Raw genomic sequence first — 72,089 nt, 5'->3', positions numbered from 1 at the left:
TATGTATATATATATATATACATACATATATATATATATATGTATGTATATATATATATATACATACATATATATATATATATATAATACATTTATATGTTACATTTTTTAATCAAGCCCGATGTTGTCTTACACATAAACAAGCTCAGAAATCTGTATTTTGACTGAAAAAGTCAGTTAGTTGCATCCCAAATTGCATCCATTGTTAGAATAAAAAGATTGCCCACTCAAATGCATATTTTTGTTTTGCTCAACATCTAGCAGGGGGTATAATGCGTCAATCAACTGCAAAATAAATGATAAAATCTATGATTTAGACAACCATTATTTTACAGAATAACTCAACCGACCGATGTTGTTGGTTTCATGTGTGGAGGGAAGTGATAGAGTCACATTGTTTGCATGCCTTAGCATACGTAGCTCAATCAACTCCCCTTTGTCGGCGTGTGTAATGACTGTTCATAAGTTTATGCGTGGCCGATGTATGGACGGGGAGACAGATGGGAGGGCCGCCAATAGAGCTGATTGACAGAAGCACAAATAAACTAACGCACACACTCCCCCGGAGAGTGTTTGATTGACGGATGGATGTCTAGAGGGGGTCTTTGTATTCAGTGCGCTCTGCTGCAGCTGCCACTTCTAAGCTACTTAGTACACTAAGACACACACACACACACACACACACACACACACACACACACACACACACACACACACACGTCAATGTATATACATGCAAAGTAAATACAAACACATTCTGATGCAAGCTCGTATGCATAGAGTCACATGCAATCTAGCTCACACGTATTTGTTCACTGACACACCTGCACACACATGCATAAATGCACACACAACTATCCACTTGGCCATGCATAATGCAGGAGCCCCTCTGTGTTTACACTTCGTCCAATCAATACATATATGAAACGCTTCCACCTTACCCCTCACACACACACACACACACACACACACACACACACACACACACACACACACACACACACACACACACACACACACACACACACACACACACACACATGTCACAGCGGATTAACCTCATGGGATAGACCTCATCTGCCTTCTTAAAATAACCGATATACCTACACAGATGATTGATCGGATGCATGAACATCAGGTGAGGTCACAGTGTGTGTATATGTGTGTGTGTGTGTGTGTGTGTGTGTGTGTGTGTGTGTGTGTGTGTGTGTGTGTGTGTGTGTGCGGCCCTCCCCCCATTGTACACACCACAAACAAAAACACACAAACTGACCTTTGACCGAGGCGTAATAAGGTCCTCTGTGCAGAGTGGTAATGGGCTGAAAAGGCCACTGAACGCTGACGTTCTCATCCTGCGAGTTTATCAGAGAGAGAGAGAGAGAGAGAGAGAGAGAGAGAGAGAGAGAAAGTGAAGGACTGATGAATGGATGGAGGGATGGTTTGGTTGACCTTTAGCTTGGCAGAAGATTGACTGAATGCAGCCGTCCCCGGCTATAAACTCACAATATCCACTCAGCTTCTGACCTTGTTAAATCAGGATACCATCAAGCCAATAATAGTTACTCTTGCAAAATACAGTCATGGGACAATTGTTTTATATTAATGTCCATGCTGAGGACAATCTTGCAGTCCACTGTTAAGGTATATTAATAAAACAGCCAGACATTGACTAAATTAAATTATGTTATCTTGGTCATGTGACGTCAAATAGATCTTAATCCTCCTCCACACACACAAAAAACAAGCAGACACATTTTATGAGGCAATTTTTAAGGCTTTTTCAGGTCAACATTTGTTTGTATTTTAAGTAATCTGTGTGTTTGTGGAACATCAGCAGGCCCAGTATCCATGGAACCCTTTTAACATCAAGATGACCCCTGATGGTCTTGGCAGTTGATGTAATTTCATGGTTACTGACAGCATGTGTGTGTGTGTGTGTGTGTGTGTGTGTGTGTGTGTGTGTGTGTGTGTGTGTGTGTGTGTGTGTGTGTGTGTGTGTGTGTGTCCGGTGGTCACGTGTGGGCAATAAAGTTGTCAAGCAGCGTTAAATCCTCGACATGTTCGATGACATCAAAGGAGGAGCTTGAAAGAAAAAGTATAAAGAAAGAAGTTGAATTTACAATTGATTTGTAGCATGACATATAAAGTGATGTACCAGCGGTTTGACAGGCTTTGTAATGACACATCTGCTTTTCACCCAGAGGCCAGAGTTTGTGCTGTGGTCTCGATTATGGAAGTGAGAGGTTTATGATTAAGAGCTAGAATTATGTATCTCGCCAGAAACTAGTTTGGACATGTTTTTTTATGCTTAAATAATATTACAAAGAGCAGCGGTCATGCTAAACACCCGCAGCTATAACTTGCCCTAATTTTAAACTGTCTGCATACCAAAGTGTGACATTTTGGTGTAGATCCCTTAAAGGAATAGTTGAGAATTTTGGGAAATGCACTTTCTTGCTGAGAGTTAGATTAGAAGATCACTATAGCCGTCGTATGTGTGTGCTGCAAATATGAAGCTACAGACGGTTAGCTTAGCGTACGATATAGCAAATTGAATATAATGTATTCATTTATAAGCTTGTGTGTTCCCTAAAATGTTGATATATTCCTTTAAACCTAATTTTACATTATATTTTAGTGTAGTTTTCATTTGTCTTCGTCATCTTTTTTTCTCAAAAGAGAATTTGTTGTTTTTGGCCGCCCCGGTTTTTTTTCTTCGTCTTTCATCAATTGTGCGCCAAAATAAACTAAAAGCAATATCTATATGTAACCCTGAATGATATACAGTATATGCTAACCGACTCCCTTCACGTGGCGGCCGATGTATAGCCGTCTCTCCGCTCTGCGGCGAGCCACTGGTTGAGCATCGTCCGCTGCCACCAAGTGACAGACTGCGGCTGGTTTGCTTGGCAGGAGTAAGAGCAGAGATGGACATTCATCTCTCACTGCCTGCCAGCCGCACCGCAGGACTCGTCTGCTGTAATGAGCCACACACACACACACACCTACACACACACACACACACACACACACACACACACACACACACACACACACACACACACACACACACACACACACACACACACACACAGCCCGTCCACGTGCACTCGACTTGTGAATGCAAACATGCAACAAACCATTCGAGCGGGCCACAGCACATGCAAGGAGGTAGTTTGATACATGTAGTTATGCGTGGAGGTTGGACGCTTCACAGGCACATTTAACAGCATGTGTGAAACACACACACACACACACACACACACGTTTAAATATACACACTCCACAGGGGCTGTCTAGTGTAATACGACTTTATTTGTCACGCTATACTGTGGCCACCGTAGTGTTGGGATTAGTGATGGCTCATATGGATGGATCATAGTCTTAACTGATATGACTTTGATTTTAGACATGGAATATTAAGATGCCTTACATGGACATCAAACCCGGATCATTTCACTGAGCTAATGGACCCAAACACATAAAAAACCAGTGGTCGTGTCACTTAAGCCGCATTCTTCTGCAGCCATTTCATCTTTGCACATGCAGCGAGCAAAACGGTCGTCGAGTCGCTGAGTGCATCCTCTTTCTGAATGGATACTTTATATTTGTTCATTTTCTCCCTCAACTTGTTGCTCACTTCTTCCTTCCATCACAAGATGACAGCACAACATATGTTTGTGTACCAACGCTGTCGTCTCTATTTCAACACACGGATGTCTGCTGCACGCGTAATGTTCTCAGATGAGCTTCAATTAGTTGTAGTGAATGAGCTCTTGAAGCTATATACAGTGGCATTTATACTATATAGCAAAGGCAGATCCAGTGGTGTCTTTCATCCTGTCATTTACAGAATTACACACCTCTTTCATTTAGATGAAAGACATAATCTTATCACAGTGAGCATCAAGTTCATACACACACACACACACACACACACACACACACACACACACACACACACACACACACACACACACACACACACATTCAGTCACGCAAAAGGATGCCATGCTTTTCTTTCCACAAATTGGGAGTGTTATTAATTTTTTATGCAACAATCGCCTAACAAGCCAGACCCATTCAAGAACAAATTCTTATTAGAAACGACAGCCTGGGAAGGGAAACAAGCGTGGAGGAAGGGATTTGGCTGAGGGGGATGAAAAAGAGAGAGAGAGTGACGGATGTGAAAAGAACGAGAGGAGAGGAATCATGAACACAACACCAGTGATATGTCACCAATGTGCCCGCGCTGCTTTTTCTATTAATACCTGTGAATATATATATATCAATCAAAAGCAATAAATAGGAAAAGGACAGGTTTATCTTTTATTTGGATGCGAACTAGGGCTGGAAATACACTATCAATTCATTGTTTGAGCTATAAAATGTCAAAAAACAGTACGATATGGCCATCACAATTTCAAAAATTCAACTTAAAAGGCTGCATACGACATGATATATTTAATACATAAATATATTATATATATTTTATAATAAATTATAAACTAGCAATCTAAACTCAGAAAGTCCTCACGTTGACCTGTAATGGAGGACAAGCGAGGAGTTTGGCCTCTCGGTGGTGGAACAGTGTCGTGACCTCTGACCTCTGACCTCTGACCACTGACCGGCTTCAGTAAAGAAAAGCCAGTTGTATTTTGACTTCCTCCTTCCTTTACTGTGCAGGTTCAGTTACAGTATCACTCCATGCGTCATAAAGCCTCTAGCCCCTCTTAGTCGATTAGTCTTTTTCTCACTTTTTACATACTGAATGACTTATTTCCATGAATCGATTCATTGAATAAAGTCTCACAGTACATCATGTGTTCATCACCATCACTAGCTGGAGGATGTGCTAAGAAGACATTCTGTGTACCAGTTATGATAGATTAGTTTTGTCATTGAATGACCAAAGGCCTCAATGCGTTTTGAACAGAACATCTTTTCATAGTGTCTCAAACTGTCAATACAACAATCTGACCCCTTAAAGCTTTGTGCCGGAACAGAACTCAAAGATACCAGCCTGTTTTATTCTCCTGTTCTGTAACGACACACAAATCCCAGATGAGCTTCCCCTCCTCCGTCCTTTCTTTACTTTTATTGACACAATGTGGGGAAAAAAGCCTTGTAAAGAACAAAAAAACAGTGTATGGATACATATAAACCTTCAAGACAAAAGAAAAACCCTACTTTGTATGATTTCTATATCCGTAAGAGGTGAGAGATTATACTCACCCACACACACACAGACACACACACATACACACACTGTACATCACAAGCAGACATCAGTACCAAACGGCTTCACACACATCAAGCCTCTCTGTCGGAGGCAGACCCCGACAGCTTCAAAAAAGAAAAGGGTGCATCAAACGGCCTCACTCACATGCACAGGCAGACGGAGGGTGAACTACACACACGGTGTGGGAGGATCTGACATATACTGCCAAGCGACGGAGAGAGGGAGAGATGCAGACAGCGGGGGACAGACCGAGGGGTGAGACAGACAGTGAGGTCAAATGAGGGGATGAGGGAGAGCAGCGGGGATGAAAGTGACGGCCACTCGCATGCATACAAATCATCAGATGTCAAAGAGCATGCAAAGAAGAAAGCTAGACACAAACAAACCTGCAGGTATTGTATCAGGTAGCTGAACATATTGAGCTAAATAGGGATCAATAGACACACCATAAAATGCTTCAATTAAACAAAGAAAGAGACTCTAATGTGAGCACATTTAACTTCACATATCACTTTAAAACACACAGCGACAGGCTTCATATGCAAGCAGGCTGGCACGTGCAGCACAAAATGTACAGACAGTGTATTAGCCCCAAACGGTGTGTGTGTGAGAGAGAGAGAGAGAGAGAGAGAGAGAGAGAGAGAGAGAGACGCTGTGCACCCAGACAGACCGAAATACTGAGAGATCATTTGAGGAGAAGGAAACAGACTCGCAGGGAAAAAAACGAAAAGCAGAGAGAGAGAGAGAGATGGATGCAGATGGAGGGAGGGAGGGATGTGGGAGAGGAGATGGAGAGGAGAGAGACAGCACTGCTGCAGTGTGAACTCTTTGTCCCTGACGCATCCCTTTCTCTCTCTCACACACACACACACAAACACCAAAATAGATATAGCATGCAGAAGGAATGTCATATCAATGCCAAATGTGTGTCTGGCAGCAGGCTCTCAGACACACATACGACACGGCTCTCATTCACACACACAGTGTTACACACAAAGTTACGTTCTTGTACATGATACTTCCATGTTTCTTTGTCTCATCCAAACACACTGACACCTGAACCACGTTTCAGCAACAACTGTTATCTTCAAAAGAATCTGTGCTGACACACAGACGCATGCAAACCAGCCGTATTCATAATGAGATTACTACAGTTCGTCTGAGTATCTATTTATTGGCAAGCGTCAAACACTGCGTCAGTGCATCAGACGCGCAGATGGAGATGTACGCGAGCAGACGTATGCAGCATCCGATAGAGCGCTAGAATCATTTGGGTGGGGTTGTCTGAGGACAGCGGGAAGCATGGCGCTCTGTGCTTTCCTCTCGTTTCACATGAAACAAAGAGCCTGCTGAATCTAACTTTGATAATATCACGCAGCTACATTTGGGGTCGGTTGATTGAGCTGCAATAATGATCATTTTGATAATCTATTCATCGTTGATGTACGTTTTCAAGCTAAATATGAGAGAGAGCTGAACCTCTTTGGGTTTTGTTGGTCTGATGTTGGATTTTTAAAGATTTTAATGGGCATTTTTCACAGTTAACTCAAACAATATGGATGATTTTTTACCATCATCCTTCAAGAAAGTAGTCCCTTCTCTTCTCCCTTCCCGCATCCAAGTGTGTTAACAGTGTGTATTGGGTGAGTGCATCTGTGCTAGTGTGTGTGTGTGTGTGTGTGAATCAAGTGTCGGGTACACAGAGTTCAGACTGCACCGTCCCTCTCTCTCTCCCCCTGTCTCAGCTCTCCTTCCCTGCTTGCATCCTTCCTTTTCCCCTCTTCTTCTCCTCCTCCTCTCCTTCCTCCCCTCCATCTCCCATACATACATTTTTTCTCCTCTTTCTCTTCTCTCCCCCTTATCCATCCTTACCGTCGCTCCTCTTTCCCTCCTCTCACTTCTTCAATCTCTCTATTACTTCCTCTTCTATTTCCCTTTCCCCCCTCCCCTGGTCATCCCCTCTTCCTCTTTCTCTCTACTCTCTCTTCCTCCCTTTTTGTCTCTCCCTCCGTCTCTCCGTCTGAGGTGACCCGCTCAGACGTCGATGAATAATTCAGACTGTGTTGCACTGCAGGTTTCCCCCCAATCCGCCCCCGCACCTCCCCACTCTGCATCATCCCTCTTTTTTTTTTTGTAAACACAGGAACAGTTTCACATCTGCATTTCTGATGATTGTTTGATTCTTATTGTGGGCGATTGATTAAGCGAACAAGCGCACATATTTCATTGCGTCGGTGTGCGAAAAAGAAAAGCGAAGAGGGAGAGATCCCCCTCCGTGTTTAGTATTCTGCAGTTCTTTTTCTGGGTGTGTGGTGTCTCCTCTCTCTCTTTCACACAGACACACACACTTTTGGAGGAGACGCCATGCGCACACTCAACAGCAGGGCTCTCCCACTACCCCTCCCATCCGCAGCACACACCTCCATCAGCATCGCCCCTCTCACCCCCTCTATCTATTTTCCGTTACTACCGGTTTGTGATGAGGCGAGGCTCCGAAACCTGAAAAATACGCGAGGAAGAGGAGGAGGAGGAGGAGGAGGAGAAGGAGGAGGAGGAGCGTTGGAAGGAGGGTGAGTGAGTGTTGGAAGTAGTGAGTCACTGAGTGGACGACCGGTGGGGAGCAGCGTGATGATCGCTCGGCAACCAGGAAACGGGCACGCTGCAGGGTGACCTTTCCAAGAAAATCTGCCTATGGCATTTCACTGATAATCCATAACAACACACTCAAACACGCGTCACCTGCTTTACAGGAAAAATGACGCTTCAAGTTAGCGTCAATGCAACAAAATAGTGACGGTGATTCCTGAAAGTTATTTTTCCTGTAATTAATGGTCACTCACAGGAGATTAACCCATCAATACTACATGAAAGACTGAAGAACTATATTTGATTTATTGGATGAGACGTTCATAGTTGTAATTCTCATGTGGGATGCCCTCTATCCACCCCAAAAGTAGCTTTAATAGGTGAAAATAATAAATGACCTTCACTTTAAACATGAAATTATGGAGGCTGTCTTCAATAAATTATGGATGGAGTGGGTGGTCCTGATGTTTTAAACATACTGTGCGTCTGTCAGATGAGTTATAGCTGCTCTTCGTGTGTGTTCATCAAAGAACGAGCCAGAAATGGGCAGTGGGATTCAGATGGGGGGATGTGAATTTGTAAAAATAAGGCTCTCAGCGGCAAGTGTATTTTTGCTTTGAAAACCCCCCACAGAACTTGATGCTGCCTCACTTTTCTACCCACAAGACATGTATGAGCCCTTATAAGGGAAAGATGGACACCAAAATAGAGACGAGCCTTGATGGAAAAAGGAGAAAAAGACAAACAGCAAAAAAAAGGATTGAAGCAAAGAGACCAAAACACAAGATACAGGAGGAGAGGGGGGAAAGGAGGAAAAGGGGATATTTACACGAGACTACTCTCCTGAAGTGGCAGTTGCCATGGTCACCACGCCCGAGCATCTGAGCACTCCAGGTTCGGAGGCAGTGGGAGGGGCTGGATGTCGGGGGAGTGAGCCCAGTGAGCCAATCGTGGCTCTTTGCTCGACTCTGACACATTTCTCACATGCAGAGCCCCGTTGTTAACGAGGTTACACAACGGCCTCCCAAAAAACACAGAATCCCTTTGCTTAAGAGCGAGGCAGCTGCTGGCGGATGACTCGGGTTGTTTGTGCGTGAGTGTGTGTCGCAGCAAAGCCACGAAGAACAGAGACATGTGACTGATGAGCACACGCACGAGGGAAAAGACTCTCCAACACACACACACACACACACACACACACACACACACACACACACACACACACACACACACACACACACACACACACAGCCCTCTAAAAAAAGCAAGTCATTTGCGTTACGTAATTACTCGGCTTGGAGGGCTTGACCCAGACACATCACATGACCAGAACATTTTAAATTGCCATCATACAGTGGGAAAATCAAAAGGACAGCCAAATTAGACTTCTTGTTTTTCTATTACATTGACTGATAAACACTTCATTTATAAGACCACATTCACATCGTGGGAAATCTCACAAATCAGTGTGAACTCTAAAAAACTCAAAATTGACATTGGGAAATTATGATTTGAGGGACACAACTTGACCCTTGTCCACTGGGTTTTAAATCACTCTCACTGTCCTGACAATTCTACATTCAACGGTCTCAGAATTCCCAAATTAAAGTTTCCTATGTTTCATTCGACATAATAAATATAGATTGATAATAAAAAAGTTAGTATTACTCACGTCACTTCCTGACTCACTCTGGTCCGCCCTGGAAGTTCTGCTTGTTGTCCCCTGCATTTATATCTGAATACAATCTTGGAATCTGCAATGTAGCTAATGCTAATTAGCTGTAATTATGTCAGAGAGATAGTAGAGTAATAAATCATTTCACAGTTGTAAAAGTAAACTTTCCAAATGTGTCCTATTTGCAGTGTTTGTGAATGAATCAGCTGATAGGAAATCAACATGGAACCAAGTATAAATAGAGTGTACATGCTAATGTTACAATCACGATTAGCATCTGAGTTTAGCGATCTACATTTTGATGAAAATACCCAAAATACAAAAATAGAAGTATTTACTTTCTGCATGTTGCAAAAGGTCTGTTACTTGTCGGTAAAACTTTGCATCCACCAAAGTAATGGACATAGTTACTCAATGGCAGCTTTTACAGCTTACAATGTGTTTTATTGTCTTACTAGTCTCTTGTTTCAATCGACAGAGTTTCGGATAAACGTCATCATTTAATTTGTAATGATACGTTTCTCTGCTGTCAATTGTTCCAGACGCTGTATCTTTGTGTCCCAGATGCTATTTGTACGGCACATCGGAACGTCCTTAATTTGGAGCGCTCCCTGTCCATTTGATGTACATGTGTGTTATCTTTGACCATCTCTTGAACCTCGAATCAATCCACGTTTTGGTAAATACACTCAATTCCTGTTTGGTCGTTGCTTTAATAAGAACATTATTACACCGTCTGTCCTCTGAAAGACGCTACAGCAAGTAAACACTTAGATTAGCTTAGCACACAGACTGGAATCAGGGGGAAACTGCAAGCTAAACTCTATCCAAATGTATAAGCACTTGTAAAGCTCAATAATAACCAGCTTGTAACTGGAAAGTATAAAAATGAAAATTTGTTATATGCCAAACTATATCTCTAAAGCAGCTGTTTTCAATCATTTCCTGTCTTTGTGCTTTTGTGCTAGGCTAACCTAATAGGTGGCTGGCAAATGCCTTTCCCCTGCTCCATATTTGTGAATATGCATACTTTTAACTCTGTTTCGAGTTCATATTTACGTCAGATATGTGTTACGTCCTGTAATAGATGTGAACAGTCAAGCAGAAAATTAGATATATGCAGCAATGTGGAACGGATCATGAAGGCCTGCAGCCCACAGAAGACACTGCTGTCTCTGTTGTGTTGTGTGTTTGTTCTGTCAGCTGTGTGTGTGCTGGTGATCACAGAGGTCGTCACATGACTGGCAGGGTTGATCCCGCAGCTGCCACATGCTCGTTACTGTCAAGGTGTGAAGAAGACCGAAGCCTCAGCTTCTCCACCTGATGCCACCTGACCCTGTGCCGATTTGGGTTTGTGTATCCGCTGTACGTCTCACAGGAATGTGCAACAGACTCCTACATTTTTTATTCCAAATGTGCTTGACTCTGGTCATGACATCTTACGTGTTGAGCTGCGATGTAAATGATATCCTATATCTCAGCAGAAGATGGTACTTAACAGATCTTCTGCATTAAATGCAAACACAAAGCAAAGACATGTTTAGGCACACGGACTAATGTGCTTTAGCTTTTAGATGATTGGCTCCTGTAGTGAGAATACCTCTTTTCCTTCTTCCTCCTTGAGGTCAACAATGACGCAAGGTTACGGAGACCATATGGAAACGTGCAATTTATTCAGAAGACTTCATGGGCATGCCCAGAGGAAGGGGTTTGAGGCCACATAGGTCAAGCCAACATAGATCAACAGCAACAGTGAGTGAAAGTCTCTGAATTGATTGTGGATTGATGATCAACCACATGTGTCACTCCAAAGAAATATCTGTGTTTTGTTGTTGTTGAGCTTGGGCTCTTTAGATGGGGCTCACGCGTCAGCCTGACTGTTGTGTTTGTTTCTTAATCGAAGAATTTCTGATTGTATAATAATCCAATAAAACCACACTTGTCTAATCTATTTTAGAGAATCAGCTCTTTCTTGGACACTGTCTTTTATCTTTATTGAAATCAAGCCCAATGGCAAAGGCTAAAGAAGCAGCTTTGTGCTGAGGGATGAGAGAAAATAATGCTTTCACCCTCCTCAGCTAAAGTCAAGGTGCCCTTGACCGAGGCGTTTGTCCTTGGCTGATCCAGAGCAAATGCTCTGTGGCCAACGATTAGAGCAGAATGTGAGCTCCTGTGTGTTTGTAAATGTGGTTCAAATTGGAGTGAAATCCAGTTGGTGTCAGTAAATAAAAGAAATAAATATATTCAAGCAGCTTTTCCTTGAAACACTTTAAGAATTATGTTAAGGCTCATTATTTAGAGACTGTTTGTGACTTCCTCTTTATTGGACTTCATAATAATAAACTATCTTGGTTTCTCTCCTCCTTTTTATTACATTTTTACTTAGATTAATGTCCCTGTGAATCCAAAAGGGTTTATTTGGCTGCATCATGCAGACTACTGTATTTTACAATAAAAAGTCCACTTGAAACAAATTCAGAGTAATTCTTGTTAAAAAGTGTAAAAAAAACGAAGCAGCATTGAACCATTGATTATGCATCAGCCTCTAAACGTGTAAAAATAACACAACGATTAATGGTTATACTTCAGAGCGGTTACATTGCAGGATTTATACTCTGACATTGACCCGTTTTAATGTTGTATTTATGTTAAGTTTTTCTGTACATATTTTTAAATACTTCAAATTAAATACAAATACTTTCTTGAGCATGGACAAATATAGTTGATTGTCTTGTGAATACTCGCTGTAGAACTAGCCCACAAAGGGGACCACTCACATGTGGATGGATAAAGAGAACCAGATATAGCGTTGAGGCGGCGCCTCGTTCATTTCTATGAAATTTGCTCAGTGAAGCAAAAAAAGTTGGACTTCCGAGTATAAAATTCTGATAAAATTGGTATTCAAGAAATCTTCCACATCAATGGACCCATACAGCCAGCACATACGATTCCTTTAACCCCTATCGCCTAACTCTGGGTATGGCTATCAAGCATTTCAAACCTTTCAGGACCATATCATTTAAATAAGGGCCAATGACGTTTTTATTGTGGAAATACCGGAAACAAATATTATATGTGGAGTTACAGAAGTAGCATGCCCAGTGTAAGTCCATGGGAAAGTCTTGTTGTTGCCTAATGGCATCAAGTGACGGACCAGTAAGATGTCATTTCACTGTTTGGCCACTAGGAATGATTACGCTCTAGGCCTGCCGCTCTTCCTGTGGGCTTGACATATACAGCACCAAGATAAAACATGCAAAAATTGTGCCAAACATTGTCCAAGTTGTAATACAGTTTCTATAGCCAAGAAGTCTGACAGCCACGTCACTCTTTCTGTTGATGCGTAGACTATTGTAGCATATTAATGAAATATTTCATGTTTTTTTTTTACTAGTCAGATATTTTGATGAATGAACCTGAATGCAGCACAATTTTAACAGAAGTGTAAAAGGTGGAACATCAAAGAGGGCTGCGTCTTTGTAAAGAATGTGATCAGGAAGCTTTCTGCCACCAGCTGACAGCCTCTGCGTACTCCAGCTAAGCTGTGGCATGACGACAAACTCAGAGACGGAAATAAACATTTCAGATGTCATTTGAAAGACTGCTTCTGCTTTTATTCTTCTGTATATTCCCTGCAAATACAGTTTCTCTGATCTATTGTCTTTTTTTTTTACTTTATAAGCCACATTCTCTCTGAGACATGGCTTTTTCTCAAAGGAAAATGCACACACACACAAATATTGACCTTTGACCTGCCAGAATCATCATAGAGGGGCGGGGCAGACAGTTATACATTCACACACTCAGTCCAGTCCTCCATCCTTCCTGACTGCAATATGGCCGGAAAACGTAATCCTCATTGTCTGTCCACCAGTTATTCAGAGAAAGGCTAATCCATTACACACTGGAGTTCATCCAACGGTTGACAGATTAACCCACTGCATCCTGGAACACACACACACGCACACACACACACACACACACACACACACACACACACACCCTGTCAATGTTGGCCATATTTCTCATGATGAGATAGCACTGTAATAATGCAGCTTTTCTATACATATGATACAGACATGTAACTGTAAAATAATAACACATAAGTAGCAAGCAGTAGTGGAATTTAACTAAAATACAACACATTTTAGAAGATTAAAAATGGAATGGAAACTAGATTACCAAACTAACTACTCTACTTATATAAACTCGTTAGATTTGTGCCTTGATGCATTAATTAAGTCTCATCCAGGTCCACAGGGACCATTTTTGCTTGCATATACAATTCATTTTTGCACTGCAGTATTTTGAATGCAGAACTTTGACTTGTAATGGAGTGTGTTTACATTGTGGTATTGGTACTTGATCCGAGTACGTCTCCCACAACTGGTAGTAAGTCAGTCAAGCATCTGATATTGTGGCTCTGAGGCTCCACTGTGCAGCTCTCCCTTTTGGCCACCAGAGGCTCCGTAGAGTCTCTGCAGCAGCCCTGAGGAGGGGCGCGGCTCTGCACCGATTCAGGTCAATGGGTTCCTTATGGAGAGGAGAACAGTCAGGCTGGTGCACACACACACACACACACACACACACACACACACACACACACACACACACACACACACACACACACACACACACACACACACGTAGTCAAAAAAGCAGTGTGTCTCCACATTCAATAGTCTTATTATTAGCCCTTTTAATATTTCTCTGCTTGTCTCTGATATACAGCTTATGAGAGTGATGAGGTGAGACAAACATTCCCTCATAAACACTACTAACCTGGGTACAGGATGTTCTGTGACCTACTGTATGCATCGACATGTATGTTTCACAGTGTTGAGGATGCCAAATGTAAGTTAAGCTGCTTTACCTCGCAAGACCCCAAACCAGAGTGTACATGCGTGTGTGTGTGTGTGTGTGTGTGTGTGTGTGTGTGTGTGTGTGTGTGTGTGTGTGTGTGCTGAAAATAACCAATCCAGCTGCATTGTATGTGCATGCATGTATATATCTGTGTGTCAGAGTGTATTTGGGGGGTAAGTTTGGATGCGGACGGTGTTGCGTTGTGCGGCAGTGGGGATTGAGTTCCATGCATAAAGTGCAGGGCGGAGATCTGGGAGCTGCGTGCTGTGCCAAGCTGGCTAGTGCTGCTACAGTACTGCTGTGACTGCAACAGACACACACACACTAGCACACACACACAGAGTGGGGGAAACGAGGTCGGCTTGGCACTCTGTCAAAATTCTCTCTCCCGCTCGCTCTCGCCAAGCGCTGCGTAGGATACTACACTACACACACAGAGGGGTTCTGCTCTACTGCACCATTTTAGAAGGCTGGGGGCGTACAGTTCACACACACACAGACTTACACACACACACACACACACACACACACACACACACACACACACACACACACAGCAATTTTTAAATAATCCATATTGACTATTGGGGGATATATTAATCATACTGAGGGGGATTCACCTTATCAAAAGAAGGGATTGTTATAGCATTATTTTTATTAGCCACAATTCCAGTATGTATTTATGTATATTCCCCATGAATCACATCTCAATCCCCTGCCAATTTGTTGACAACTTGTAAGCTGAATCGGTTAATAGTAGAGAATGCTCTGAAGGGATCAGAAACCTAGTTCTTCCATTGTAGTACAGAAGCTGCTGATTCCCCAGGCAGCTCAATTACTGTACTGATGTGGTTTTCATTTTTCATGGTAACGCCTCCATCATGACAGTTCTAGCACACAAAAAAGAAAAGAAAAACTTTTGCTGTTAAAACTCCCCCCTCCCCATTGTTTGTTAAAATCTACACATGGGCTGAAGCCTCTGATATTAACAACAATGTTTTCTTCATCAATAAATTCCCTCTGCATTCAGTTTCACTCATATTAAACCACAAAACTTGACGTGAGTGACATTTCGGTGTACTCTGTGCGTGTGTGTGTGTGTGTGCATGTGTTTGTGTTTGTGTGTGTGTGTGTTTCACAGCTGCCCTCCTCTACTCCCACATTTACCTTGAAAGAGATTTCTACGCCGTCTCCTCCCTTTCCTTTCCATCCCTCTCCCGCCTCCCTGCACAAGGAAAAACTGCAAAATTCAGTTTGGTCGATATAATCCCTTCTGAGTCCTCCGTGGTGTTTTAAAGGACATTGGCCCTTACACTAGCTAAGCTGCTTAATATTAATACCGCAGTCGTTCCTCGCCATTTCCCGTGTTTGCAGTGGGCGCGTGTGTGCATGTCGGTGGCTATATATAGGTCAACTGGGCTAATAAACAGGGATTAGACAACTCTTTGGCACTGATTGAAAAATGGGATGCGTCAGAAGGAACAGCAAACTGACAGATTAGACCTCCCCAGTAGTTATGTGTGATTTACAGTAGAGCTGTCACCTGACATGAGAGGTGGGAATAGAGAGGCAAAGTCCCTTCGCCTCCTGTGTCAGAGACGTCACTTACGCATTTTCACAGTCTTACACTTACAGTTTTACAACAAAATGCGACTTTTTCTTTATATGCAATCGACAAGCATCATATGTGTAATTCATGGCACCATTCAAGTGGCATCAAACAATTAGTTGTGTCCAAAAAAAGTCCTATTGGGGACACTGATAGGGTGGTGACTTGGCCTCTGTATGACCTTGGGGGAGAGGAAATAAAGACAGTAGGAGAGGTCATGATGTAGGGAGATGATCGGATGAAGGCACAGATCTTTTCCTGAAATGGGAACTCCAATGATTTTTAAAAAGAAGTACCGAGGAGTACTACAGCATTTGTAAAATGAGTTTTGTCTTACTTTTGTGTCTCCAGAGTCTGATGAGTCTGATAAATGTTCGTAAGTGTTGTCACTTGAGTCAGCGTCGATTGTGGTTGAAGACTACAAATGTAACAATATAAGTAGAAGTCCTGCATTCAATGTTTCCCTTTGAAATGTAAAGGACTAGAAGTATAAAGTCATAAAATAGAAATACTCAACTAAGTATAAATATCACAAAACCGTATTAAAGCACAATACTCAATACTGGGAAATAGCATGAATAAAAGTAGGAACTGAAGGAAAGACTCATATTTATAGACAAGAAAAATCAAACGACTGAACCAGAGGAAAGAAGACAAACAAGGGAGGAGGAGAACGAGAGATGGCAGGAAGAACAGGCAGGCCTATTGTCAGGAGGACAGAGGGATAACGTTACTGTTCGTGAACTGTACACTAAGCAGGCCTTTTGTGATGACTTTGCCAAAAGCGGCTGCTAAACACTCTCCCCCCTCTCATTTTAAAAACACAGCGCAGCCCAGCTCAACTTACAGCGGTTGATTGTACGGCACGCTTAGTCGCTGTTTGAGTGACAGCTCTGCACTCTGCAATTTGGACGCCGCGGTTACGCTGCCGCCTTTGATAGGAGACGCAAAATACGGCACCGCGACGAGGAGGAGACGCGTGGACGACCTTTTCAACGCTGACATTTTATTGTTTTCCTTCTGGCCGGGTTCAGTGCACTGAAAACATGCACGTGTGTGTGTGTGTGTAGGTGTGTGTGTGTGTGTGTGTCTGTGTGCAGCTGCTTGCATGTATTGAGTGGTGCTCTTGAGCTTTGCTCCCTGACATCCTAATAGCAGGTTTTCCTCTCCTATAGATGTGTGTATGACTGTGTTGCTCTTTGTCTCTCTCTCGCACACACACACACACACACACACACACACACACACACACCACAGTGTTTTGGTGAATTTGATTGAAGGTGCCGATAGTTGATATTCAGTTTAAATATAAATGGGACAATTTTCACGGCCATAAATTACATGGATTTAATGTTTCCCGCAGACCTTAAATCTTGGCAGCGGAAAGTAGCTGTGCCTCTAAAACAACGTTTAGAGCCACATAAAGAGGCACACAACTGCACTGGATCACTTACAAACCAAACCTTTTAGGTGGCGGAGCAGCTGTATAAAGAGTTCCCGGAAAAAATGAAGTGTACATTAATTCTGGTAAATACAAAAATAGAATAGAATGTATAGTGAGGCTGTAGGCATTTAAAGTTACATGCTAACATGTGGATGTTAATTAACATGCTACTATACTGATGTTGGTAGCAAGCAAATGGAACTTCCTTCACAGCATCTGTAAGCTACGGGTTGTATTGAGAACACACACACACACACACACACACACACACACACACACACACACACACACACACACCACATCTGCAGATGTGAAGCAACGGTGAAAGAAATGTCAGAAACGAGAGGATTCAACGTTAGCCGCAAACTCCAAAGCGGCCACAGCGTTTTCTCCTGAGTTATGGCGCGAGGCAGCCCCCTGTAATTTACCTTCTGCCGGAGCGCTAAGGCCGTTCGCCTGGCATTCCTCCGGCAGCCTACTGCAACACATGAAAGCTCCGGCCACAGCTGTTCTAGATGGGGGTAAATGAGTCCCAGATGGCAAAGTGTCTTGTGTGTATGTGTGCGTCTGAGTTTCTTGCCACATAAGAGAGTGCTTTAACTGTACAAGTGGCCTGAGTCACATCCCCGAGGTAATGTGGGGAAGACTACCGCGGGGCGGTGGGGGACATGTGAGTGTAGCCTACTGTGTGTGTGTGTGTGTGTGTGTGTGTGAACGCACGTTGGCTGTTGGGTCTTCATGCTTGAACCCCAAAAGACGGCAGCGGAAAGAATTTTACAACTTTGAAATCGACAAATTGCCAGCGCCGCTCCGCGTACATATATATGCTGTGTCATGCAAGCTCAATACGGCTCGAAGGGCTATTGATTATTCATTTAGAAAAAAATCCATCCTGCTGTTAAAGTATATGCATGTCAAACCATCGGGGATATCCTTTGGAAAGATAGGATTATCCTGCTGGTTGGGGATTAACAACCCACTATGCTGTATGAATTCATCTGTCTGCATCATTGTATCCATGCATGCAGCTATTCGTTTGTTCCCTCAATACTAACACAGTAGCCTCGTTTATCAGAAGATCTTTCAAAATCGACAGTGTTTATGAGCTGAATGAGCTACTGTATGTCAACGAAGCTCTAAAAATAAATCACAATACACTGCAGTCTATTGGGATCATGGTTCTATTTGTAAACTGCTCTTTTGCACGAACCGAGGCATAATAAGCGTTAGATGAGTATTCTCATATAGAAATGGTAGCCCTTTGATTGTACTTTGTGTAAAATATGTCTCTTTCTTTTTTCAACTGATGTTGAAATAAGAAATAGCAAGTTGAGAGGAGTTAAAGCTCCATTAAAGCTGGACGGTAAGAAAACAAGGCCGTCTTTAATTGTTCGATACATTTTTCTATACGTACAACAGAGAGCAACACATTACATTTGACATTGCATTCATTTGGCAGACGCCTTAGTCCAAAGTGACTTCCTGTACAATACAATAATTCATACATTCAAACTCCAAAGGAACAAGAGCTAGGTGTCATGCCTCTGAGAAAAGACTGTACAAAAGTGTCCACCCCATTACACATTTCTATTATTTACGGTGCATTTTCATTGGAGTCAGGCAGACGGCAAATGGACAAAAAAACAGAAAACAAACAGATCGTCCAATAGAATGACAGGACAGCAAAATGAAACGCGCATGACGATATTGCTGCGGGAATGGAATAAAACATATTAAATACAGTGATTTCGTGTCTCCTATTTTATGTACTTATGATGCACGGCACTGTAAAAGGGAGCTCTCTTTTGGTGTTTTATTGAAAATTTGAATAACTTTCTCGAGTGTGATTGTAAATTCCATTGCGGAGAATTGTAAAAAGTTCAAATATTTTACCACTACCACCTGGCCTCACCTACTAATTGTACCGTCCTGCTCATCCACTAACATGATGTTGGATTTGCCGTCCACCGCCTGCCTGATTCCTTGTGAATGCAGCTTTATAGTGCCTAGACTACAAAGACACAGAGCAGTTTTAGAATAGTGTTATGAAACCAGAGGACATGATGGCTTGCTTTTGCCCTTGTTGGACGACACTTCATACTACGTACTTTTTTTTTCATCAAGCACACTGAACCCTTTATCAACCGAGATCTACTCATATTGCAATATTTTAATGAACATCTATGAAAAGACAATAGGTGACATTTAGCCATTTAACACCATGTGTCTCATGGGTACCACATGTATGTCTGCCATCTTCAGACAAACAATAAGGTTTAATGCTCAGGGACTTTGGCATTCCGAACTAGGAATCGGTATTAAATGAAACAGATTATTAGTGGCAATGATTCCGTTGCATTTGCATTTGTGAGTTTCATCCCTATCTTCCATTGCCATTCATTCTAGGTAAGAGTTCACGCCCCATGAGCTTTTTACTTACAACCTATCAGATGCTGGTTTTCACTTAAATAGGCCCAGAGGCTGGTGAGCAGGACTACCAATGGGTTATGGAGGTCAAAGGTTGCATGTGTACTATGGAGGGAGGGCGGGAAATAACAGGGATTACATTATCCGTTGCTCAGAAGAGACTCCCGGAGATACGCAAGAAGGTGAAAGTTCAAGCCTTGAAGCCAGACAGCCGGGTTGTTGCTCCTTTCTGAAAAAAGGTGATGACAGTGAATGCTCTTTTGGCTGTTGAGCCTCCAACACTGTCAGTGATCAATGATGCTGATCAATTCTGCAAGGTTGACTCATCTCAAACTGTTTTGTTTTGTTTGTAGCATGGTGGCCATTCCTCCAACTTTCAAAGTTTTGGGCACTTCCTTGACTTTTAGAGTCTTGAAAGGTTTCTTTTAGATTGTTTTCTATCCAGGTTTTCAGTCATAACAAAATGCTAAAAGAATAGAGAAGCTCTTTAATCTTGTCTATTTGACTCATTTAATTTAAGAGGTGAACTTTCATTTCAAACTATAAATCTCTCGGTATTAAAATGTTCTTCTAATCCATCAGCGAGAAAACCTCTCTTGCACCAGAATGTAAATTCAGCATTTACATTTTTAATTTAGTGGACTGAACTTTAATTGACCCCAAGGGGTGCAACTTGTGCTTTGACCTTCAGTTCTACAAAACAGATCATATTGCAGCAAAGTTATGGCACATAGAGGGTAAATAAGAAGTCATTACCACCTTTGAGCATAAAAGTCAACCAGACCCTTACAAAATTCTCACTCTTCGTGCAGCCCACTCTCTCTTCTGAAGTACCGTGACAAAACTGTCCTCCACTTTTCTCCTGTGAGACCTGTCGGCAAGAAAGACGCCACTCATTCAGCCTCGCCGTAGCGAGACAGTCAGGCGCCACGTTAGCGGCTTCTGCGTCTAGACGCAGCCAACAAGCCTCCTTCTCTCCAGTCAGTAAAACACGGTGTGAAAAGTAAAGTGCAACTTTATACTGCGCTCACACAGTGATGTCACCGCGCCGCTGCCAAAGAAGCAGCGGCCCTTATTTGCATTTCGTTTTGGGCTGACAGCATCTTTTTAAATCCTTTCCAAATAGACAAAGATCCCGGTTGGTTTTTCTCATGTTTTTTTTCTCTTCCTCTTCCGTTCCTCTCTTTTATTCTTTCTCAATTCCTCTTAACTTTTATCTGCACTTGTTACCCCACAGCACACACTCTTTCTCACACACACAAACACTCCACAGCTTAGAGAAAGAGGGCTCTGTGTTCTGGAGACAAAAGCTCCTCTTTCTCCAGAATGGGAGCCGAGCTTCCGGTTGAAGCTCACTGTGTCAGAGGGGAGAGGAAGGGCAGACGACGGGCCAAGAATACGAAATTTATTGAAATGTGTGTGTGTGTGTGTGTATGTGTGTGTATGTGTGTGTGTGTGTGTGTGTGTGTGTGTGTGTGTGTGTGTGAATTTACATCTCCTCATTTATGTGTTTTGATCCTGAGTGCTATGTGTGTGAGCTTGAATATGGGTGCCTTAGTTTGAAGCAATTAATGCAATTGTATCTCTTTGCATCTCTTTCTCTGGTGCGTTCCCACCCAATGTGTGTGTGTTGTGTGTGTGTATGAATGTGTGTGTGTGTTGTCAGGGTGGTCCGCTGGCTGGGTGAGGGCACTGAGTTTGTATCAGCCTGGTGTGAACCGGTTAGCCGCCCTCCTGCAGACACACTAAGACTGATTGGTCGCCATGGAGCGATGGGAGCGAGCTCCGTTCTCACCATTTAATGCGGAGATGCAAACACCAGGGACTCTGTCCCTTTCTTTCTCTTTGTCTTCCTCACAAGTTCATCCACTTCTTTCACTTCCTGTCGTTTTTCATTGTCCAACCCTCTCATCCTCGCCTTCCTCTGCTGATCCATCCTCTTTTTGTGCAACTTTCCAATCTCTTTTGCCATCTCTTTGTATCTTTCCTTTCTCTTTCCAGTCAAAGTAATATTAATATAACCTACAAATGATCAAATGACAGAGATGGAGATAAACACAGCTGTTGTTATTTGAACTAACAATAATGATGGATTCAACCAAAGTGTGTGGCTCTCTGTGTATGCATGTGTGAACAGTGCAGTCAGTGAGCCTTAATGAGATTCGAGTGGTGTGATTGAATGCTTAGCTCTGGTTGCTTGACATTCGCAGCTCTCAACTACAGCATCAGTAGTAATGAAGGGGGGTGCAAACACAGTGGTCCTTTTGATCTGCCTCCTGCAAGTGTTTACTCAAGGAGAATGAAGCCTTAGTTCCACTGAGGAACGATAGTAGCAGCAGTGACAAAACGTAATGGTCACAATTTATTTAGATAGTGCAATACTGACACTAAACTAACTCTAAACTGAGAAGGTTTGACATAATTTCTTCCTGTTAACAAAACTGGAAGTTCTTTGTATCCGTTGCTTACAGGGCAATGCTCTTTTGACATATGGGGTTTCTCAAGGTTCAGTTCTCGGCCCCATGTTTTTTTCTCTTCTCTAAGAGGCAGATACTGTCACCAGAAAACCAAAAAGCCAGTCGAACTGATTAGAGCCGTGCTCGACCACGCAGTGGAAATGTGGCACATATAATGGAATCGACTCACCACTACTACTCACTACTAACTTGCACAGTGTGCATGTAAATTCAAAGCCAAAATACTTAAGTTGTATTCACTGTCCAATAGTATGGGCAGAGAAGGAGCCTTTCCCATATACAGTCTTTATTTTGTAATCTGTAAAAAAGGTGTGTTGTCAACCGTTATCTACAGTGTCCCAGTTACTGTTCAAAAAGTTACATACAGTCCCTTTCACTGATTCAAATGGGTTTGGCTATTATTCAGAATGAAGAGGCTAGATATAAACTTTAACTTATTCGTCCATTTTCTTTGTTCTTATCTGTGCTACTTAGGAGGCTATGATTGTAACGCTGCATGCATAGACATCTTAAAGGGGAGTTTCTCTGTCAATTGTTTTTTGCTGTTGATATAAGGGATTATATGAAATGAACAGAGGAGACACAAATGTGCACATGCATGCAGATCTACATTGTGAGCAAGCACTACAGTATGTGCAGTATATACTCTCAGCATGTAGACACATGATCATATACGAGGTACATGCAAATTCTTCAAATGCCCACACGTGTTCACACACACCTCCACCATTCCTGAATACTGTAAGGGACAGCGACAAAAGCCCTCTTCTGTGCTTTCGCTCCTTTGCTCATTGATCGCTGTCTGGAGCTCTTTAGAAATCTGCTGCGGCCGACGAGAAGAAGAAGAAGATTGCGGGGTGGCCACCCCTGCACAAAGACAACCATGTAGTACAGAACATGAGCATGTGTGTGCTGCCTTCCACAGATGTATATATGAATGTGTGTGTGTGTGCATGTACGCATGTGTACGTGTGGCTGGGGGCTGTTTGTGATGAGGCAGTGCCGCCTTTATTGCTCACACCAGTTATTAGCACATGCTGCTGAAGTGTGTTTGCTGGCTTATTGGCTTATACTTTGCACACACACACACAGCGTAGTACCTCCACTTTTTCCTCCTGAGACATGCTTCACACATACAGTTCATGCTTACCTTTAGCATGCTCTGTGATTGAGTGTGTTGACACCTCCCTGCAATTAGCTTCTTCTCAGGTGTTGACATAATCTAGTGTAATCTAGTGTAATCCCCATTTCTTCACTGTTTATACACCTCCCGCTCAGATCGTCCCATACATGCGTTAGCGTTAGCTTTACATGTGTGTGCTGGCATAAACATCAGAAGAGGAACAGTGTACATTTAGCATAGATTGGCTTTATCGAGGGACAGCCAATGCGTCGGATTATCTAATTCAAAGTGTAACACCATACCGTGCAAATACTGCAAATTCTTTGACAACAAAAGGAAATAAAATTCAGTTTATTTTGCTTTAACTGTGAAAGAAACATTTTCCTTGGATGAGCTGACAGCTGACACCTTCTGTATATATTCCTATATCTCTTTCATGTTTCTATGTGTATGTTTTGAACATGTGCCATGAAAGGCACATGTTCCCTTTACACGCCTTTGATGCCTTTCGCTTGCATTGCATATTTAAATTCCAACCTTCTCTATGCGGTGTAACCCTTTGCCGTTTACACACACACACTGTATATCTGCGAGGATGTCTCGTGAAAGGTTTCCATGCGGGATGTCTCTGATGTGCACGGCTTGGGGAAGAAAACCTGTGTAGTCAGCGAGGAAGGGGAGAGGTGGTGCGTTAAGGCGAGGCTAATTTGTTTGTGATTGGCATTGATTAAAGTCGGCCCCAGGAGAGCTGAGAACACACATGGACTCACTCATGATATAACGACAGTTAGCTTCACTGTAAGAAATCCACTGTAACGCTGATGATTACTGTTGATCATTTTTCGCTTAAAAACTCAAACTAGAAATCAAACGTTTATCTGCAATTTTCTGTATTCTCAATATTAATTGCACTGTATGACATGGCGGACCCGCCCCCCAAAAAAATTGAGCACAGCTGAGCACACTGTATACACTATGCTGTTTTGCTTTAGTCCAATTATAGGTTGGGCTTTACATTAAGACCAAGGGGCAAACCGAGAAAAGGCTTTATGCATGCATGAAATTGCCTGAAATTATGCATTCAGCCTGCACGTGCTTCACTTGGTGCAGTCACTTTAACTGTTGACAGTCTTTTTCCAGCCATAAGGCTGAAACTAAACTGAACACAAAACCGCTGAAGTGGTCATTTTAAATACCAGCACATTTCTTGAAAAGTTGCTTAAATCCCTGTCTGAGGTGACAGAGAGTAGGTGCTCAACAAAGTGTCTCTTTGTGTATTTGCTGCTCACTTAATCCCACTCTCTAAACCAACAGTTTAACCCTAAACCCAAAGATCTCCTCTGACAATATTAACAGACTGTGAGGTCTTAATTAATGGCAGCGTGAACACATAACTAACAATTGAATCAATAGGTGTAAGTGTGTAATGTTTTATACTAAGTCTGTGACGACACACATTTGCAATAATGCTCAAAAACAGCAAAAACATTTACATTTACATTCATGGGACTTTGACCTTCAAGCTTTAGCGTAAATTCAGTCACTTTTGCAAGCTTAGTCTTGTAGTTCATTTCTCATATATCTGCCATTCATTCACTCATCCTGCCTCCACATTTTCTTTGTTCGGGGCTGTCAATCATGATATCAGCTGTTCCGATCAGCTGGTTTCCTCTATTCAATAGCATAACCAAACAATTACATGGTTAGCCTTGCTGCTGTCTCTTTGTAAATATGATCTTCTCTCTATCTCAGTACGTTCATGTTGCTGTTACGCGACCCTCCACCTCCTCATCTCCACCCAATCTTCACTGATCCATCAGCTTCATGAACTCATCATTCTATCAGCCTCATCAGCCTCCAGCACCACCAGCGTCTGGACTCCACATGGGGATTCATCGTGCTGCTGATCGGGGCCGACGCCCCTCGATTACAAATCTCCCAGTAGAGTCCAAGCGTCACATATCATCTGTTAATAATAAACCATCATCTTTTCTTCATCTAACTTGTCTCTCATGATTGAAATTAATTCATATCTCCTGATCAAACATTGAGGAAGGGGCGGAGGCATCATTCCCCTATATATCATCGCAGCTCTGCATCATGCTGTATGTATAGAACATACATTCTGCAGCTGATTAATGTTGAATCGTTGATGCTGCAGGCGCTGAACCACAACTCTCTCTGTTACAGGATTAAAATCACACAGTGAATGTATGAGCTGTCCTGTTTTCTCAGCCTGTGGACTCCTGCTGTCCCTTTCCCAGTTTTTTGGCAGGACTAAGACGTCTTATGACCGTCAGAGCCTAAAACTCTGTTTTTCCAATTATTTTCAATTGTTGAGTTTCATTGTTGTATTTTATTTTACATAGTGATCGGAGAGGAACACAGTTACTCCCAAATAGTGGGGACTAATAAAGGACTATCTAATCTTATCTTAGTACTGGAAATGTGTGCGCCTACAATTTTAGAGAATCTCAAGAGGAAAAGGCGCCCTGTTGCAAAAGCTTGATGGGATCCTGCATCACTCTTCTTCTTGCCTGTAGCGAGTATGTGTGCAGGTGGTGACAGCAACCGGGTGTTCTCCACACCATTTGATTGCATTTGCATTAAACTCATCACAGTTTTGGGAGTAAACTGCCGATTTCATCACCCTTTAAAAAAAAAAAAGGGTGAGTCTTTCTCTGTGTGTCTGATTGCAGTCTATTGACACATTGTTTTTCTTTCCACACAGACTTGCATGTGTTTGTGTTTGCACGGCTCGTTGCGGAGCGCTTGCACTGCTCCGTCTGCACGACATGTTGAGGCAAGACAAGTAAACGCTGATGCAAACAGATCGTCCTATAGCCTGAGCTATGGAAACTATTGGCACTGCGCTGATGCAACTTCCAGTGTTGACTTGGCTCTCATGATGCCATCATGATGCCTCATTCACACACACAAACACACACACACACACACACACACACACGCACACACACGCACACACACACACAGGAAGCTCAGGGGAGAAAGGCATTATTGTGGCTGTCACATCGGACAGATTAACAAGAGCGATACGGACATAACATTAAAGGACCTCCGCTTCACTTGCTCCGTCAAGGATCTTTGGAGGCATGAATGGATGGTGCGTGTGTGTGTGTGTGTGTGTGTGTGTATATGTTTAAAATATTGCAGCTTGAGAAGTGCAAAGGGGGACCGAGCAATGTACACAAGGCCCTAGAGACGAATTGGGGACCCGCTGGTGTGTTCCATACACACAAACAAAAATCCACCCTGACAATGCATTCATTGCAGACATCACATTAAGTCTGTTTCCCTCTGGACCTCCACCATTAGCGGGCCTACTAACCCCTCACCTCCCCCCCCCCCCCCCCCCCCCCCCATGATCTGTCTTTGCCACTTCGGGTTCCAACGGGGCCCTTTTGTCTCCATCTCTTGTTCCGAAGGCGGGGACTTTGGGGGGGATCACGTTCCGAGAACATGACGAGAGAAAGCATCTCATTACACAGTATACGGGCGTTGTACATGAGCTGATGGGTCCCTGCTGATTCGGCAACACGTTGGTTTAACAAAGCAGCGCACATATTGTCGGAAGCAGTCGCAGAAATAATGGGCGGAGGGGTCGAGAGAAGGTGGGTTAAAGAGAGAGAGAGAGACAAAGAAGGAAGTGCAGAGGTTAAAGATGATACGATGATACAGTAATGACCCCCGTGGGGAGATTGGGTTATCTCAGCAAGCAATTTAATAAGATTCAGCAGGGAGACATAGATTACGCTAAAGCAATAAAAACATTAAAAGGAATAAAAGCAATAAAACTGGAGTGAAAAATGCTCGCGACACAGGAACAACATGGGAAAGAGGACAGATTACTTTGTGTCCAGCGTGTCTGCGGTGTTTGAAAAAAAAGATGAAACAGAAAAATGATTTCCTCTGAGTGGACGACCGCTTCCTGTTTCACTTTTATTCTCCAGTGATACAGTCAACGAAACAAGAATTCAAAAGACCGTCAAACTGGAGGGGGGTGGGATAAAAAAATTACACAATTAATTAAACCAATTTGATGCTACTAACGGGAGCCTCTAGCGAGGGGTATAACTGACCCTGAGATAATTGTCGCTACCGGTTCATTAAATGGTTTTACACAGCGCCACGAGACGGCATGGAGCTTACGTGGAGATGTTAATAAACAGAATTCATTACAGACACAATAGGAAAGCAGTAATTAGCCAGATTCACTAGTCCAACGGAGTGGTGTAGAATGTTAATGCTTTCAGATGATGAATTACAAACAGTAAGATGCCTGCGTGAATTTCTGAGACATGCCAACAACATGTTGGTTTTTGCTGATCTAATAAGAGTATTTAAAATACAATACAAATGTGCTATGGCTGTATTTCTTCATTTATTTTTGATTTAATCAGATTCTGTTTCTCATTTAGCTGTGTTAATTATCAATAATCTTTTTTGTGATTTTACTAATTATCACTTACCCAATTATTAACTCACACATTGAAAGCTGTGATATTGTATTTTCACCACCCTTTCTTATTTAAACATGATAAAACAAGCTTTTTTTGTCATTATTCTACCTCTTCAATCACATTTGTGTAATAAATGTCACATTTCCCTTCTCCCCATCCGGCAACTTATTTCTTTTCTTTTCCAATGGATTTATATTTGATATTTCTTCTCTTTCTCTGCTTTTTCTTCCAACATCTTAGGGTTACATCTACTTGATATCACTTACATGTTTCTTTAAGCGGCATTTTATTAGCATTCTGTTCCCACCCTGCTGCTGCTTATGCATAAATTACCACTTTACCTGCAGGAATGTCTCTGATTTATGTCTGGTGAAGGCTGGAACTGTCAGGTTATACAAGCAGATCATCACTATACCGTTTAAGATGTGACAAATTCATGATTTGGTTTTGCAACAAGGGACAGTCTAATATACTGCTCGTCTATTCTGCAAATCAATAAACAGACAATACTCCGAAAATAGGAATCGGTATATGCCGAGCATGCAGTCACATGCTTACTTTGTATGTCATCTCCATTTCAGTGCAGCAACATGATGCAGTATTTACATTTCAATAAAAAATATCCTGCTCCGGTGCCAGTGTGGTGTTCATACCCCTCACGGGCCAATATAAACCCACTATATAATTCAATATTAGGCTGATAAACATGTGCTACAATAACCTGAGATCAGTGTAATCGCAAGCGTGAGGATAGCGCCCCTTTTCAAATTGCACCATATCAGCGTATATTAGCATCCGCGTAACATTATGATCCGAGAGCTGCACCCCAGGTGCTCTAAAACTATTAGCGAGGTATCATGCGGATGATGCCTGCAACCCTTGGGGTGACAACATCTGCGCGTGTGTGTGTGTGTGTGAGTGTGTGTGAGCGATAGAGAGAGACAAAGCACGAGACAGAGAGAGTGTGACAATGGAAGAAAGATGCACATTAGATGCACATAGGAGCTGATGTTGGCCATGCCAGTGCGGGTGGTAACATCTGTGTGAGAGTGCGACACACACACACACACACACACCTACACACACATACACACACACACGTGTGGCGACGTATATATATGGAAGCCACATGGTTCCAAGCTCATTAAGCTGCTCATTAGAGAGCCAGTCACAGATGGTGCTGCTCTTTACCCCACACTGGAAATGGCCTTCGAACGCTTCCCGTATTCCCATACAGACATACCGCCCCTGTCCATCCCTCTCACACACACCTCCTCCACTCCACAGGCCTACTGTGATATGAACAGGGGGTATATGTGTGTGGGTGTGCATATGCTTTTATATATACATACCAACACATAAACACAGGTGTGAGAGTGTGCTGAACTTTGATCATGTAAAATATGCACATCATTGTTTCTGACCATAAAAACATTTGCTTTAATGGTAAAAGTTATACATTTGAGTACATATTCATATTATAATAAAGGCTTATGGCTTCGTAGTTGAAGCATATGGCCACTGACCAGCTCTTAAAGTGTTTGACAAGTAGGGAGTGAGATTGTGTTGCTCCTCCACCACCAACAAAAGAAACCAGAACAGGCCATTATTTTCCAACTCTTTTCATCTACTACCACAAATCTCAAGACATCTCCTAATTTGGTAGCTGGAGCTTCAGGGTGCAAACGCAACGGCAACAGTATCTGTGACAGACAGGGGAGAGAAGCAAAGAGCCGCCGTCATGGGTCTCAGAGGGGAAAACGGGCCCACACATCTTAACCCAGATAATTCCCCAGCCAAACAGCTGGCCCTCGCACCGCTGGCAGACTCGGCTGGATTGGACATATGCTCTCATTTCTGTCACTGTCCGCTCCATAAAGTTGATATATCGCGTTAGGGAGAGCGCGGCTTGAGTGTGGGTATGCCTCTGTGTGTGTGTTGGATCGTGTACATCTAAAGTGTTGCCGTATACGTGGAGGTGTTGGCGGTGGTGTGCGATCGGTGTGGCGTTTGTGTGTGTGTGTGTGTGCGGGCGACAGATGTTTCAAGCCTCCGCCATAGATCTCACGTTTGGTCGGCCTCCCTGTCAGAAATGTCTCTATTAAATGCCGCGATGAGACAATGAAGGGCTGATGTACAGCCGCCCGCTCTATCAGAAATGAAATTCCTTCATCTGATCCGCTTGAGAGCCCAGCAGTCTCCTCTCCCTCGGTGCATTGCCCCATATCTCCCTTGGAACCCCTCCTCCTGCAACGTGTCTCCTCTGCTCCCCTCCCTGTCTTTCACTGATTGCCTTATTGCGTTTTATCTCCACTTTTCTCTATCTTCCCCTTGTTTGGCATCCACATTCTCCCTTACCCCTTTCTTGCTTGACTTCCCTTTCCCCTTTGCGTTATCTCTTTTCTCTTTCTTGATCAATACATCTCTCAGTCTCTTTCTCCCCACCTCTCTCTCTCTCTCTCTCTCTCTCTCTCTCTCTCTCTCTCTCTCTCTCTCTCTCTCTCTCTAACAGCTTCTTTCTTTCTGTCTCCTCCCTGTATCTCTGCCTGTGAGTCCTATAGGAGAGCAATACCAGCCTTCTGTCTCTCTCTGTGATGTCTGTCCCCAGGGCAGGCAGCTGTGATGGGGGCCTAATGCACTATTGATCCCTGTCACCTCTCAGAATATACCTGCTGATGCACACATGGGCACACTCACACTCACTCACACACACACACCCTATGGACCCTATAGAACCCATGCTGATACTGCTGTGTGCGTTGAAGCACATGTATAAGATATAACATGTAATCAAATGCTCCCACCTGCACACTCAGACAAAAATACAAATGTAAGTATGAAGGGTTATAATGCATGTACATAGAAATATGGTAGAACAAACTCTCTCTCTCTCTCTCTTTCTCTCTCTCTATCTCTCGCTCGCTCGCTATTCAGGAGAAGAATGGTCCATGCTTGTGATGTTTGACCTCTTGACTGGCATGGCATGATCACAATAGGAGGACATTATTCGCTCTGCACGGTATGTGAGCATGCACTCATAGACACACAGTTACAATATGTAACCTCTGAGGACAAGAGGCCTCACAAAAGGCCAGGAAAGAATAGACAGACAAAAAGCCACATAGCATGGAGCAACTACAACTACAGCAGCACCATGTACTGATATATATATTTGGTAACTTAAAGTTCCCTCACACTACTTGTCCATCAAACCTTTCTGTTTATCTTATGCTCAAGCTAAGCTCAGCTCATGGCGGGAGTAAAGGCCTTCACACACCTGAGGCATTTTGTGTGTGTGATTAGCACACAAGTCAATATATTTTTTCTTCCTGGTGTTTTTGTCAGGAATACTTTTCCACGAAATATAAAAATCACACGGCAAAAAAAACTGCATTTTTATTTTTCCGGTGCCAGGTGGATTTTTCAGACTTTTCCGCGACCCAAATAAAGACATCAACCTTGTTGTGCGGAATGGGTTGAGTTGCTCTCTTGTATTATACAATAACACAGAGGCTTCATAGTCTGAACCAAGACGGCAAACTGTTACTCCTTTCATCTTTGACAAAGGCAGCACACAGATTCACTCCTTCTGTACTTACCTTTCACAATAAAAGCCTTTTGACTTAATATAATAATAATATTCGCAACAACAACCTTTCAACACATTGACTTTACTGGCGTCTTGTTGTCCTTGTTGGTTTGCCTGTAAACCAGTGGAGACACAGACATGGAATTGGTATCGATAAAAAAACAAATACTTTTGAACTTTACCTTTAAATTTCTTTAAATGTCCTAGACATTGAATGTTTGCAATTCTTCAGAGAATGGTGTTCAAAAGACCTCTTTTTCTTCTGTTGGTTGGTCCTATGTTGTTGTTTGTGTAATAGCCAGGTGTGAAAAGGCTTTTCTGCCAGCTGCAGTTTATCTTTGGGCTTTATTAAAACAATTACAGCTTTGGGAAGTAGAATGTAGCACAAAAGCCACTGGGAGAAGGAGAGGGAAGGTTTTGCATTATTCACATTGGTTTTACATTATAAATACAACATCATCTTGATTTCTTACATTAAAAACAAGAACATTGAAAGAAAGCCCTGAGATGGTCCTGAAAGACACACAATAATATTCTTTAAGCTCATCATAGGATCCTCTAAAGTGCCATACTACCACTTAACATAACATATCTCATTATAGCTTCATGCTGACATCGAAGTGGAACCAATTTGCATTAACGCTTTGTTCAAAGTATCCTTCCCACTGTCTCCGAGGCTGAGAAGTAATGTGTCTAAACCCATGAGACATCACCATATACTTATTTATCCCTTTCAGTCTGTTTCAGTAATCCAGCTGTCTCACACAGCAAGGAGCGATAGCTTCCAGAAAATAGGAAACCTAATGAAATATGATGTTCACGTATGCGTTTTCTGAGATTTACTCCCTGTAGTCGTCATTGAGTGGAAGGTGGGAGGAATAATCCATTGTCTCTCCATTGTATGTTAAAGACAAGAGCAGACAAAGAGGCTGAATACGTATGGATGGGGAATAGGTGTGTTAGTGCAGAGTGTAATCATTTCTCAACATGCTCCCACGCTGGATGAATGTGAGGCAACGCCTGAGCTCTTAGGAGACACGAAGGTGTGGGATCTGAACTGATTGATAATCTACCACGGGGAGAGAGAGACGCATGAAAACATATGCACTCTGTCCCGTTGGAATTCTCTGACAGGATTATTATCTACGTAACTAGTTGTTTTCATTAATGATTAACAATTACTTTTCTGTGTGACAAAACCCTTTTTCAGAACTTCTCACCCACATCTCACGGCCTTTATCTTCACTGGCCGATCATTTGGGATTTTCTGTCTGCATTATCATTGGATCCTGTTACGGCCTACCTAGGGTGCCTAAGGGTTCACAGGGCGTAGCACACATGTATACGAAAAAGAGCCTTGGCAAAGGTGGAACAAGGAAGGGAAACAATAAGGCGGGGGAAATACTTAAGCAGCAATAAGTATCATTTATTGACAGTTTATGGATTAACAAAGTGGAAGCAAAAAGCATCAGGTTCTTTTAAGGCCAAAACAATAAACCCAAACCCCCACACTAGCTAGAACATAAGGTCAAACTGGCCTACTGTAGCAAAAGGTAAAACAATACTAAGCTCCCTAAAACAGGATAAAACAGAAACAACAACAAAAATGGCAGAGAACCCCTACACAGCTTCCCCAAAGTGATGCAAATGGTAGCCTGCACTCAGGCACCATAACACAGCAGGCCCGACCCCTCGCAGTTCAGAGAGGAAGAGAGAGAGCGAGAGCACTGGATCTGGTATGTAAATCCAGCCCACTGATTGAGTGATGGCTCTCAGGTGTGCCAGACATGAAACAGATAGATGGAGTTAAATCAGGGGGCGTAAAAGATCCCAATAAACTACTGACCTGGTGTCATGTGTTTCAAGTTGCTGTGTTAAGCCTGGACTCCTGGTAGAAACACAGACATCCAGGAGGGGAACATGAATCTTTTCAAAAAATGTTCTGGCTATACATCTAGTAGTTGTTGAGATATTTCAGTCAGAACCAAGTTCCTCTGAAATGCATTTACAAATGTAAATGTATGTAAAATGTCTGTCTGGTGATGTGATAAATGTGTCTTTTCTGTCCCGGTTGCTCTGGGTTTTTTTCCCTGATTGATGCTCTTAGTCATCGTCGGCAGAGATCAGCATACAGTCCGGGCATCCCTCAGCCTCAGTGAATTAATGGCCGCTGGGAGTGCAGCAATGGAGCCTCAGGATCAATACATCAGACCGATAGAAGATGCTGAGAAAGAAACACTCCCCCCGTGTTTGTGCTTGAAAGTTGAATGTTTGTTTGTATGGTTATATGATCTGTGCATTTATGTATTTCTGTGCGCTTGGATGTCGGCATCAGTGTATATCTGTGTTTTTGTGTCCGTATCACATGTCCGGACTCTGTTGAAACAGACAAATCAAAGGTCTTCTACTAATGCCCACTTTCCCTCGTCAGCGTCTTCCAGACGGAGACGGCAAATCATTACCTCTCTGTTTTTCTGCCTCCTCTCCCTCTATTCCTTCTGTTCTATCCATCCAAAGTGCTGCTGTGGCGGTATGTGGTATTAATTAGTAAACAGCGCTAAGTGGAAAAGCTTTGCCGCGACAGACACAGTTTGGTTACAATGATTGATGGAGAAGGTGTTGTTGCTCATTAATGAACTTCGGAGAAGATGCAGCGACTGGATCCTGGGAAAATATTTTTCTTGTGCACACAACGAGGACCGGCTAGCAACTGCTGCTAAAACATGTAGAAGAAGAGTGTACTAGAAAGGGCTCACCGTGATTTAATCCGTCCTATCTAGGTTTATCAGTTTGGTTATGATGACACAATGAAGGCAGGACATAGAAGCAACAATTTTATTTTATTTTTGTGTGGAAAGGACGTATTCAAACTAAGGCTACGTAGTCCCAACCAGGACAGAGCAGATCCACTCCTTCTGTTCTTAAGTTTCACAACAGAAGACATACACTGTGTAAGTGTTTACCTGAGGGAACTCAAATAGCATTTCGCTAAAAGGAAACTCAATAAAATAACTCACAGTAGCTTAGGCTGCGCAACAATTCAGACTGCTAGGCGCTGCTCTGGGTCAATAGGATCCTGGTAGTTGGTCTTCTGCTTGAGCAAATCGATTCAATCCTTTTATTAAACAAGTGTTGCAACTGTCACAAATTTGTATCCCTTCGGTTATGAATAGTTTTGATGCAAAATATTCGCAGACAAGGGTTGCTGTTTAAGTGCCCTGTACGTACAGGCCTTAACTCTTGTCTTTGGAGTCAGGTGACAGCCATCATCACTGAATGATATCTCTGTATAGCAGTCACAAAGGATGTATTCTCTATGAACAGGTTTTGCATTCACTTGGAGATTTTGGTATCGGAAACCTTCTGGTTTCGTAGTCTACATGGTATTAACTCTCAACTCTTTCCTTCCTGATGATTCCTGAGGATTTATTTGATTTCATTTAGAACATGTTGGGAACACGAAAACCATTTGGCTCATTTTTGTTGACCAGCATTTCAGGAAAAATGCATCGACTGTAAAGAGAGCGACGTGTTAAAGAAGGTTTCTTTAAACTTAAAGGAACAGTGTGTAAGATCTAGTGGTGTGTTGCAGATTGTATAGCTCGAGTATCCTTCACTTCACCTGTTTACTTCACCACAGCGGCCTGTGTGTGTGTGTGTGTGTGCGTGTGTATGTGTGTGTGTGTAGTTGGAGGAGCTAAGCCCGACAACAAAATGCTAAAATGTACTTTGGGGTTGGTCAATACAAACATCATTAATAATTTATCACCAGGGCCGTTTAATACCAGGACGCAAACGTCTGCACTCCCTGTCCTAAATGTTACACAGTGTTCCTTTAAGTACGCCTTGAGCGAGTGAACGCACTAAAGCTCAAATGCAATTCAGTGCTTACATCAGTAAGTGAATGCATCATCGGCATTCAAAACAGATTCTGACTGTTTTCAGTTCAACCTTTTTCTGGTTCAAACTGTTACGTTCAGTTTGATCACACTTGCACTGGACACCTCCAAGTAAAATACAATTATTAGTTATAAAACTATTAAGTGATCCATCAATTTGAATCCATCCCTGATAAAGCCTTTAAGAAAACTGAAAATGCTCTCTCTCTCATGACGCATGTGCCAAATATCCTGTGAACATTTTCTCTTTTTTTCTCATTATTGAATAAAGCAATATAAAAAATGTACGTAAATGATACCGAAGGAATGCAATTTTACCTGAATGACAAAACTCCATTTCTTCTACAAATATCTGAAACCTGCAATATTTCGTCATCCATGTCGGAAAAGGGCTTTAATCTTATGAAGGCAATTAAAGACTTAATAATCGACAAACTAATGATGAACATTTTATTTCCCCATAATCTATCGGCAGTACACTTACATTTCACACCCTCAATATTGGCATTGTTCTAATAGAAACCCTTATGGAGATACTGTAGATAGGACTCGTACAGGATCAAGAGGCTCTGGTCTGTATTTTTACCATCTTCCTGGCGCACACACACACACACACACACACACACACACACGCACACACACACCCACTGACACACCGTTTGAACGTGAAGTGCAAGTATATTTACATTTCCACTTTCCGAGTGCTCTGTTGCTTCCTGTCGATCGGGGTGCGATGGAAATCCCAACTGAGCACGTGCAGTAGATGTTTACTCTGCGTCTGTGTTTACTACCTGGCTCCTATAGGATCGACAAACAGAGAGTAGGATACGAAGACACACACATGCACTTCAAAAACCTATTTATGCACATTTACACACAAAAACACACACAAAAACACACAAAGCTCTGGCTGCTGCCCGGCGGTGCGTTCAGGTTCCAGCTAAATGGGGCCTGACTATTTAGCTACACACGTATTCAAACATGTTGGTGTGCATAATTATACACACACACACACACACACACACACACACACACACACACACACACACACACACACACACACACACACACACACCAACACATCTATTACATGTTCAGTGAGTACAGATTGTTACAGAGCTTGGCAGGTATCAGGGGGACATTTTTGGACAAATGGTTCACTCAAATTAATAACTAGAGTCCTCAGATGACACATTGTTTTTCCTCAAATAGTGTAGCAGCAGCAATTAAAATGTCTGGGTTTATGGCTCGTCATTTCAGGAGGAGAACCACGAGTTTTATCGCCAGGCAAACAGCTTTAATACTGTGCACTAAATTGAATGTGGTGAGCAGTTATAAAGAGGTGTTTGTTATTTCTATTTTAACCTTGGATGACAATGTCACTCCTGCTCGAAAAAAAAGAGTCCATACAAACAGACATCACATAAGTTCGCACTGCTTGACACGATTTGTGGAAAATGCACTGCAAAAGAATATGTGCATATTTGATTCTTTGATTCTTTTTGTGCTGCTACTATTTATCTGCGCGTTGTAGATGTTTGCCGGTATTGGATTGTTCGTCAGTGTGACCGTGGGCTTCTGTTTAAGTACTGTATGTGACCTAAAACATACATTTCTCAGAGATTGTGTGTGTTTGTGTGTGTGTCACTGCGTGGGTTGAGGCGACTACATGTTGGTTTTGTGTTCTTGTTTGCGCTTGTGTTCCTGACCTGTGGGTGATTGAAACCAGGCCCCGGTGACTCCACTGTGATATCCAGTCAGGAGCTCCTGCCCTCCCCCTGTGTCACCCACTGTTGATGTTAGGGTGACCCTCACCACGCCTGCTCTTCCACGCCTGCTCTTTCCTTCTTTTATCTTCCTTTCTTTTTTTCCTTTCTTCTCAGCTTCCTTCTACAACGTTGCACTTTCCTTTTCTTTCCCCCTTCGATTAACCCTCCTCTTTACCTTCTCCCCCCTCTCTCTCCACTGAGGATGACTCAAGTGCACGTCTCTGATAAACTTTACCCTCCCTCTCTTTCATCTCTAACCATCGCCAAACATAGAAGAAATAAAAGACAAACTGAACTGGATTGACAGCGAGCCAGATCGAAGTCGCAGGCAGACACAAATATTTTTTGCAGCACATGTTTATTCAGGCTCTGGCTCGGGCTTGGATGGAGTGACCTCATCAGGCACACACACACACCCACACACACACACACACACACACACACACACACACACACACACACACACACACACACACACACACACACACACACACACAACTTTTTCCAACAACACACGGGCCAGAGCAGTCACTGGTCATTGTTTTGAAGACACTGTGGCTGTGGTGAACTCAGTAAACTAGAAAAACAATTGGTTCAGACTTCCTGCTGGCTTCCATAGTGGGGCAGCCCCCTAATAATACTACTTTCTCCCTTGCTTTCACTCTCACACACACACACACACACACACACACACACACACACAAACACACACACACACACACACACACACACACACACACAGCGTAGGGTGACACGCCCCAGTGTCTTCCCGCCATCCTGTTTTCTAGCCAGAGTTTATTTTGGTCAAGTGCCGTATCCGTACTGTACAGGAAGGGGTAGCCTCTTTGTGCTTCTGCGTGTTATTGTGTGTGTGTGTGTGTGTGTGTGTGTATGTGTGTGTGTGTGTGTGTGTGTGTGTGTGTGTGTGTGTGTGTGTGTGTGTGTGTGTGGGTGTGGAGGATAGGGAAATTCAGGAGAAAATTCCTCTCTCTGTCATAATATAAACAGGTCCATATTTGGGACGTGTGCTGCACGGGGCTCAGTGTAAACACACACACACACACACACACACACACACACACACACACACACACACACACACACACACACACACACACACACACTAGTGTTATTTAAGGTGACTTAAATCAGAAAAATAAATCACTGAAACAGTGAGTCATTTCCAGCATTTGTGGCCAGCACTTGGTCAAAATAACATCATTGTTATCCATACAGTAAAGAGCTCTGCATGGTCTGTCTCTTTTTGTTTGTCTTTTTCACATTTTACGTTCTCTAGAGCCCTGGATCTCCAATACTGTGGTCCTCTGACAAAGGCCATGCCGGTTGTATCTGCCACACAGAAGAACAGGCAGTTTTCTTGGGGAATATCTTTTTAAAGTTCTCTCAATGAAAACTAATCTGTGAAACCAGTAGTAACGCTCATGGCTCAAACAGACTTAAAGCGATACGTGACGTATCTCATTCGACACGTGTCCATCGATGCTCCTATGACCCCTGCAAGCAAATCCTCAGATTTGAACTACCAACACCACAGAACCAGCATTAAAGATAGCCCATTACACCTTCTCCTTTAAATTAGCAGTATTGTAATGTGAGATTCCGCTAAGTAATGACTGCCTACAGCAGTACTACTATTCATTCTTTATTTCTTTAATAAAATCCTTAGCTTTTGATTCCTTTTTAACGTACGTCAGAAACAGCCACTGTGGCTGCAGAAAAATGTTTAGTGGCCGGGTCCTTATTTGATGCTCCAAACCTGATAAAAGTGGCAAAAATAAATACAATATTGATCAAATATTTACATTCCTGGCAGATTTGTTTGTTATACTACTTTGTACGTTGTCACTGTGATAACTTACACAATCACTTCCAGTTGCAGCAAACTGTGAACTGTGGACACATTTAAAAAGCAACAACAAACAACATCACTGATATTGTCACTAACCATCACTGTTTTACAACTTTTCCACACTTTACATTTACTGAGCAATACATCTTTAAAGATTCCTCAATCAGGACCCAGATAACGTGTCTGAAATCTCAATTCAATGTGGCAGCCATACGCCTACTTTCATGACAATAGTATTACTATTATTATGCTACAACAACACAGAATTAAAGTTATTAAAGTAGCTCCTTGTACCACTAGTATGATCATTATTAGCAAACATCTCACTCAAACACATCAACAGACTCTTCTAAAATGATGCTGGTTCCTCAGCCAGAGGGCTGTCGCTGTGGTTGCACAGAGTGAAATAAAAATGACTCACACATACAAAAAACCCTTCTGTCTGTTAACATGACTCAGCATTCACTATATGACTTAGGGATTTATTCACAGAGCGCCACGGTTTGTGTTTGTTTGAAGGCCTTTCTACTGAGCCTCACTGACTCACTGTCCTTAATTAGCAGTAAGAGCTCTGAATAGACAGTGAAGTTATTTATTTAAGAAACACAGCATCTTGTCAACCCGTTTGTCACGAACTCAGGCTGCAAACCAGAGCGCTCTATCCCTCTTCATTCAGACTGAGTAGTCTTGCCACGAGATCAAATACACTTCTAAACCTAAACGGGAAATCCAAACACTCTCATAGTGCTAATCCTGAGTGAGCTAGAAGCTGGTTTCACCCTGATGATTATTAATAAAGCTTGTACGACGTATGCATGTATGCAGTTTAGACTACTAACGACAAATCTATGATTTGACTGCTAACCATGTCCATTAAAGCTGCCTGTGTGCAACTTTACTATATGTATGTTTAAGAGTTAAAGGATACACTTTCGATAAGAGTTACAACTGAGTTAGACAAGATCTATTTCACTCCCCTGTTTCCGTCTAAAGCGAGAGCCAGGAGGCACTTAGCTTAGCTTAGCATGCAGAGTGGATGTAGGGGGAACTAGCTAGCGTGACTTGATCCAAAGTTCATGAATACCAGAACCTCTTCAAGTTACTAATTAACACATTGTATCTCATTTGTTAAATCCATACGCAAACGAAAAAGGTAAAAACAACAAGCTGTGGTTTTAAGCGGGGTTACATCATAATGCTGAGCGGTCACCTCGTGGCTCTAGCTTTATTATTAAAAGAATCGTGCGACATTTTGAGTAATCCACTAATTCTCTTTCTTGCAGAGTTTCAATTGAGAAGATCAATACCCATCTTATATACGTATGTTAGCTTAACAGCTACTCTGGCTACTCTACGTCCTAAAGAAACAAAATTTTTACTGATAAACAAACAAACAAAATATAATGTCTTCCAGTCTTTATGCTATGCTAAGCAAACCAGTCGGTGGCAGAACAAGAGAGTGGTATCAATCTTCTCATCTAACTCTTGGCCAGAAAGTTAAAAGCATTTCCAAAAATCTAACCCTTTTTAAATAAATATGCAGGTGTAAATCTAAGTCAGATATCATTGTATTTAGATAGAAGGAACACACTATTCATATATAGAATTAAGGACCTTTTAATCAATGCTTTCAGGGGATGTCAGGCATAAGCGCTCATCACAGCGTCTCCGCAGCCGCTGCAGGTCGCAGCCATTCAGGGGGATCACTGGTGTGATGTAGACTCGGGCTTAGCTGCTCCCTGGTTGGGCAGTCAGTGGTGTGCTGACCTCACACCGTGCTCCATTTCCTGTTTTCCCCAGAGCCTGTGTCAGCATGTGGGATAATAGTGCTTTGGATACTGCAGTACTCATGCACGTACGTATGCATGCATTTAGAACACATAGATACTCAAGAGGAGAACAAAACAATACATAACAGTGTGTTCACTTATACAAGAATTAAAGCTGCTATTGTCATCTGTACTGAACAATTTGTATCCACGTGGATACATGTTCTCCAGTTTGTTCTTTTCTGGTTTTCTGTTGGCAAAGTCCAACCACCCTGACTTATTGTTTTATTTTAATACAACTCTCATGTCTGTTTTTGTGTTATTCTGCATAAAAACCTGAACATGAAGGTTACGCTAGCTGTCACTGTTTTCAGTCTGTATGCCACGCTAAGCTAACTCTATGTCTATCTCTATTTAACATACACTTAGAGATAATAAATGTGTTTTCTTTAAAAAAGTGGTGGTTTTAAGAAGAAGTATTTGACAATTGATTGCACCCATACAGTCAATGTATTGTTCCTGAGCTTGCTAAGTGATCCTATGAAAGACACTGTACATATTTTAAGGTCATACAATTATTTTTTAGGACTTTACCCTCCAGTCTGAGTATTTGTCAACACACAAAACTGTTTCCAACTTATGCCCAGCTAGTGTCGTCCATCATCTTCTGACAATAATTTGGACCATAAATAGATGGAGGTCAGCCCTTCAAAGAGGAAATGACAAAGGGAGGCTATAGTTAACCAGTGGAAGTCCCTGAAGTGTAGTCATTGCCAGTATACATTTGTAAAAAAACAAAATTACCACTTCACCTTTACAGTAACAATTGCTGTTTTTTCCCCCTCTGCTACAAATCTAATTTTATCACCTAATGGACATCAACTCAGCAAATGCTTACCCTTTAATGATGTCCATGTTAATATCAGATGTACTGCCTGTGTGTGTGTGTGTGTGTGTGTGTGTGTGTGTGTGTGTGTGTGTGTGTGTGTGTGTGTGTGTGTGTGTGTGTGTGTGTGTGTGTAATAGCTTGTGAGTGTGTATTCATTCTCCATGTCATCATACTGTAAGAGGCGGTTGTTAGGGTGTATGAATCCATGGGACTTTCTAGAGCACTCTGCATTGTTAGAGGGTTAGGAGGCCACTGAGGTCAGCTGAGAGTTCAATATACACACACGCTCACACACACACACACACACACACACACAATATATACATTCGCTCCCTTATAACTTGTTCCCTTTGTGTCCAACGTTCACCTTGTGATGCATCTGACATCCTGTTTTCCTCCATCTCGACGGGTTTCGACACTCCTGGTTAAAAAATACACAAATACACGCGGTATGCGAACACACACAAACACACACACACCCAGCGTTAAAAGCCAGGGACATGGTGTAGAGGAAGCACACAGCACTACTGAAAAAAACATTTCCTGGTGTTGTCACAGAGAATTTCCCTGGTTACGCAACAGAAAATAAAGATTTTGTAAATAAAAAAATAGCAATCTGTTTCAGGGTCAACAGCTCCCCTTGAAGAGGCGTCCGACTGATTGTTATCAGGGATGAAGCTGCTTCTTTCCCTGTGATGGTCGACAATGCCTGTCTATTCATGTTTGTCTTTTTCAAGGAAAAAGTTAACAGAATGTGGCGGTGAATTGAATGAAGTTATCCAACTTTCTTTTGTTTTGTGGCCATATTCTACATTTATCTTTTAGGATTTGGGTTCACACTCCTACTCAGAGAGAGGCTTATGCAACTTTTGAAGTTTAAAGTCAAAATGAAATATTAATTCACCTCACGTTCTGTGCAAAAGAAAGTTAAATCACAGAGATACTGGAGCCACTGGGAATATTTGTACATTTTTCAAAAGAGGATGAAACAATTTTTGGATATATTCATGCAAACGGCATCTAAATCTTGAGCCTTAAAATGGGGCCGGGGTCCCATGATATCAGTTTAATGGTGACTTAAAAGAAAAGCAGGATAACACATAAGGTTACATCAGAGCTAAACCACAGTTTGTTCAGAAATGTTGTAATAATTCCTGATACTAAGATGTTCATGTTCCTCCTCTTTCGTGTTTTGTGACGTCACAGTGACCTTTGGCCACTAAATTGGAACAAGTTCATCATTGAGTGCAAGCGGACGTTTGTGCCACATTTGAAAACATTTGCTTAAGGCATCCCTTAGATATGAAGTCACAGTGTTATTGACCTTTGACCTGCCAGATCTCATCCAAGTGGATGTTTGTGCCAGATGTGTAATGAGTGGTTGATGATCTGTGGTCCTGCCCATAGTTTGGCATGTATGTGAACTGTAGATTAATTACAATGTTCAACCATCATCGTGTGAAATTTTAATGTCGATCGATATCGAAAGATATTCAGGAAAAACATTCAGGAAAAAAACACCAGGAAATCGTCATTAGTGCTTTCTATTTGCCGATCCCTGATAGTATTACATTGTGAACAGCAATCAGCAGGAGGAGAGCTAGTAACGTTAGCCGCTAACAAACGGAGGTTCCATTCAGTTACATCATGATGCGTTCAAGCTCAATTCAGTAAAAATTAGTATTGGGCAAAGGTAAATGATGAAGTTACCATGATGAGTTTTCAATTGTTGTCTCTTGGTGAGAACGAATACAATGTGTTTGACCTTTTTGCTAATTAGTGAACTGTTCTACATAACTTTTTAAATATTTGAGAATGTAATAAAGTTAAATATGACTCTGACTCTGTTCTGAATTGATTTACAGAGCATGACTTTCAAGGGCAAACATTTCCAGAAGAATTAAATGTTCAGACGAAAGCTGTGCTATGTGTAAATAATGAAGTCATTCTTTATCTATAGCAAGTTTTGTTATAAATATGTTATGGCATTATCTATAATAATAATAATAATAATGGCCCAAAGTTATGTACAGTTGCATAGTTCTAAGTGACTTTTTTTGTTTTCCTTTGGGTCGGACCCCCAAACGCAGAAATGTATTTTATTCACAGTAGACATTCAGAATGAGCCTCTTTGTCCTGCTGCATAATGTACGAACAGTGGGCCACTGCACCTGAAACCTGAATGAATATCTCAAAAGCCTCAGATCTGCATGCAAATAAGCCTGTCTGTCTGTCTGGTGTTGAGTCCATGCTGTTGGTATATTATAGAGTAACTATGAAAATATAAATAAATATGTAAACACACCACCATAACCCTACAGTGTTTCAGTAGGAATACCATTGGAGTGTTTTAGGCCGACTACAGAAGATGCATAACACAAGGATGATAATATAGCAAGAAAACTGCATGATTATACTTTGCTGAGAGAAATAATAATTGAATAGGAATAATAAGCATGAGATTGCTGATACCGTCCGATACACATGCCAACATACGGAATAAAGAGAGGGACTGGCACTTATTTCTTTTTACTTCAAGAAAGGAGCTCTTCTGAAGCTTTTTAAACAAGTTTGCTAAGCCTACAGCTGGCATGCAGCTATCCATATTATTACATATTAAAGTGTATACGCGAAATGCATACAAACAGCATGTATGTGACGTACACACGGATAAAAACGTTGTTTTGGCCACTTTGTAGTCTATGAACATATTGAGGAATGCACAATACATTGTCATATGTCTGGAGTCATCACTCACAAATCAGTGACTTATCTCATGAGAGGAAATATAAACAGTACATTGACTTCTACAAATAGCATACTCACAATTCTTTCTGGGAACAGCTTGTGATTGATGCAAGGCCGCTGCTTCTGATAAAAAAGCCTGAATTTGGTATTTTAGAATCAACCGGAGTTTCACAATAACAAGGACTTTGTGCATTCAGCTTACTTGTGAAGAAGCTGCGTCTTGAATGAATGCTCTCTATTAAAAATAGCAACGGCTTTTGTTGGAGCGTCCTTGTGCGAGACTCTGCGCCTGCCTAGACCGTAAGTCTCTGTAGCTCAGAGCTTAATACTTAAAAATGTTCTGGAGATGTCATGCAAACAAGAAAAAACCTGAATAAAAACATGAAACTAACCAACTTTGGGTTGAGGTGGTGTTGGCCCGACTGCAGAGTAATATTTTATTGATTTGTCCAAAGCTGCAACCCGCAGTAATGCTTGGCAAAGGGGTCGCAGCTTTACTGGAATACACTTCTTGTGTAAGTGTTGGCTTTCCACTATTGACGTGTTCTGGGATGAGGCCCTGTGTTCATCGCCGGGTAAACATTTGGGCTGAAGGTGGGAGGTCAGTAGTGTGGACTGATAGTACGGGAAAACTGAGGCCAACTGAAATTACATGCTGTCATTTTGAAACGCAAGAACCCTGCGTTGTTACAGGAAGCCCAAACAGAAATATATATCCCGTCATTATTCACAATTTGAGTTAATGTGATTTGGAAAATTCATTAAATGTTCAAGGTTCATTTATTCTACAATTGTTCTCCATCACAGGGCTGCACAATGCAAGTTACACAAGACAAACACATTAAACAAAACTATTCATATGCTACAAGAGAAATAATGCTATACTACACACACACACACACACACACACACACACACACACACACACACCTACACAGACACGCGTGCACACACTGCTGCTGGTGTTGGTTAGCATCGGTCGGATCACTGGTTTAGACACACTGAAAGTCCCACTGGGTCGCTATGGCAACTAGAGCCAAAATAAAGCAGCCATCGAGACAGCGGCGGCAGCCTCAGCTGGCATCACACGCGCGTACGCAAACACACAACCCCCTCTGGCCTTGGCACCTAGAAACAGACACAAAATGAGCTCTATATTAGAACGCAGAGGGAGAAGCGAAAGAGAAACATTGAGATGTAGCGGCAGCGGAGTGGAAGAGTGTGTCCTGGAATAACCCCTGTTAGTGCTGCTCGGCGCTCCAATGAGGACATATTTAGCAGCCGCTCTGACTGGCAAGAAACCAGAGTCTCTTTTAGTCTCTCCTTCTCTCACACACACACACACACACATATACACTGCCCAGGTCCGTCTGGCATTCACAGGCTTGCCCAGCTCTCTTCAATGTAGTCCCACTGGCACACTCACTCACTACATTGCTATAATTGTGTGTTTTAGGCACCCGTGCGTGTGTGTGTGTGTGTGTGTGTGTGTGTGTGTGTGTGTGTTATCGTCCATGCCAAGGGGCAGACAGGCCGGCTGTTCATAGCGACACACTGTGAACACTGAAGCCTCGTCCTCCTCCTCCTCCTCCTCCTCTGGGCCTTCGCTAGAACGTTCCAGGAGCTCAGAGCGAGGCTCTGCAGGACCGAGCTGGCACCGCGAGCGGCTGCAGAAATGACCAAACCTCCACGGTGAGCTGAGGCCAAATAGTGATAGTAACAGCAGGTCGGTGTGACGACAATTCTGGGTCCACGCGGAGAGAGCTAAATATCCCCATAAGATGGTCTATCGTCACGATGCATAATAGCGACACAGGTTGCAGGTTGCATTGCCGTTTTGATGGACAGTTTGACGTGTTGGGTAGTATATTCCATTGAGTTTGATGAAGATTGAGACTCTCAAGTATGTTGAATATTAAGCTCGAGCCAGCAGGTGGTTAGTTTAATGCAGCATAAAAAACTGGATATGGCGAAACAAGCAGCCTGGCTCTTTGTAAAAGTCCAAAAGTCTGTCAAGCGGCTCACTAACTAACACGTTATATCTCACTTGTTAAAAAGCTGTAAAACTTGTGCTTTTTTTTTTGCTCGGGTACATTGGCTTCCTGGAGTCTTGATGTGGCCATAAGCTTCACAGGTACTGACACAGTACTGGTGGTGGTGGATTATTAATTGTGTTACCTGTAGACTGAGCCGGGCTTTATGCTATGCTAATCGGCTAATCTAGCTTCATGTAGCGTATAGTAGTAAGACTATTCTCCAGAAATTGAAACAGCGAACACTTTACTAAAACACTTTATTACTCACTTTATTTTTCCTCTAAACTGTATCATGCAGCGTTTCGGTAAAGAATGGAAATAAATCCTTGCCTCAGATCTCAGTGGGCCTTGATCAAGGATATCGTATGTCGCATGAGAAATGTGTAGTGTTGATAAAATACTTACACAGCATGGTGCCACAGTCAGCGGCCGTGAATCTGCGAGACGGTTAATATAAAGTAGACTATACACATCACCCCTCATGTATACAGTACATTCGTCATTGTATATTCATTCATCATAATGTAAACATGGCCACAGCTGTGTCGGGGGATGGTGGAGTCCAGCAGTGCTTTGGAGCGAGGCAGTCGCAGTGAGTCAATCATACATTTACATTTCAAGCAGACGTTGGGATTCAGAGAGCCTCGCTGTTGTAAATATATCCGCTCGCATCAGAAACCAGCATCTGATGTTCGATAGGGCTCAGGAATCACACATCGGCTATAAATAAACCGCGAGATCCCGACATGCCAAGCCATAGCAGCTGCCGCTGGGTTTTTATATACATCGAGACGTGTGACTTGGGCGTGTAATCGGACACGGATTAGCAGGAATACAGTGTGTTGTGGGTATAATCGTCAAACAGGTATAATCATTTTAAGATGTGAGACCAAGGAAACAAAAGCAATGGTGATACATTACTTTTTAATTGGTATTGTCTTTTAATACAATATAAATCTTCTGGTTTATCTATATGCTGCTGTTGTGTATTATAACTTACAATGAACTCCCCCAGAATGCACTCCCCTTGAATACTATCATGTGTGTGATATGGTTTGATTATCAACTTTGTAAAATGTGATTGCAATGTGTTTAAGATGTTGGCATAATCCAACCAAACTGGTAATCATAAACATTTGCATGGCGTGGCATCTGTAGAAGGGGAGGTGAGAATTCCTGGAGATCCCGTCATTACGTCTGCCAGTCACATGAAACCAGTGAGACGACGCATCAGACTCCACTTACCGAGCTTCAAAAAGCAGCAGACACTGATGGTTTGAAACAGACTTTTAATGCACTCAGACCCCCCCGCACACACACACACACACACACACACACACACACACACACACACACACACACACACACACACACACACACAGGCAAGAAAAACAAGTGGCAAGTCTGTCAAGGAAAAGCCCCGAGAGAGCTCTCACACGCAGTTTTGCAGTCCTGTACGTGATCTCTGAGCCCTGACACACACACACACACGCACGCACGCACACACACGCACACACACACACACACACACACACACACACACACACACACACACACACACACACATGATGCTTTCCAGGCAAAAGTGCTCTATCTTCCAAGGTACTGTAGTGTAAGGGGAGTTATGAATATTCATGGACACTTTCTAGAGATGGTAGAGTAGGCATGCCGCGGTTTGTGTGTGTGATGGGGTGTGATGGGGTGTGATGGGGTGGGAGGGGGTGTGTACGCATGTCCATATCTTTTGGTCAAGCGTCTTCTCGCATCGCTGCCCTTTCCTTACTATCAAAGCAACCTTGAAATGATCTTTGGATCACGCCTTTGCGTGTCTGCAGGGCCTGCAAAATGCTCCCTCCCTTCCTCTTTCTCACACACACACACACACACACACACACACACACACACACACACACACACACACACACACACACACACACACACACACACACACAGAGGCTATCCCTCAAGGTGTTGGGTAACTTGATGACTGCGGTAAACAATCGGTCGGAGCTTCCCATTTCCACCTTTGACTATAAACACACATACGGCTGCCAAGAACACAGCAAAGTTCAAGCCTGTGATAAACTACCACAGCTGATAGCACTGTACACATGGCGGCATGAGCACAACTCTCTCCCATATCTTGTGTCGTAAACGCTGCACATCTCCGCCTTCCATCGGCATAAAAACAGCCCTTTTAGTGACAGCGCTAATTACACGAGCTCATGCTGCTGAGTGATGCGGGCCACGCTTCACATATAGATGAAGCCCCAGTGATGGACCCGCCTCCTGCCCACACTCAGAGCACTTGGAGATGATGGCCACTGGTCACTTTAGGAGCAGATGGTTGTTTTACATGCACTATCTCATAGCTAAATCATATTTGACCCGTCAAGCTTGCTATTCTCACACGGCAGACGTAAAGATGTGTTCGCTCGTATAGCGAAAGAGACCTGATCAACATTTAATTGTCTTGGTCCCAGAGTGTAAATGGGTTTGACTGTGCGTGAGCGGGTTTGTGCACAATTCCCCAGGGGCCGAGTGGAGCGCCAATAAATATTTTACAGCTCGCCAATCCACTTCCAATCGTAATGGCCGGCCGGCGCTGCCTCAGCAGGGGAGAGGGCCGCTTGATGAGGCTGCAGCCTGCTGAGACCGGCAGGGAGCTGGGTCAATTTCTCTCTAATGGCCCCTCATACAGTAGCTTTAATGATAACAGATGATGCACGGAGGCACGGGGAAGATAAACTGCAGGAAGGAAATCGGTGATAAATGTGATTGGAGCACAGAAAATAAAGGCGCGCTTCTTATCGATTGGATGATTCTGCCTTTTTTTTTCAATTCAAAGCTACTCCGAGGGGTCTGTGTCGAGCCTGGGTCACGACGCCGTAAATAACGGCGAAACAGCATTTGAGGAAGCTCGACGTGACCTTTCCCCTCCGTCGGAGCTTTGCACGCGCCAGCCGGCGCGCCTCGCTTTCCATTTTAGCCGCGCGTCTTGATAGCCCGATATCTTTCGTGATAAATCAGCTGCGGGCTCAGTTCAATTAAAGAGCAAGCGCCACAAAGTGAACGACACATGTTGTGGCGCTATCACGTCAAGCCAGGCGGAAAGGCTTGACTGATTTCAGGGCAGGTATGTGCAGAAAGTGAGCCATTCACACGGCAAGCAATCCATTTATGTGATTGCAGTATAAATAGCCTTGTATAGGATTAGATTGTGTGTGTGTGCTACGCTCGCTTGATGTGTGTGACGAGTGTGAGTTTGTATATTTGATGTTGTGTATGTGTGTGTATTTAATGCACACATTAATCTTGCCCTTGTGTTTTTTTGTGTCTCTTTGACCCACATATGTGTGCGTGACAGGAGAAATACCTGGCTGTCAGGTCAAAGTGATAACTGTCTTAAGAATGCAGCTAAACGATGCCGACTGGCTCTTTGCTTTGATATCCTTGACCGGTCAGCGGTTATGTGTCACTTACAGCTGAGCCTTTTTTAGCACAGGAAAGGTTTAGGAGGCATTGAGGGGTTCCCAGCCCGTATGAGGTCATTTGAAGTGTTTTTTCTCGTTCCCCATCCGCGTCCTTACATACACATATGCACACAGTTTGACTGACAGACGGCTAAGAATAAGAATAGCTCTTTATGATGTCGGGAGTGCAAACACACGTGTTTCAAAACCTCACAACCTGAAGGTCAAAGACGGCAGCTTGTGATCAGAAGGTCGGCGGTTTAAATACAGAAAAAAAGGATCTAAAGGAGTGAGGGAGACAATCCTGCCCTACTTTATTTATCTGCCCTTGAGCAAGGCCATTAACCATTCACTTTAATGTCTGCAACCCTTTTCTTCCTCTGCTGCATCAAACACCCCGAGCTGTAGCTGTAAATATGAATTTGCTCTTCGTCAAATAAGGGTATAGTCATAACACACAGTAAATGACCATTATCATGTTGCAACAACAGACACTATCATTACTGCCGCTGCTACAGTATGCATGCACTTAGGTAATTATGCCATCGACAAAATGCTCACCGTCTCACTAGATAAGATTTTAAAAAGCGAAGTAACAAAACAAGTAAAAGAAATACTAAAAACCACAGGTTTAATTTCAACATCAGTTCAGTTTTTTCTTTCCTTTTGTCAACTTGGTGAGCAGCCAGAGTCTATTCACCAGGAAATAAACACACTTATGGAGAGACAAAAGGAGAGGAAAACATATTCACACATGAACTGAGCCTTTTTCATTAGTTTTCTCTCTCAGGATGCATCGTATGCTAATGGCTGGTAATAGATTCATGAGGATGTAGTGCCTCACTGTTGAGCAGTGGATTTCAGCTCGCCCCAGTCCAAAGGCCATGTCACCCCACATCCCTTTCGGCTTTCCTCAAGGCCTCGGCACACGCACAAGGCCAACCGCAGGCCCATTGAAAATAACTGCTTCCACTCGAGCCTCACGGATAGGAAACAGGTTTGGCAGACTTGTTGAAGCTCCAGCTGCTTCACAGAGCAGTTATCTGCGGGACGAAACGAAGGAATGCAAAAAAGGCATTCAAATGGACGATAATATATGAGATGAAAATTGAAATGACGTGACGGGACAGGACGAGTGTTGAAATCTTAATGCTTTCTGCTTTCTCGCTAAGAGGCAGAGTCAGGGACACAGCCCAAGCTATTCCTGGCAGTTTTGCAAGTTTAACAGCCACAGAGTGAATGCTTTAGAAAATACCACTGGAAAGATAAAGGAACGACTGTATCAAACACACGGTTGATGTAGAAACTACCGCTTGTTCAGTTGTCATTTTATGGCAGAAACTTGAGTTCAACTCTACGCAGCTGACTGATTCTGCAACAACCAAATATGCAGCTAACACCAACACGATCCATGTAATTGGCCGTAACTGAGTGGCATAACTCAATGACTCACTTGAAGTTTTGCACATTTTAATCCTCGTATAATATTCCAAGAAAGGATTTAGATAATCTCCCAAAAGCAGGGTTTAATTTGTCAAGGTTAACAATGGTCAACCAGTTCACAATCTGGGTTTTATTTGTGAAATACTTCTGTTTAAAATTAGGAAGGAATTAGCAAATGTGTGTGCTGCAACTTTCAAATCAAAGTCCTGTCGCTGTCATTCACACATTTAAAAGTGAAATATGTGTGGGAAATGAATGTCAACCATTTGATCTAGTCATGGTATGCAACCATGTCAACTTTTAGGGTTTGAGCAGCAGGTGTTTGGAAACAATCACATAGTTTTTATTTCTCATGTTGTCTTTGTTACAACTAAACTTAGCTTGACTCAATTCAAAGTGTTACCAAAGAGGAGCACAGCAAGGGAGAGGCACTCACCTTCTTTTGACCTCAGGATACTATTGCAACATAACTGCAGGTCAGGGGACAGTCAAGTACCACTGCAATACGGGATTATTCCACTCGCTCATTTAATGAGATTTCATTGAGGAGAGAAGGATGATTTGATTTGATGAAAGATTAGATGAGTGTATTTGTCAGAATTATTATACAAATGTACTTGAAGAGGTTAGTTTTGTCCCAATTCCACTCTGCAAACTAATACTATAATCTTTTTAGTATGGTTTTGCAGTTATTATAGTACTTATATTGCTCTTTACCGTTATGTAAATGATGTTAATTACATTTAACTATGTAACAAAGAGACAGCTGAACGTTTACCCAAAAATGTATAACTTTATTTTTGTTTTATGGGATGTTCCTCTCTTCCAAATATTATGTTGAATTGTGCCATAACAGACATGTGTTTCACACACACATAATTGTTCCCTTTCTTCCTACTATTTAATAACCTTATAAAAAAATAGGATCTCATTGAATAACGACAAAACAGGATGAACCGTGACTGTTGGACAGGACGAACTGTGCTTAACCCCAGGCATCATCAGAGGACAAAGGATATGAGGTTTGGAACATACTGGCTGCACTTGTTTGCAACATTTCAAAGCCACTGGCAAATCCGGTTGAAAAACAATTCTAATTCTCTAAATTAGTATTGAAAAAATACAACAATTGACTGAATTCACATCTTGGGTTTAACTCGTGAACAACAGCTAGCTCTCTTGAAGTGTCTCTTAAGCAAAGTACTGCAAAGCTACCATTATCAGTGTGATTGTGTTTCCAAAGATCATTCCAAGGGCAACCTTTATCCTTGACATGCAACGACTGATAAGAGCTGCTTGTCCTCTGCCACTAGCTGTAGCTTTACTCAAAGACAGCACATGTTTCACTTATATGTTTGGATAGATTTCAATTCAAGCTTTTAGCGTTGGCGCTTTCAGTTGATTGGTGGTTTATATATACAGTCAAATTGACGCTGTTTTCATTAGGACAGTCAGCCTGTCTGCATGTCTTTGTTTGGACAACTGGACAGTGAGACCTTTAGAAAGGTCAGTGACTGGAGTGAGGTGGCTAAAGATAACACACGTACACACACACACACACACACACACACACACACACACACACACACACACACACACACGTTTGCGAGCATGTTCATGTACACATGCAACTAAAGAGCTTATGAAAGCAGCGAAAAATGCTGAGTCACAGACGGAGAGAGCAAAGGTAAAGAAAATGTGACCTTTTTTTTTACAGTCACATGCTCCTGGGGACTGCGCAACAGACGCACTGCTGTCTTTCTAACACACACTCCAGGTGTAAAGGGTAACTGTTACCTGCAACAGGGGTCACTGTTCCCGCCGGTGCGTCTCAAGCCGCTGTGTTATGACAGCACTCAACATGAACTCTAAGCTCGGCGTGTCACTTAAGATGGTACAACCTGTACTCCTCCAAGTACTCATTTAGACACACACCGCTAATCACTTCTGAGCTACACACAGTGGCTTAAGGGTTACAGAAGCAGGATTGTGGCTGAACAAGATGATGATGATGAAACTTCGGGTGCTACTGTGAGCCTGCTCATTCTTCCTTGGCAGGAAAAAACTGAGACTAAAACTAATTAGATGTGAAACTGACATATTTGCTTCACACATCACATATTCATCAGCGAATGGAGGCATCACTTGTCGTCATGTGTGCTAATAAAAATGGAGCATAGGTCATGTGACACTAGGTGGTGCCTGGAATCGGATGTTAATGGTCTTGATGGCTTTGACCCCCTCCTGGTCAATGTTCTGGTGGCTGTAGTAATGTGTGATGTTACATGCAACACGTTTGCATCAAGACACTGACACAAAATGAAGCTAGTAAATGGACTTGTGTTGTCTAAAGACACAATAGGGACTAAACGTACCAGTATAAAAAAACCTTCCCGAGGACATGACTTTATACATCACATGGGTGGCTGCTTTCTGAGCCAGGGGGGTCAAGCTCCAAAGGAGGTGCTAAATAGTTCATTTCATAGTGATTTTACTATCAAATTGAAGCACAATTTTAATCATAATTCACAATTATACTGCAAATCATGAACACAATTGCAAGCACCATCACAACATGTCCCCTGGCGCGTGGAATCACTTTGGCCCCGGAGTCGAAAGCTTCCTGTGGAGTGTGATTCACGTGATTTACTTCACGTGAATCACAAAGGCCGGCAGCGGAGCTTCCCTCAAGGGGAAGGGCCTTATTAAGGATCCCAGTGTCAGGTCACTCCGGGTGAAGCATCTTATCCCTCGGGAAGACGCATCAACAGTTTAGCATTAAATGTAATCAAATTATTATGAGAAATGAGAGCAAAAACTGCACACAGAATTCTGATCCACAGCGATTAACAGTTAGCTGCAAACAGGCTGCTAAAATAAAACAAGGAAAACACAGATTACATTGCTACCTCAAAATAAGTAGTCCAACATTTAGGGCTTTACTTGAAGAAGATGGACTCCAGAGTCAGGTCTGTGCATTAAGAGGCAGAGCTACAGCCAGCAGCTGGTTAGCGTAGTTTAGCATGAAGACTAGAAGTGGCTATTAATGAATTAATATCAAAGTAGGAAACATAGTAATTTGACAAAGTTCCCTTCAAGCATTCATCTCTCTCTGTCTTGAAGCGATCTTGTGCATTATGGGATTAGGTTTGTTGTGTACAGTGTTACTCACCTGTGTCTACATCAAACATATGTGATATTTACATTCTTAAGGTGTGTACCGTCTTAACAGGGCGCCGCCTGCGTTGCTCAACAATGGCTTATCCCATTCTCTGTGTTATCCAAGCGCACGTGCATGAGTGGGAGTACGAGCATGTGTGTGTGAGTGTGTGTGAGTGTGTGTGTGTGTGGTGTTGTAAGCTCAGTCACATGATAATATGTGCCCTGCATGCTCACATTCCTATCATAGTTAGCATTTAACCAGACCATTATCAAAGAATACTGTTGTTCACATGTGACCTGGAAGTAAGTAAGCGCTTGTTTTTCTAAAAGTGTGTTTCAAGGATAACTGAGCTCAACCGTGAATGAAAGGCACAGCCGCTATTGCTTGAGAATCGGGGGCATCTAAAGATATTTAAATAGATCAGAAGATATTTAAAGTGTTTATGTGTCTTATGGAAAGATGTTAAATTCAAGCAGAAGTAGATGTCATGGTCAGCCTCCATGGACAGAGATTTATGGAGTCAGTTGTGATTGCATTGGGCCTAACAACCATTTATACAAAGAGACACAACTTGCTGCATTCACCATTTTTTTTTCATTTAAAGTTTTCTCTCGGTATCGACATGACAATCTATGTATAATTCAGAATACAAAGCTCTACACTTAATCCGCTTCCGCAGGATTTTCATCCTCGACTGTCGCCTCCCCTCAACCGGTTTCCAGTGGATCACCAAAGCTGTCGGAAATTATTATCTGGTAACTATATATGTCTAAACAGACTTTTTCGCCAATCTATCAATTAGATGTTGAGATATTTCACAGAAAAAAAAAAAGCGGACTTACTGGCGTCGTTAAAGGAAAGGTCAGAGAAAGATGCATCCTCTTGGGACCATGAATGTCTGTACAAATTGTCATGGCAATTCTTTCAACAGTAAAAAAAATGGTTGAGTGGTGGACCAATTAAAAAGACTTACCCATGATTTTTTTCTTCATTTAAACAGGTACTGTATTCTCATTGCAGTTTTTGTGAAGGTCATGACATTGATTACAACTAATTAAACTGTGTTAGAGCTCAGGCATCTGTTGTGTCATGAATATCAGGTTTGTTTCGTTTACTTATACCACCCAGATGTTCACGTCGCTGTCACAAGCTTGCAATTGTTTGACGAGAAATCCCATCAGTGACCTTCCAGTTATGTTTCATAATGACGAGCGGGCCATCCGGAGATACGAGCTCTTCACTCGCGAGCACTCACGGCATGAGTCAGCAATATACCATGTAGCTGGACACATCACGTCACTCTGTGAGTCGATGGTGTAAAGATACATAAATGGCTTTGCAGGCGAAACGCAGTCATCACTATTAATAGATGCAATAGCCTGATACAGTAGCACCTCCATGAATGGCGTGGAAAGCCAGAGTGTGCTTCTGTGCGGCAGTGCATTTGTCTCTGTCCTTTGCTTTCATTCGTGCACGTTTGATCACGTGCCCGGTCAAAGCGTGACCCGTGTTTATTAGCATGGGGGGGGTGTGTGTGACTGAATATGAGTGTGTGTATTTGTGTGTGTGCGTGTGTGTGTCTATGTGTGTGAGTGGTTTCTGGCTTGGGGGGAGGCTGTTGAATAAGCCTCATGATGCACAGCGTGGTCATAACACACAAGTGCAATGGTAGGATTGGGTGACGGGGGGAGTGTGTGTGTGTGTGTGTGTGTGTGAGGAGGGGGGATTTGACAGGAGGGGAAGCGGGGCCACAGGTGGTCAAGTGGGGACGAGGCAAAGAAGGGGGAAGGGCCATGTAGAATTGAAGAGAAGGGGACTAGGCAAAGCAATATTATTCCGCTTCTGAGAAATGACATTCCAATTTCAATTGTAATACATGTGGTCACTGCTTTGACATGAAACGTATCTTCTGAAAGAATGGCAAGTATAGGAGGAATGGTATGAGGTCACGGGAGATGGGATGGTTAGTTGAAAGGACGAGAAGGCAGATGATGAAAAATAAAGATTTTTCTTCTCTTCTTTTTCTGTGCAATCTGAATGTTCTCCTCCTAAAGCTTCTCAGCATCACGTCATATTGTAAGAATCCGGACCTCCTTTGTTATATTTGGGCAACGTCCACGGTGAAATGTGCGAGGCAGCATGTGAGGGGGGTTTTCATGTGTAATCTAATACTTCATGTGTTGTTAGCAGGATGATTTATTGACCATGTGAGACTGACAAAGCTGGTCTTTGATGTCTGGAGCAGCTGCCTGGCTCCGTCAGTCTCTGTCTCTGCCTTTGTGTCCGTCCTTATGATTCTGCCTCTTCCTCTGTGATTCACAACCAGAAGTGCTGGTACTCCAGGAGGCACTTATGCAGATACTTGTGGAGTTGACGAATAAAGAAACTATTTTAACCATTTATCACTTTTAGCTGTCAAAAGGTGATGATAAAACCGTACAAATAGCGAGAAGTAATAGTTCGCTCAAAGTCATGAGTGAAAAGTTGTAATATTGCTGATATTAGGTAATATTATTTCTGATACACTTACTTTTTTTTACTTTAATTATTTAAACATGTTGGACCTTTATCCAAGAGAAGGCATTATTATAGGTGGGTGCATTAGAGGCGGGGCCAATCACTTTCACTACTTTCATCCCGATCCTCATACAGGTATCCCTCTCATGATGCACTAAGGAAATGTATTGCTTTCTGGGTAAATTGGTTTTGGTAAATTGGTTAGTAGATTTTTTGAAATCTTCAGCACATGTTGCACACCACTGCCACGCATCCGCATGCATATTAATACATGGCGCTCTAAGCTACATTTTGGCCCAGTCTTTTTTTTAAAGAGATTACGCATGCAGCCGTTACCCCGATGGCCGGAGTTTAAGATGACATCGGTTGACAGACTGGCAGAAACGGACGTCCCCGAGGGAGTTACAAGCGGAGCGAGAAGTTTGACTATTTCCACAATTTTTCGTGGAGCTGTGTGAACCGTTTTTCAACGTGTCAGAGTCCAACGTGGCTGTTGATGTGCGAAAGAAACCTTGTGGAATAATGAATCAAAACGCCACTTTTGATGTGCACATACGCATGAAGGTGTTCTAGACTAGAGGCTGCAGCTGGAACAGATACCTGCAGGCCTTCAGATAGTTGAAAGAAACTCGGCCTTCAGTGAGCTTTAGCACCAAGGCACCCTAGAGAACACACGGTTGGTATTTACATTGAAAAGAACCCCACCAAGCGATTACAGAGGATGACAATCAAAAACAGCCGGAGCGAGCTGTCTCCTCTCGAGACGACGTCGTCAGGCGTTGCCTGTTTAGTTTGAAGAATGTGAGAGTCTGTAAAGAGGAGATGGAGGGGAAGTTATCAGGCATCTCCCCTTTTCCTTCCAATCTCATTCTGCGGCATGTGGGTGAGTGTGTGAAGCAGTTTGTACTTCATCCGTGAATACTCACTGTGTACAATGTCGAACACTGTGTTCCGTGGCACTGGCTGTACTACTGAGTCTCACAGCTCAGGGGAAGGAGAGCAGAGGAGAGGAGATGTGAAGGGAAAATAAGGACGTGGTAAGATGTGAGAAGAAGGGAGGGAGGAAACTCTCTGTGTGGCTGAAGAGAAGTGAGAGGAAGGAGAGGAGAGAGAGAGAGAGAGAGAGAGAGAGAGAGAGAGAGAGAGAGAGAGAGAGAGAGAGAGAGAGAGAGACAGTGGGTGGCAGTGGGGGTTGGAGTTAGAGCTGACAGGGTAGCGTGACATTTTCCTGTGAGGACAAATTGTTCCGAAAAATCAACAAAGAGGAAGGAGAGAGGAGGCAGGGTGACACTGCAGCGCCAACTGCAGAAATGTTTGAGTTTTTACTGAAGCTCACGTGCACTCGCAGCCTCCCTCGGCCCACTTTCGCCTTCTGATTGGCTCGCCCTGCTGCGTCTGCTCCGCAAACCTAATCAAGGATCTCCTAATAGGCTCATGAGCTCGGTCATATGTCGGAACAGCACACTTCATGTATGTCTATTCCACATGGCACTAAAGCCGTCATATGTGCCGGATTTGCGCAGACACACACGATTAAATCATCGCCATCTGTCCGCGGTTAATCTCCTATTTTCATTCACTGAGCTCTCGCAATGTGAAACTGTGGCAACGGAGGGAGACTGTTATCCAATTTCAACTGGTTTACTAACCTCTTTCCCAGCTACGCCGCACTGCTCATCCTCTCCCCTCATCTCTGCCTCTCAGGCTTTTTAAGGACACGGTGCACCCAGTGCCCTCCTGTCTCTCTGCTCATCCTCCCTCCTCTTCCTCCCTCACTTTCTCTCCTCCTCTCCGGCTCGTCTCTTCACCTGTCACATGCCGTTAGCCTCTCGTCCGTCTCCTCCGTTCACCTCGCCTCCTTTTCACCCCCTCCTCTCTTTTCTTTTGTGTCTGCAGCATTGTGATGCCGAGCCACTCTGCATAGCCAACATACCCAAAATCCAACATCTGGGCTCCAGAAAAAGGAGAGGTGAGGGCCGATCCCCCCCCTTCCTCATGAATATTTCTCCAACAGAAAGTGGGGGAGATTATAAACGACAGAAAATAGGCCCTTGCACAAAAGGTGTGAAAGAGTAAATCCCTGCATGGATTCACACAACACACGAGCGGACGGGCACACAGAATGTACACGTTCGCCCACATGTACAACTATAAATCGGATCTTGCTTTCACACAGGTGTATATTTAGCCATGACGGAGCTTGTTGGCAGCGGCTGGTATTTGGCATCTTCTCGCCAGAAGAACCCGCAAGAGGGGTCAGCTGACGCACACAGAGGAGATGGGGTATCAGGGGTAAACAATAAGCCACGTTGAACCTTTTCTTGGATTTGGTCCGGATACAATAACCATCATCCTTTTCAAAGGAGCGCAACACCCTGAATGCCTTTGACGAAGGTCTGCCCGAATACATGCCCTGCCATGTGATATTCGTAAACAAGAGCTTCTTTTAAGATTAATTACAATGAACGACGTGTGAAACTGCCTCAGCTGACACCTTTAGTATCAGTGGTGGCAGTCACGGGTTAATTGCTCAATTATTAGTAAATTAATTAACCGTACAGCTGTACAGTGTCCTTAACCTCCCCTCGCTGTTGGTGGTTCACACGCTCCAAATTTCCTACCAAAATGTACCTTGAGAGTTGTAGTTGTGGTCGTTGAATGTATTCAGGCTTTGTACTCTCAACATTTTCTCAAAGAACTGTTTCCTAATGCAGTTCCCCATCGCTTGTACAGACGAGAGCGCTGGAGGCTCTCCAGCTCGAGAGGCAGTAAAAAGGAAGAGCAGACAGAAAAGAGAGAGAAAATGCGGGGAAACCAAGGGAGACATACAAGACGAGCAGGCAGGGAGACAGGTGAGAGGACAAATGGAGAGAGATGGAGGAGATGTGTTGTTCTGAACAACCTGCAAGGTGCATAGTGTATTCCCTGGAGAACCATTTATACAACACACACACACACACATGGCAGCATGTTATCAATATTGTTTCTTGCAGCGGTCGCCATCATGGTGGGGCGCACCAATTACTCAGCCTGGAGCAGCAAATGTGTGGTCGCCACAGCAGAGGAAAAGCTACATGGCTCAACGACACTATTGATCACAACCTGTCGGCCTGCGTTCGTATGTGCGTGTGCACCTGAGTGTTTTCTGTGTGCACAGGCGTGCTTTCCCCATTCGCGCCCGTGTGTGCGCTTGGTGGACGCGTGTGTTCAGACAAACGGGGCACAAGTGAGAGTGGGCAAAGATGCTGTTTATAAAATTGGTATCATTTATCTCGGATGTGGCGGAAGCTGCCGGGCGCTTTCCTAGCTGGAAACATCCAAACACGGGGGGAAAAAATAAAAAGCTTGTGGTCGGCGGTAGAGTGGAGGAGAGTAGATGTGTGTGTTGTTTAGCGAGGATTTGAACAAGTAGATCATCTCCTTTAGGTTCTACCTTACTCAGATTACCCTGCACAGAACGCAGCCTTTTTTTTTGTAGTGTTAAAGAAGACGGGTCTCAGCCTAAAAACCTTTGCTGACTTTCTTAAGAAGCGTCAAGTAACAAACGTAAACTCAACGTATACTTTTTGTTTTACACGGGACATGAACAGAGACCTCCTGGGTGAAAGTCCTGTGCATAATTGATCCCTCCCACCATTTGTAGACAATCCCCCTTTATAAAACACAACTAACTTTAATAACGCATGGCTCCATGTACTCCATCACCTGCTCTGCTAGTGGCTTGTAATATGTAATATGTCACTTGCCCCTACCAGCTGCAAAAATCTCCACATTCAATATATTGGTTGTGGAGGGCAGATATTTGAACTTTAAAGACAGATCGGCTAACTGCTTCCATCTGCTTTGAGTCTTTAAACTAAGCTAGGCTAACCGCTTTCTGGCCTATATATATTTTTTCAAGTGGCAAACTAGTCGTCTATATTATTAAAAGACATAAACGAGCATGTGAGAGATGAGCAGGAATTTGATTATACGGTTTAGCATTGAACCACAGTTGCAGACGTAAGCCTGTGTGAAAGGGTCGACCTCTGACAGCAGTCTCACATGAACGGGGTCAATCGTGGATTGAAGGTGCATGCAGTGGATCCGCGTCTACACAGGTTTCTGCTATTAAACGCGCCTGAACTGCTTTGCTGGGCAGCAGAGGATCAGCAGTCTATACTCGCTCACTCGCTCTTGCTCATTGACGTCCATTCTGGATGAGAACATCAACCCAGTACCCAATATGAAGTCAGCGATGAACCTGGAGGTTCAATGAAAGCAACACTGACAACTTTGGAGTTGTTACATTTATAAATAACGCATTCATGCTGATACACTTAACACCATATGATTTTTTAACATAAACTCCACCGAGGATTATAAATAAAACGCAGATTATCCAAACAACTTCACTGAACATAAAGAGGAGCATATGTTCAGACGGAGCTCAGGGAGGCAAATGGAGTTCGCAACGAGAAACGTCTTTTCATTTATGTTGATGTTGATTCATGCAGTCGCCCGTTTATATTGTAGACTGCATGTAATTTGATAGGTAGTGATCCTCGATGAGCGTCGCCTCTGCCTCTAACGATGATTAAAACGGAGTGCGTTGCAGTACACTCAGATGATTGACAGAACAATGTCACTCAGAGTGTGTGTGTGTGTGTGTGTGTGTGTGTGTGTATGCAAATGGGAGCATACTGGTGCACATGCATGCACTGCGATGATTGTGTCTGCTTATATGTGTGCCTTTACTGTAATTGCGTTCACGCAGACGGACCACACATACGTTAATGGATTGCATGGAGATTTGTGCATGAATATGTGTCTGTGCTGGTGTGTAGTAAAATGTGTAGCGCAGGCATTAATGGCTCTGATCTTGCCTGCTCTTAACCATCAGCCTCTCTCTCTCTCTCTCTCTCTCTCTCTCTCTCTCTCTCTCTCTCTCTCTCTCCCTCTGTTGGTCTGCATCAAACCCTGTCTGACAGCTTTGGCAGCTCGTCAAGTCTACTCTGCACACACGCCGATCAAACCCCGTCCAAGCAAGTAAGCAATTAATCATTAGCATCCACAAGCAGCCGACGCAGGAGAAGCGAAGAGGAGGAGGAGGGCAAGGAGAAGAAAAGGGTATCAGGGTTCATTTGGGTTCAAGTATGACCCCACCCTCTTCTCACACACATACACACACACAAATACTCACAGTTCCCTGGTGAATTGTGCAGTGGCGATGTAACAAGGGGATTATCTTCTTAATAAATCAGGGGATGAATTATGGAAATGAGCATGGAACGGTAAAAAAATGAGGAAACAACTGGACAGCATCTGTTGACTAACAAAACAAACTATTGTCCCTATTAGGTTTTGCTCTTCACTCACAGTAATGGCGATTAGAAGATTAGTCTGAGACTGAAATGATTAAATTGGAGCGTGTACCTTCGTATGTGTGCAAACGAGACAAATCAGCACGTGTTTACTTTGAGCCGGTTGGTTGAAATGACTGAATAATCAGTGTTAAGTGAAGGTGAAGTATTAACAGAAAGTTATGAAGGTACCTAAGAATCCGTTACATATAATGAATATGTCAACCTTCTCTCAGTCATCATGTCTACATACATTTCCCTCCTTGCCTCCTGAATATTAGGAGAATCTACTTCTACTAATTTGTTTTGACCAGTATGTTTTTGACTAGGACTACAGGCAACATTCGGTTTCAGAGTAGGAAGCAGTGTGACGTTTTAAAATACGGCCACGAAAAAGCTGACTGAGCATTTTGGAGAAATGTTCCGACATTACTTAACGGACAGATTTGTGAGTGCAAATCATATGCAGGAGGACCTTAAGACCAGACTAATATGTTCGCCTCCCATCAGCCAAAGTTCACTGTTCAAAGTTGTTTCAAGGCACATATAGATATGGTGTCAATGCACAGAATGTTTAACCCTCACCGGGCCAATCACGCAACCAGCTCGCCTTTACTGATGCCGTATTTGCATGTAGCCTTACCTGTCAACATACCTCACTCTTTTAGTCTAGAAGGACACATTTGACAATTCTGCAAAAAGAAATAAAACACAACATAACTCACTCGCAACTCGCTTGTGTGGGTGTTCATAGATTCTCACGACGTTCAGCCATTGTTTTACAGCCTGTTTCCTGCGCCTGTTTGCTCCGTGTCAGATAGAGATAGCAGCTTCAGCGATACCAACTGCCCTTCCTGTCTTGTCTTCTAATTGGTCCAGAGAAGTTTATTGTCCTTGATTGCTATCAGCCAAGTCATTGGCCAAGGTGCCCAGGTCAGCTCTCTGACCCCTGCAGATAATGTCACATATCCAATTACATGCCGGATGGGTCCATGTAATCCTGCTGAGGATTTGATTATAAAGAACAAGAACATTATTTTGCCGTTGTGACTAGTGGGGGGGTGGATGTAGGACTGTTGGTCGTGGTTGTGAATGCTTAAAAAAAAGGAAAGAGAGATATCCTGAAAAATGGCTTTCAACCCCTTTCTTGCTGGGAAACAAAATAGTTCTACTCAGTTTAATTTACTAGGAAATATAAAGGTTTCATTCAAATGTCTCAACCGTAAAAAAAAAAAAAAACATGCAAACAATTCCTTGGCATTTTGCAGTTCACACCAAGACTATAATACAAACACACACACACACACACACACACACACACACACACACACACACACACACACACACACACACACACACACACACAAAAGCCACCCTGTATGACCCCTACCACCCCACCCCCACCCCGACACACATGAGTAAGCACGTGAACCCTGTGACTGCACCAACTGCACTTTCATTGTGACAACTTGGAGGCAGGAAACTGCAATCTGAGAAAGATGTGGGGGAAAAAAAATAGAAGTGAGGAGGACAGGAAGCAAATTGCAACAGAGGGAGAGTTTACTGGTGAAGCAAGGCAGCGGACTAACAGACTCTGTCTCCTCTCCCAGGGGTCCCAGTGGAGATTTCACAGCTGGAAGGCTGTGTGGCCAACTCTCTCTCTCTCTGCGCCTCATCCACTCACAGATCAGTAGCATCATTACGTGTGTGTGTGTGTGTGTGTGTCCGTCTCTCTGCGTTTACAGCCCGGCAGCAACTGCGTTGATGTATGCGTTTCATTTGTGCAGCGCGACACATGTCACCTCGGCCAAATGGCGGGGGAGCCTCCCGAAAGACGATAAGGGGCTCTATCTGTAGTCAAAAAGTAACACCGCTCCAAGCCTTTAATGTGGGGATGTCTGCCGCGTCGCCACTGGCTGCCGCACACACACACACACACACACACACACACAGAGACACACACATGGTGGTATGCGAAGAATGAGGCTTTGACAGACAGACGGACGGACGCTTGTTGATATCAGATGCATGGCGATGAAGCCGGGTGATAAGGCGTGGCATTTCTAAACTGACATGCAGTATACACTCATTCAATTCCAGCCAGTCCACCGGGGACCTATTAGGGACATTGGACAATAAAGATAAGATGCTTCCTGTCCACTGATGTAACCTTCGCTGCCTCTGCCAAAAGATTTGTGTTTGGTTCTACCAAGAAAAAGTGCTTATCGAGCGTTACCTTGTCTGATCACCTGTCCGCTCTTCTTAGCCACGTCTCCATGTTCCCTCAGCAAGTACACTTTTATCACAACTGATGGGACAAAACGACAAAGATAAGTGTTATAAATGAACCAAAATTTCCTTTACTGACGAGGGGAAATCAGTGCAACCAAGGTCAGCTGGCAGTTCATTTGCTAACTTATCAGAGCAGGCCCAATAAAGATAATCATGTGCTCGGGCAGGGCGCTTCACGAGGTAACTTCTGAATTGCTGTCACGTGAAATATCACACTGTTGACATTTTTCGTCACCTCTCACAGTACAAAGTCTACACTCCCCGGGGCGGCTCCCTGTGATGCGTTCCTCCGAAAGGCTCTCGGTTCAAAGCACACTGAGCTGTTAGCTGAGGTCTGTTGACTTAGAAAATCATATCTTGAGTTATGCTTTTGTTTTCACTTAGCACTCGAGCCTTGACGCATCTGCGCTAGCTTTAGCCTTCAACTCAATGCGGCAGAGGCAAAAAAAAAATCCTCTTTATACTTTGGTGAAAAAGGCGTGTTATGGGGAAAAGGATAAGACAAGACTTTAGTTTGATATTGTTGAAATGCAATGTGATTTTGTGCGAAGATTGTCCAACAATTGGAAGTCAGTTCACTTTAAGACTCAGAATTCAAAAGGGAGCAGTTCATTTTTATTTTTTTTCAAGATTTGGCTGCCGTCTCTGTCTGCATCTTTCCCTTTTCTCCTTCCAAAATTCTTCCATTTCTTTTTTCTCCGCCTCCACTCTGTCTGTTTTTTTCTTCTACTCCCCCGAGCAAAGGGGACAGCTGCTTATCCCTGATAAACGCCTGGCATTTGGCGAGCGAGAGAAGGGAGCGATGGGGGCCGAGGAGAGGCGAGAGGAGGAGGGAGGATGGGCGCGGCACATCGGTCAAGACAGCGAGAAATGAAAAAAGGCAGCAGGGATTAAAGAGCAGGGTTTTTGGCTGTGGTCACTGTCGGAGAGAGGAGGGGAGGGGCGGGGGGAGAAGGGATAAGATGAGGTCTAATCGTGACCTAGATTCCAAGACGCCCAGACATAATAGGCAGGGCTTTACCCCACGTGAACCCCCTCACCCCAACCCTCCACCTCAGTCAAAACAATAACAGAGAGAAGAGGAGAGGAGAGGGGCCCGCTTTGGGGATGATCCCCCCCTCCCCCCACCTCGGCCCCTCCAGTGCACTGTGTTTGGCCTCTCTGTCGCTAACTCCCAGCAGCTGTATGTAACGTTGGCGCGCAAAACCTCTGGAAATTCCTGGAAAGGGAACTTAGGGAATGTCGGTGGGGGGGGGGGGCCATGTTTGGATAAACTTCTCCTGGGGTCTTTTGAACCGTCTGCAATTTTGTTGGGCTCAGGGAGGTTTTGTTTGCTGGGAGGACAAAAGCCTCACAAGTGGAATGGCTGCAAATTGGTTAAAAAATTACAGTGCGTATGTGATTTTTAGCTACATTTGGAATTACATTAAAGGAATGAGGTTTGACATTTGGGGACAGATCAGTACTGAAACAACACATGTGTGTTTGACCTGAACCCGTCTGCTGGTTGCTGAATGTTGAACTATTGCTTTAAGGCCATTGTTTGTGTGTTTGTTTGGGCCAACTGTCCCAGGCTACTTATGTGTTTGGAAGTGATAACTTTGGTGAATACATATGAAATGTCCATTGCTTGTGGAACCACAAGTTGCTCTCTGGGCACTTCACAGCAGCCTCAATGCTTTGGATGTGTTAAATGGTTCACTTACATCTGTTTTATGGAGCTTTCTGTTCTGCATCCCTTCGTGGAGCTCACTCAGGTGTCATCACCGGACCAAATTGCCATCCTTTGGTGAGTCGATGACACCCGAGTAAATTCACAGTCAAAAGCTCCGGGAAAAGTGTGAACCCGTTTTATCATAAAAAATATTTTTGTGTCGCATTTTTGTTTCTTTGTTTTGTTCATCACTTCATGACCCTCTGGTTCCGACTGGGAACCACCGAAGACCATCAACAAAAGACATTTTTGTTTTCACTTTCAAATATGTGTGACCCAGTGATATATGTTTTAACAATCCAGCATCTCTACATCTCAGTAATTTAGTCAAATGTTACCTTGAGCAATAATAACAATCAACAGAAATTATAAAAATATGTGCAAGTCTATAGAATATTTGTGAAGGACAAAAACAGCTGTGTTTTTTCTCTTTCCAAAGTCCTCCAGAAGTCAGTCTTATCTTTTGCATCAGGTCTCCAGCATATCTTTTGCCTGCCTGTGTCTTCATCTTTCTCCCTGTTGTCCTCCCGCACGGTAAAGCAGAGCTTATCTTGTACCCGCTGCCCTGGTTGGGGAGTCAGACCCAGACAGTCATTGCGATATGAGATGTCTCGCTGCTACACGTCATGTGACCTGACGCTGCCCCTGAGAGTTGTCTCCTCGTTGCCCCACATGAACCCATGATAATCACGTTGCAGGCTTATGATTGTTGGCTCGACACACTTATTCCCCAGTTAGTCCGCAATTTACGAAACAGTCCCGACATTGAAGGAACTGTGCCCGGGGTCAGACGAGAAGATCAGTTTCAGTGGTATCTCCTTGCATGCTCTCTGCATTTTCACATTCTAGCCCGTGTATCTGAAGAATTGCAAAAAATAAACAGTAGAATTGTGCTCAGAGCCGTTATGCAACTGGAGCTATTTTTTGATACTCCACTATTTACTCATCCACTCACCACCTCCACGCAGCCGAAGCAGGTGTTGCCATGTCAGGTGCACTCGCCGGCTTCTCACTTGGGGTTGGCTGATAGTAGAATTAGAACAGCAATTTGCGGTCAAAAAAATAGCTCAACAACTTGAACTTAAAACCGGATTCTTAAGGGGAAGATTACTCGCCTAATCTCGACACTCTTGTGGAATTTCACTCTTATGGTTCTGTGTAAGAGGAGAGAAAAAGCAGGCTAATTCCCTTATTTGGCCAAAGGCAGCTGATGGTAGCCTGAACTAAAACTCTGGTCATTGGCTGAATTACCGCGGGTGGATCACAGGAATATTTGAAAAGCCGAGGTCAGAGGGTTGGTTTGGGTTAAACAGAATTTGGTTGTGAGTCAAGGATGGGGAGTTAGTGTGTGCAGGCGTGGGAGGATTGTGGGTTTCGTGCTCAGAGAGAGAGAGAGAGAGAGAGACAGAGAGACAGAGAGAGGCTCATCACCAGCGACAGTGACCAGCCGCTCGGATTTGCAATCTGCAATCATTCCAAATAGATGCTCTGCGTCCATAATAAGCATTTTGCACTCATGCAAAGTGACAATTTGCACGTAAATACAATTGTTGGACAATATGGCGGCCTATTTCTTTTCTTTTTTTTTACCCACGGCTGCACGAGGAAGAGGCTAAACACTGAAATGAAAACCTTTGAGAGTGGTGGAAATGAGTTTCATTTCTTTGAGTTTTGACTGAGACTCAAACCGAACTTCATGTCCAGCGGCTGCCACGGAACACAATACAGTCATTACGCAACTGTGAGAGGGACTCTATTAAAAAGTACCAGAGGCTAAAAATAAATAAAGCAGAAAGATCCCACGGGGAGAGCGGAGGGAATCTGCCAAGCTGGCTAGTACAGTGAAAACATACAATTACCCGAGCTACTTATATGTTCACCCAAGGCCAAGTGATTGTAGGTGTGCTCTCAAACAGCAGCATCCTCAACAATCAGCCACTATAACAGACTGAGGATCAGCTCCAAATCTGGATATCTCCTAATATAACCCAATTGCTAAAAATAACACAACGCAGTCTGGATATAAATAATCCTAGCAACTAATGTCAGGGACACTTCCTCCCTTTGTTCCATGGTGAGAAGGGCCCAAAGGCAAAAATAAAGAGAGTGGGAGATGGAAAGGAAAATTGAGGGCGGGGAATGCATTAAATAAAGAGACAGAGAGAGAGAGAGAGAGAGAGAGAGAGAGAGAGAGAGAGAGAGAGAGAGAGAGAGAGAGAGAGAGAGAGAGAGAGAGAGAGACAAAGTGGGCAGTGAAAAGGAAAAAGTGTGAGACAAAGTTCTGACACTCATGGTGGATAATGATGTGGCCCTGCCATGGAGGAGAGCCATGTGACAGCTTTCCTTTCTCTTCATATACAGAGAGAAGTGGCTTGGGGCCAACGAGGCCAATTACAAGAGACGAAGGTGGTGTGTGTGTGTGTGTGTGTGTGTGTGTGTGTGTGTGTGTGTGTGTGTGTGTGTGTGTGTGTGTGTGTGTGTGTGTGTGTGTGTTTGCATTGGAGTCCTGAAGTGTGTGTGTTTGTAGGTTGAAAAGGGAGTCGAGGAGATGCCTTTATAAGTGTGAACAATTATTAATGCTTATTAACATACTAATCGTGTTTAACACATGCACACACACACGTATATATATATATATATATATATATATATATATATATATATATATATATATATATATATATATATATATAGTGTGCAGCATGCTCATATAGCCAATTCTATTTTTCGACATGAAAGGCAAACAAAACTGACAAAGATGTGAAGGCATTCAGCTGACAATATAATTTGACCTGATTTGCGGCTCCGCGACAAATATAGCACCACAAAATACCAACTATGTCTAAAAATATTACTCCGCTGACTGCTGGAAATCAAAAGTGCAGTCTTTGGAATGACACCTAATAGCGATTCATTTTTTGTTCTTCACTAAATCGCTCATCTCACGTGGGAATAAAACAAGCTTCAATTTCAGTAAAACTCCACCGACTTTGATCTATTTGGGTCACTTGGAAGCGGCTGAGGTCCATGACATGGCTTGACTTGGGGTTAGAGGGGGCGCTCTTATTACAGGGCCGGAGTTTGCAGAAGCTGTTATTGGCTAAACAGAGTTTGGTGGTGGTATGCTGAATAATGGATGATTGGACCCGGGTTCTTTTTTAGAGGTAAAATGGGAACCCTGTAAATGAGGGGCCGGTCAACGCTTGCGGCCTCGGCGACATACGATACGGGGCCGCTAACGTCACGACACAAAAATATATGCATTAAAGCTCACACACACATAGAAAAATGGGGTACATCCATATGCACGTAGCCCCGTTTGACAGTCATTGGGCAACAATCAGCAACAGGTGCAGCTGGTTGAGGGAGAAAATGTGTGTGCATGTGTGTGTGTGTGTGCATGTGTGTGCTAATGTGAAATGGAAAACCAGGCCCCTCTTTAACCACAGCATGTCAGAGCCACGGTAATGCGTCCTCTCCCCCACCCAAACATTAACTTGAAAACAGGAGCATTGGGACCTCGCAGTTAGCATGACGGCCAGTCCCACCACATGAAGAGAGGAGAAAATAACTCCTTCATCCAGCCTCCTCTTCTTCTTAAAAACTGAAAACGGTGAAAAACCAACATCCGGCTCCTTGATTGCCTTCAGGATGATATAGGGGCAAATGGGAATCACACATTTTGAGCTTTTTTCTCATGCTCATGCTCCCTTACAGAGCAGCTAATATTGACGGAGACAAAAGTCAACGTGACACATTGTCGGAGGACACACTTTCCTCTCCTGAACTCAAACTTCTGATCTTTTCAGTCACAGGTCGGCCTCTCTAGCCCTTCTCTAACCTCAATATTTAATCAGCGTAGTCAGGTGATAGTGAGAAGCTGGATCTTGTGGAAGATGAGAAGGCCAGTTATGATCAAGCGCTTGTGCTGACGCACATTTTGACACCCATCCAGCAGAACCTGAACCTCTCGCTATGTACAAATGCTCAGATCCCCCAGGCCCCCGGTCACCCGGGGTCAAAAATAAAACAGGGGCTGGGAGTAAAGCTGCCTTTGAATGTTCCCCACAGAAATTGCTGTTTTAGCAAAAGAAAAATCACAATAAACACAAGTTGTTGTTTTGCAGGAGGTTTGTGGTAAGATAAGCGTGCTCTAACTTTATCTTCATATTTAAAGGAGAACTGCACGGATTTTACACATCAAAGTCTGTTTCCAGGTGTTGGCAAGAAAACTACAAAAACTAAAACAATAATTCTCTACCAAATATAGTCGGTGCTCAGGTTGCATTGTGGGTAATGTAGATGCCAAGTTTTAACAAGGTACTAAAAAAGGTAATATATACAACCAACTGAGCTCGCAGTAGACCACAAAAACACTTCAATCACGTTAATTACTTCAACTGGTGCAATATAAATACATATTTAAACACATGTTATTCTCTCTGTATATATAATATTGCTATTGTGGATTCTATACTGTTTGTTTTACTGTTTATATATATATCATTTTATTTTACTATGCGTCTCTTGTGTGCACTTTGCTGTAATCCTGCAATTTTCCCACTGTGGGACCAATAAAGGAATATCCTATCTTAATATCTCTGGTTATTCTTCATTATTATTTTATTTTTGTAACTCTCCGTCTTAGACAATGACTACAATCTGTGGAGCATAATGTTTGCGTGGACAGATATTCGATTATGAAAACCAGCATTTAACCAATGTAGTGTTTGAGTTTTGTTGAAAGTTGGAGTGACAAGGTCATCACATGACAACATCAATCCACATGTCAGTCAGCGTGCTCCTGTGTCAAATCAATGACACACTGGTCGTGTGCTCAGTGTCAGACCGACCTGTGCGTATGTTTACTGCTAAACAGTGGCATTCTGCCTGCTTTCACCAAAACAAAATGTTTGTCTCTTTCTTGACATTTAGGCTCCGTTTTGTCCTGGAAACCGAAACAAAATAGAGGTGCAAATGGAGGAGCAAACACAGCCATTAAACCGGCCACAGTTTATGCTCCCGCGTTGCTCTTCTGACCTTGAAATACCGATGCTATTAACGATTCCCGCGGTAAACGCTCGGTTATTACCCTCAGCCCGCCGTAACCCAAAATGTGTGAACGGCATAATCCGGACATTATGTTAATCTAATGGGGGTTCACCGGTGTAGGAGTGACGCTGAGCCTTGGCCCGCTCTCCCCTATACCTGGGCTGCTGGGAAGCACCCATGCATCCCACGGCTGAGTGATGGATGTTGATTGAAGGTCATTACTTAGCACCCCGCTGAACTCCTGACCTAACACCGAGGGGGGTAAAAGCCCCCGGCAAGGTCGAACGGCGGCGGGTGGAACATTACACATATGAATCTCCTCCATGCAGGCGCCTATAGACACAAATACACAGGCAAGTTTACACACAACAAAGCTACCCATTCTCACACAATGGCTCGAGCCCAAAGAGGATTCAATATCATACGCCATAATCGGGCCTCTAAGCCCGAACAGAGGGGATCTCTGCGATAGATGAGCTTAGAGAGCTGCAATCCTATTTCATCTGATTATATTTCATGCGCTCATAACTTTTGGGACTTAAAACAAGCTCGGGTGAAAGAAAGGTCAACCCTTAGATGACCCTGTGTAATACGTTT

This window comes from Taurulus bubalis (genome assembly GCF_910589615.1).
Source record: "Taurulus bubalis genome assembly, chromosome: 20".
Lineage (NCBI taxonomy): Eukaryota > Metazoa > Chordata > Actinopteri > Perciformes > Cottidae > Taurulus > Taurulus bubalis.
Note: the sequence above shows the minus strand (reverse complement) of the source record.